Consider the following 52,396-nt stretch of genomic DNA (forward strand, 5'->3'; position numbering starts at 1 on the left):
CTTTCCCCCACCGCCCTCCTTTCCCCTCCCCCCCACCGCCCTCCTTTCCCCTCCCCCCCACCGCCCTCCGTTCCCCTCCCTCCCCACCACCCCAACGCCCTCCTTTCCCCTCCCTTCCCACCGCCCTCCTTTCCCCTCCCCCCACCGCCCTCCGTTCCCCTCCCTCCCCACCGCCCTCCTTTCCTCTCCCCCCACCGCCCTCCTTTCCCCTCCCCCCCACCGCCCTCCTTTCCCCTCCCCCCACCGCCCTCCTTTCCCCTCCCCCCACCGCCCTCCTTTCCCCTCCCCCCCACCGCCCTCCTTTCCCCTCCCTCCCCACCGCCCTCCTTTCCCCTCCCTCCCCACCGCCCTCCTTTCCCTTCCCCCCCCCACTCCTTTCCCCCACTGCCCTCCCTCCCTCCCCACTGCCCTCCTTTCCCTTCCCCCCCACTCCTTTCCCCCACCGCCCTCCTTTCCCCTCCCCCCCCCCCCCTCCTTTCCCCTCCCCCCACCGCCCTCCTTTCCCCTCCCCCACCGCCCTCCTTTCCCCTCCCCCCCACCGCCCTCCTTTCCCCTCCCCCCCACCGCCCTCCTTTCCCCTCCCCCCCCACCGCCCTCCTTTCCCCTCCCCCCCACCGCCCTCCTTCCCCTCCCCCCCCCCCGCCCTCCTTTCCCCTCCCCCCCACCGCCCTCCTTTCCCGACCCCCCCCACCGCCCTCCTTTCCCGACCCCCCCCCACCGCCCTCCTTTCCCGACCCCCCCCCCCCACCGCCCTCCTTTCCCGACCCCCCCCCACCCCCTCCTTTCCCGAACCCCCCCCCCCGCCCTCCTTTCCCTAACCCCCCCCCCAATCGCCCTCCTTTCCCGACCCCTCCCCCACCGCCCTCCTTTCCCCTCCTTCCCACCGCCCTCCTTTCCCCTCCCTTCCCACCGCCCTCCTTTCCCTCCCCCCCACCGCCCTCCTTTCCCCTCCCTCCCCACCGCCCTCCTTTCCCCTCCCTCCCCACCGCCCTCCTTTCCCCTCCCTCCCCACCGCCCTCCTTTCCCCTCCCTCCCCACCGCCCTCCTTTCCCCCTCCCTCCCCACCGCCCTCCTTTCCCCTCCCTCCCCACCGCCCTCCTTTCCCCTCCCTCCCCACCGCCCTCCTTTCCCCTCCCTCCCCACCGCCCTCCTTTCCCCTCCCTCCCCACCGCCCTCCTTTCCCCTCCCTCCCCACTACCCTCCTTTCCCCTCCCTCCCCAGCACCCTCCATTCCCCTCCCTCCCCACCGCCCTCCTTTCCCCTCCCTCCCCAGCACCCTCCATTCCTCTCTCTCCACACCACACCCCCTTCCTTTCCCTTCTGTTGGTACAGATGCGAGGGTATTTGGTGTCTCCAGCGTAAAGTTTAGTGCTTGTACCATTTGTCTTTTGTAGAAATGTGTTGTGAACTGTTTTAATAATCAGAGTATCCTACACCCCTCTCCGTATGTTGGTACTGAGGGGAGGGTACCCTGTTTCTCCAACACACAATTAGTGTTTGTAGCATTTGGCCTTGTGTATATTTTTACTGTTTTAATAAAAAGATATGGAAAGGGTGACTCTAGTTATTTGTCTTTCTTCCTCAATTATATAGATGCACCTGGGTGGACCCTTTGTCTATATAACTGAGGAAGAATTTTTATAACTGATTATCAGGACAATCATTGCTTAGTGAGCCACAAATCATTGCTTAATAAGCCTCAAGTTCCTGATTTAGTTTACCTAATGATTGGAAATTATTCTAATTACCCAGTGCCTGATAAGGTCACGGGGTGGGGTGAGCGTGCTTTGGTGTCCTTGTTGTCCTGTCTTTTGCTTTTAGGTATGTTAATAAACTAAAAGATTACCCAGTGTCTGACCAATCATCTCAATAAAACAGTCCATACACGTCAGTGACCATTCCAATCCCTACCACAGAACAATTCTCCAACTCTGTGGTGAAGGTCACAACCGCTAGTACTTCAATTACACAGCTACATTTCCGATAAGGCTCACAATAACTCTCCTGGTTCAAAGCAAGGTCCTGCGGTCAGCTTACACACTTGTCCTTATCCTCAGAGTAGTAAGGAAAAGCTGCTGTACCACAATCTTCTCCATCATTTTTATGGGATGGGAGTTTTGCTAGCTGGGCCAGCATTTCTCCAAAGCGATTATTCCCCATTCCGACGTAATGAAGAAATCGGAGGAGGATATTTTGCATACAACTCAACGCCACGCCCTCTGATACGAAATAACAAAAAACAAGATATTCTCACGTTACCATTATTATGAATTGGTGTTTATAAAAAAGGGGCTGAGATTCATGAAAGCAGTTTCTAAGCTCAGTAAACCTGTGGTTTGATGTGTATGGTGGTTTTGTACAAGCATGTTTTTGATGTTGTATCCTTTCTACTGAAGATATCATTACCAGCAAGTGATTGTCAATACACAGAGGAAAGATGCGCTGATTGAAATAAGAGATGGGGATTGGCTGCTATAAGCGCCCTCTAAAGCAGTCGAGTCAGTGAAATATTCACACGTGTGTGAATTGAGAATGTAGGCAGTTCTCTACATCCGCAGGTACAACTTGTTGAAGGGCTTGATGGAAGTTTTTTTGTGTAACACCCCATATTTTAGAAAAATCCTGTACATTTGCGACGTGTTGTCGAGAAAATTCAAAACTTGTCTTATGTTGTACTTTCAGAGAATTCGTCAGCATCGAAGGAATCCAATCTTTATTGAGCTTGTGGTGACTGCGCTGTCATTTTATTCCAACTGTTTATTTTTTTAATAAACCACGATGGAATCTGCCGTTTCAAAGGTTTCTGGTGAGATATTCCATGTTTTTGCTGCTTTATATAGTAAAAAGCATTTTCTAAACTCATCCTTTGTATTTTTTATATTGTCTGAAAATGAGTGCTCTCTGTTATTGACGAGTACAAGTAGTTTCTCCCCCACTCTTTTTTTACATTATCAAAGATGTTCAGTTTTGAACATCTCTCTATTAACTGTTTCTGTCTAATGGGAGAAAAAACTTTCTTGAACTCTTGCCCCTTTATGGTCCTCTTCTGCATCTCCTCTCAAACAAGCTTTCCTTGTGTAACACACCTATCTAGACACTGTTCTAACTATGGTCCAACCAATTATTTAGCACTGCCTTTATGCCTTTACCTTGCTTGTGAAGAGGCTGGTTTAGCTCACTTGGCTAAATCGCTGGCTTTTAAAGCAGACCAAGCAGGCCAGCAGCACAGTTCGATTCCCATACTAGCCTCCCCGGACAGGCGCCGGAATGTGGCGACTAGGGGCTTTTCACAGTAACTTCATTGAAGCCTACTCGTGCCGATATCCGATTTTCATTTTCATTTCATTTTCAAAAGTAACTCTCCCAACTTGTCTTCACACCTTTCAATGTTTATGTATTGTAAATGTTTCTATATCACAAACTGTTGAGATTTACCTGCTTTTAAATTTGTATGATTTGGGATATATTGGTTGTATTTGTTGGGTAATTTGCATATTTGCTGTGACAATGCTTGGAGCAAGCTTTACAATGGAGATGTCTTACGATCCTTGAGCCTGTAAAATTAATGTTAACATGAACTAAAAGCCCTGTAATGGTTAGTTGGATAACTTTTATTAGCAAACGTGTTCCCTGCAACTGAGTGACTGCATTAAAGACAAGTGGTACTGAAGATCAGTGGTAATTATAAAAAGATTAGTTCCTTAATAGCAGGTGTTGAACAAAATAGGGAATTTATTAAAATAATTTGATTTTAATTGTTTGTTTCCTGCTACATGCAACTGAAATTGTGTAGCTCACTGAAGCCCACCAGGGTAGTGCTACCTTGTGCACACTCCCTCTGGTACAGGAAGGCAGAGACTCTCTATTTTCCAGTCAAACTATAAATCACCAAACCTCTCTTTAATTCAAGAGCTTCTTCATTTTTCGACTTCCTGCCCAACAACTTACAGTGGCCAGTTCTATAGTTTGGGCTAGATTGTCAACACCTTTTGAGACAATAGCTAAGCTTATTCTTGCGCAATGAGCTCCGGATTGGGGCGCTGAACATTCTTTGATTCCCTTTTCCCCCCCAGCCACAGTTCCTGCCTGTATATATTGAGCATTAGCTCTGATTATTGCCTGATAACTGTCCAGTTGCATTTTCACAGAATACCATTTGCTTCTCCTATATTTGTATCCTACTGTATAGAAAGTGTGCTTGAAATGATGTTATTGATGTATCTTTAATCCTAGTTAAATGGGAAATTGCTGTTGAAAACAATATTCTGTTACAGTTCAACTAAGATGTTTTGCTGTTTTAGCTGAATTTCAATTCTGCTTTACCACTGAGGAGCTTGCAGAACTTCCATTTTATGAGACAGATATTAAAGAACTGTTTGAAGGTGAGGTTTGAAAGGATTCCATGCATATGATTTGACTGAACAGTTAAGTTTGATTCTTCAGTAATTATTATATTTAATATTTTCACTTCTTGACAAGGAAGAGCCAGGACAGTGATGTGCAGCATTGATGTCTTAAATAAAGGGGAAAGAGGCAATCAGAAGGTTCTCGGCCGATGCTTTTTGTCAAGTACATTTGTCATTTAACAAAGTGACCAGAGATGCAATTTCATTTTTAATTCTAATTTTTTAACCTTCACATCATTCTGAAAACTTCTAGCTTTTATACAGTAGCTTATCAGTAATCTACATAAAGCAGATTTTGCAGATAAAATATTTCATTATGGGAAACTTTCCATTGTCTGATACTGTCCATGTAAAATTAGGGGGATTAAGATCAGGGCTAATAACTCCATGTTCACCAACAGCAATCTGAAACCTCATGGCTTAGCATGTACTTTTCTCCTCTATCACCATCAAACCAGATAGCCAACCTAATTCAACGAGACTGTAAAAGAGAATACAGGGAGCAGTGCAAGGCATATTGAAAATGAAGTGAAAATGTGTTGAAGCTGCAACACAAGCTATGTGCTTGCTAAATGGTAAACGCTGTGTGTATATTTATAGAGCTAAGTAATTCCACACCCAATTCTTCTACCGTCCAGTCTAGAACAACTTAAATTGGTGGTGAACAATTGTGCAATTAACAAGAGGAGGAAACTCCATGAGCATTCCCGTCCTCAATGATAGCTCAGTTCATCAATTCAAAAGACCTGGCTGGCTACTATTAATGAGAAACTTCACTGGACCAGACATATAAATGACGACTCCAATAACAGTTTAAACTTGAGGCCTGGATTTTCTCTGTGGTGGAAAGGTTCAGTTGTAGTTCAGGGACTGGAGTTGAGTCAGGGTTCACACCTAGACAATCCACAGAGGCAGCTGGCCACTGAAATCACTAGCTACAGCTACCTGCACAGCTGAGATTTTGGAAGAACAGGAGTAGAATCTAATGCATGTAGATTAGAAAAGGTAAGAGGCAGTTTGAAGGTACCCTTGTTAAGTGAACATGATTTTGCACTTTTTACACAATCTAATTACAGCTGTCAAGGAACTGTCCTGGAAGCACTAAAGCGACCAAAGAACTGTCCAGGAAATGCGAGAGCCATCAAGGAACTGTCCAGGGATATTAAATGAGTTGGGATGGAGCCACGCTAAATTGCCCCTTAACTGGAAAAAAAATAATTGGGTACACTAAATTTTTTTTTTTAAAAAAGCTACACACACAGCATGAGTGGCACGATAACAGTGGTTATCACTGTTGCTTCACAGCACCAGGGTCCCAGGTACAATTCATGGCTTGTGTCACTGTGTGGAGTCTGCATGTTCTCCATGTATCTGCGTGAGTTTCCTCCGGGTGCTCTGGTTTCCTCCGGGTGCTCCGATTTCCTCCCACAAGTCCTGAAAGAAGTGTTTGGGTGAATTGAACATTCTGAATTCTCCCTCAGTGTACCCAAACAGGCTGCAGTGTGTGCCGACTAGGGGCTTTTCACAGTAACTTCATTGCAGTGTTAATGTAAACCTACTTGTGACAATAAAAGATTATAAACAAATTTTTTAAAAATGTTGCCAGATCAACCATTTTGTAAGTCAAATGTAAAATGGATATATTGCGACTGGGAAAGCTAGTGCTGATATCTGCAAAATGCAAGTTGACATTAAAAGGTGTTTATTTTTCCAAGTTGTATGCAGATTCAAATTATGGTCAATTTTTAAAATAAATCTCGATCTGAAATTTAGTTTTATTCTGAGGCCTGACTACATTGATGGTCAGGGATTGCCTGATTTCCACCATTGTAGCATTGGCAGACTCTCCCTCTGCCTCAGTTCAATTGCTGCTGAAACCCTCATCCAAGCCTTTGTTACTTATAAACTATTTTGATCAAATACAGTCCTGGCCAGCCACCAGTGTCCTGCCTTCATAAACGTGGTCCTCCAAACTCTGTTGCTCATGCCCCAACTCCCCCCAAATTCAGTTCATCACCACCCTGTGCTTTCTGATTTCCATTGGTTCATGATCCAGTCTTAATTTTAATTCTGCCATTCTTTCTTTCAATCTTTCCATGGCATTGTCCTTCCCTATCTTTGTACCCGCCCAGATCTTTGCACCTTTACCAATTCTGGCCTTTTGTGTACCTAATTTTAACTAGTCCATCGTTGGTCGGCATGCTTTCAGCTGTCCAAGTCTTAAGTCTGGACTTGCCCTATAAACTACTCTTTATCCTCCTTTTCAATTCATCCTGAATCTTACCCCTCACTGAGTATTTGGTTTTCTCTCGTATCTCCTTATGTGCTCGGGTAAAATGTCATATAATTATGCTTCTTTGAAGCATCTTGGAATACTTTCCTGTTGGTATGCTACCTAAGTGCCAATTGTTAATGTGGTGGAAGTCTACTTCACCCAAATTATCCTGTGATGTAGTTTACAGCTGTTTATGGAACCTTGCTGGTAAATATTCACTGTGCAATTTCCTACATAATTGCTATACATGAAAAATTCTTCATGGTATAAAGTTCTTTTGCTAAATTTCAGTATCATTGACTCATTATATCAGATTATACTGAAATTTAGCAAAAGAATTTCATACCATGAAGTATTTTTCATGTGTAGCAATTATGTAGGAAATTGCACAGTGAATGTATACCAGCAAGGTTCCATAAATAGCTGTAAACTACATCGCAGGTTAATCTGGATGAAGTAAATTTACACTTTATTCAGATTATGCAAGAGTTTCGCTCGGCGATTCTTTTGGATTCAAAAGATCTAATTATATAATCTGAATAAATTCAAAAACAATGTTTTTAAAGGTGTTTTCCATTATTGTTTAGAGAAAGGATAAAGAACCAATAAACGATTGTTTTAGGAAAAGATTAAATAAAAATGCAAACTCTTTAAATTCAGGTTCTTGTTTTGTTGTGATGATTCTCACATCTCCCTCGCACCACCTCACTATGATTACCAAAAAACAATTTGTATGAAGTGACTGAGCACACAGGTCACTGCAGGAAACTCTGCTAATGATCACTAGTCCCAAGATCTGTGATCTTGGATAATGCAATGCATTTCTGTTGGGTAAAATAATCCTGGACATTATTGCAACATGTCTTGGTTGGCCCTGATGTGATAACCTGAAAGAAGAATAATTGTATTTGGACATAACAATGTCAAACGATTCGAAATGTTGTTTAGAGATGACATTTTCAAATTACCGATTGAATAAAGTTATCGTCATAATTTGCTTCAATTTAGTTCCCAACCAAACGAATACAGAGGGAAGTTGCAAAAGGCGCCGTCCAAAACGGAAACATAAACTGACCCAGGAAATGGAAGAAAAGGGTCCTGCAGCTGGGAAACTGAGAAGGAGAACGCCGCCAAACTATTTTGTTTCAATACCTATTACAAATCCACAGGTATAACTAACTGAGCAGCTAAAGATTTATGCTTCTTGTTTCTGGAGTTTAGAAATCATTTATTGTTTTAAGGGGCATGCCTTTTTCGCATTTCCTGGGAGCATGAAAACCCCGGGCAATGGGGGAAAATGGGGAATGGGGCCTGGTCACAGTGTTCCCCGTGTGGGAGCATTAAAACCCCGACCAACGGGGAATGGGCCCTGGTCACAGTGAACCCGATGTGGGAGCATTAAAACCAACGGGGAAAATGTTCAGGGCCCGGAAGTGGGACACTGGTCAGTGAACCCCGGAGCCAGTGTGAGAAGACTTGTATAGAGACTTTGTGTATAAGTTACCCTTGTTAGTTGCCAATAACACCTTTGTTTCCTTGATACTGGAAGTCTTCCAGGTATTGCTTCAAGCAGTGAGTGAAAAATGCCCATGATTGGGAAATTAGACCCATTTGACCAGAAGGCCAAAGGCTAGAGGTAGTATATTGAGCTGTTATATGACTTCATTGCAAATGAAATAATGGTGGAGGATAAATTAAAAAAGTTATCCCATTAACAGTTTGTGGTCAGCAACCCCCAACGTTTTAAGAAATTTGACATCCCCGGAGGCACCAGACACTAAATCATTTGACCAGTTGATGAAGTTGGTCAGGGAGCATACAGACCCTCGATCATATTACAGCAAAACAAATTCAATTAGTGTGTCAGGGAATCAGGAGAAATTTTTTTTTTTTTTTTTTTTTTTGTTCCCCTTCTCCAGCAAATGGCCGAGTATTATGAGTTTGGTGCTGTGTGATCGTTTAGTATGCAGTATCAACAAAGTGTGCAGAAGAAGCTTGTGGCTGAAACAAAGATTACCCTACGCAGGGTGATCAGGGATTTGTCAGGCAGCCGAGTGCACTGAGAGGGGTGCGTCAGTGCTTCAAAGTGGGCGAGGTTAACCAGTTGTGAGGTGGCTGCAAGATGCACAGCCAGGTCGAAGGGCACAGGAAGTTCAGCATGATGCTAGGGAAGAAATTGGACCATCAGCCCAGATGTCAAGACGACTGCTACCAATGAGGGGAGATAGAGGGGGAGAGGAGAGAATCACCTCAAGAATCATGCTGCTGCAGAGAGTTGTTTTTGATGCAAAGGTTCAGTAATGGTTCAGTGAATAAAATGGAGGAGGAACATAGAACATAGAACGATACAGCGCAGTACAGGCCCTTCGGCCCTCGATGTTGCGCCGACATGGAAAAAAAAACTAAAGGCCATCTAACCTACACTATGCCCTTATCATCCATATGCTTATCCAATAAACTTTTAAATGCCCTCAATGTTGGCGAGTTCACTACTGTTGCAGGTAGGGCATTCCACGGCCTCACCACCCTTTGTGTAAAAAACCCACCTCTGACCTCTGTCCTATATCTATTACCCCTCAATTTAAGGCTATGTCCCCTCGTGCTAGCCACCCCCATCCGCGGGAGAAGGCTCTCGCTGTCCACCCTATCTAACCCTCTGATCATTTTGTATGCCTCTATTAAGTCACCTCTTAACCTTCTTCTCTCTAACGAAAACAATTGGAATTGAACTTGAAACATACAGATCAAATGTGGTGATAGTGAGCAAAACAGCCCCGATTGAGATGGTCCTCGCAGTAAATGGAAGTTACGAAAGATGGAGTTTGACACGAGTGTTGGCCACGGTTGAGAGCGAACAAATTTTTAAGTATCTTCTAGGGGGAGCAGCTACCTATTATCATTGTGGAAGGGCATCCACAAAGTCTATGGAGCAGAATTTGTTGTGCCAAATCAAGTTTAATAGGTTGGAAAGTTTCAGAATCTCTGACAGTGTCTTCCAAGAAGTCTTGTGCAAATATGAAGACTTATTCCAGAGCAAATTGAGCTGAATAAAGGTCAAGATTTACGTCTAACCAGACACGGCACCAAAGTTTGGTCAACCTTCTTCTGTCTTGTAATATCAACCCTCATGCCACCACAGGCGTCACATCAGCAGCATGACTTATGGGCCATCATCTCGAGACCCGATTGGACTTGATATTTCCCGAATTCGGAGGGGAAAGGCCCGGCAGCCCTCCCAGAGGAAAAACAGCAGGTTTTGTAAAAAGGGGACAGGTTGTTCCAAGTAGCTGACCTGGTCCTCTTCAGGAACTATGACCCACTTTGGCTACCATGCAGAATTGTGTCCAAGTCGGGTCTGGTCTTGTACGTGGTGGATTTGAATGGTAGGGCACAGTAGAAACATGTTGATCATGTAAGAAGCCAGCGGAACAAACCTCAATCTGAGAACAGTTGGTGTGGCAGGCAACACCAGTGCTCCTGTGGAGGAGACAGAGCCGAGGGAACCCATGAATCTTGAATAGGTGACCCTGGAAGGAGCTCGAGCAGGGAATAACCGAAGGTTAATTGTGTCAAGGATGACAATGTTGATACGTTCGAGAGGAGCTCGTTGGGGGACTGAGGAGGTCTACAAGACCCCAAAAAATCCTCCGGCTGGTGAACATTTTGTGATGAACTGTTCTGGATTGACTCCCCCGGTGTTTTGTTTTTTTTACCCCTTTTATTGCATAACATTAGTTTCTGTGGATAATTTGTTTGTAAATATGTTATTGAAGGTCATGGGGGAGGGATGTGGTAGAATGGCCTCTTAAGGAGCCTGCCCACATGATCGCCAGTCATGTGGGAGTGTGCAAACCCTGACCAATGGGGGAAAAGTTCATGGGGCCCAGGAAGTAAGTTTCTGGTCAGAGTGAACCTTGGGAGCCAGAGAGTGAAGACCTGTATAGGGAGTCTGTGCCTGCATATAAGTTGACCTTGTTGATTGCCAATGAAACCTTTTGTTTCCTTCATACTGGAAGTCTTCCTGGTATTGCCTCGAGCTACCACAGAAACTACAGGTTTCTTGCTTGGATTATGCACATTTTCTGCATCAGTCAGCAGAAGATTAGAATTATTTTCTGGTTACTGCAGATATCCAAGAAGGTAGAAGTAATGGAGGCTATTTCAGTGATTTGGATTTTGCAATCAGGCGCAAAGCATTTTTAAAAAATATTTGTTTATTCTCCTCCTTTTGCACATTTCTCCCAAATTTACACCCACCAACAATAAACCATGATCAATAACAAATGCCAATCCCCATATTTACACACAACACCTTCTCCTTCAAACAATCGGCTCATCCTTGCCCTCGTGAGGTGTGCTCTGTATACCACCTTCAGCTGTATCAGCCCCAACCTCTCGCACGAGGTGGAGGCATTCACTCTCTGGAGCACCTCACACCAGCACCCCTCCTCCATATCCTCTCCCAACTCTTCCTCCCAATTTGCTTTGATCCCTTCCAGTGGTGCCTTCTCCTCTTCTAAAATAGCTCCGTAAACCACTGACGATACCCCCTTCTCCAGTCCCCCCTGTCATCAGCACCTCCTCCAGCAATGTGGAGGCCTGCTCCTCCTGGCAGTTCTGTATCTCCTTTCTGGCAAAATCTTGAATCTGCATGTATCTAAACATTTCCCCCGGCTCCAGCCCATACTTTGCTTCCAGCTCCTGCAAACCAACCGCTGAGAAACAAATCTTTCAGTGTCTTAATCCCCTTCTTCTCCCGTTTCCGAAAATTTCCATCCCACCTCCTCCCTGGCTCAAATCTGTGGTTCCCCCGAATCGGCATTTCCCTTGACCCTGCCCCCAACCCGAAGTGTTGGTGAAACTGTCTCAATGAAGCTATTATTACCGGACGCCCTGAGTACTTCCCCGGGGCTATCTGGAGCGGCGCTGTTGCTAGTGCCTTCAATCCCAACCCCCTGCACAAACTCTCCTCCATTCTGACGCACTGGGAATCAACCCCTCTGACCCAGCTCTGCACCTTCTCCACATTCGCCACCCAGTAGTAGTATAATCAGGTTCGGGAGACCCAAACCCCCTCCCTGCCTTCCCCTCTGTAGTAGCACCTTTCTAACTCTGGCCACCTTCCCTTCCCATATGAACAACATAATCCTTCCCTCAATCTCTGAAAAAAGCAGGAAAAATCGACAGGCATTGAAAAATAAGCAGAAATCACGGCAACAAGTTCATTTTTACCGCCTGTAACCGACCTGCCAGTGAAAGAGGGAGACTGTCCCACCTTGCCAGATCAGCTTTCACCCTCTCCACCAAACTAGAAATGTTGAATCAGCAGCAAAGCATTGTGTGGCACTTGGCTCCAAGAAAATCCAATGACCTCTGACATTGACCTCCACATTCCAGACAGCAGTTTAAAATCTGTCCCAAATCAAAGGGTTGCCAGGCATCCAACCACAGGGATCTCAGCAGGTCACGTTAGGAGCCAATCACATCGATGTTTCCTCAGACAGCAAAACAAGAAATTTAAAACAATGAATTCCTTTGCTTTTTTTCAGATAAAATAAATGATTGAGTAGATTAAAATGGAAGTTAGAATAAAGATAAATAAACACTATATGATTCAAAGATGTGCAGGTTAGGTGGGGTTACGGGTTGTAGGAGATAGGGTGGGGTCTGGGTAGGGTGCTCTTTCAGAGGGTCAGTGCATACTTGATGGGCCAAATGGTCTCCTTCTGCACTTGTGGGATTCTACGAAGCTTAAATTAATTTAAAATGTTTTTTTTTTAAATCATGAGAATTGTAGCATTCCACAAATAAAATCTTTTCGGTGCCAGATGGGATGGGGCAACAGTAACAGAAGTTAGTATATCATTCAAAATATAGATACACCTCATTCAACAAGTTCTAACTTATTTTTTGCCTGGGTTTTTAGTGAGACTAATGGTGCAAGAGCACCATTCAAATATTTTCAATTGATTCTGGAGGAATTGGTCTGAGGACCTCCACAATGAACCCCTGTAGAAGCATTGGAGCTTGAAAGAAAGAGTTGCATTTATATAGCACCTTTCATCATAGAATTTCCCAAAATGCTTTACAATGAAGGACTGATATAGTATAGGAAGCAAAGCAACCAATTTGCAACGGAGAGCATCTTCTAGATTCCCACATTATTCTGTACATATGGAGACTGTTGCTGTCAGATTCAGTATAGTGATGAGGTACACACACATACACACACGCACACCACCAGCCTTGTGTTTTTTTATTACATCAACTATACATTTGAGATTGTGAACTCGATAGTATGGGAGTGGGGAAGGATGGACTATTGTTCTGGTTTTGCCATTGTGTTCCTTCCTAATTCACTTGGTTTAGCAGTTGATGATGCAGGCTGAATTTCACACCAGATATTGGAGCACATCTCCAATTGAGTGGAGTTATTGTCCCAGCTGCAGATGCTTCTGAATCTGGTTCTATTTCTGGTCTCTACCCTTACTGGGGAGTTAGGTCAGTTTGAAATTGCAGGCTACTCCTGCAGACCCAGGCACATCACACCAGTAATAAACATAAGTGGCCTGGTGGACTTCTCGTGACGGAGGGCGGGGGGGGCAGCCGCACGTTGGTGGGCTCCCATTCGGAAACGGCATTTTCAGGGCTTTAACCCGGGGGCCACGGGGGCGGCAAAAGCAGGGAGGAGGCACAGTGAAAGAAAATGTCGAGGGTGAGCAAAAAAACGGCCGTTAAAAAACAGCTGAAGGTCTATTGGGGAGTGGAAAGGTCACCACGGGGTCACCAAGGAAAATGGACGCTGGAGCACCAGGGGAGGCCGCATTGCTTACAGCTGAAGGAATGACTAAGGTAATGGCTGCAGAATTCGAAAGGCAGTTTACGAAATGCATGGAGACAATGAGGAAGGAGATGAGGGAGGTTTTGAGTGTGCTGGTGGAGGAGGCGATCACCCCGGTGAGGACGGAAGTGGTGAGCGCAGTGGCGGAGGTGCGGGAGCAAGGGGAGGCGTTGAAGGAAGTGGAGGAGACATTATTGCAGCATGGTAATCAACTTACCTTGAAGGGGAAGGAAATGTGGAAGGTGCTGGAGATTAACAAGGATCTGAGTGTGATTCTGTGCTTCCGTAGGTACAGTGTGAAGGAGAAGGTCCTGTGCTGGGCCAAGCGTGAAGGAGAAGGTCCTGTGCTGGGCCAAGCAGAAGCGGGTGTGCAGTGGGCTGGAGCTGGTATATGTGTATGCCAGGACTTTACGGTGGAGCTGGCAAGGAGGTGGGCTGCTTTCAACCGGGTGAAGAGGGCACTGTACATGAGCAAGGTGCAGTGCGGCATTGTATATCCAGCGAAGCGGAGGGTGACTTACAAGCTCAAGGAATTTTATTTTGGAACGGCGGAAGCAGCAGAGGAGTTTGCGAAGGCAGAGGGACTGTGGCAGAACTGAGAAATGGCCATGTGCCGATGTAACCTCGTGACTGTATTTTCTTTTTTTTTCGTTTCACTGCTTGCGGGTGTATGGACTAAAGGAGTCAATGTTGTATTGGACAAGGAGCCAATGTTGTATTGGACAAGGGAAGTGATGGGACTTTCACTCAAAATGAGGACTCTTTGGGGTGTAGGTGGATATGCGGAGTTTGTGTGCTAAAAGGGGATTTCTGGGCTTTCCTAGGGTCGGGCAAGGGGGAAGGGGACCCGGGCGGGGGCCTCCACGCTGGCCGGTCTAAGCCGGCCAGTGAACGGGAGTGAGGGGCTGCGGCCATCGGAGCCTGGCAGAACAGGGTCCGAGGGGTCTAGCCGGAGTGGCAAGTTCAGGGGAACGAACCGAGGGAGGAGTTTTACAAGAGGCAGTGGAGGGGAGGAGTTGGGGGGGGGAGGTTTACAACTCTTGGGTATCATGTACGGTACTCTTTCAGAGGTTGGATGGCATTGAGTGTGGGGGGGAGTGGACTCTATAGGTTAATGGTGTCCATGGGCGGTCCCGGACTCCTTTTTCTTTTTCTCCTTTTGTGTTTTGTTTCCACCGTGGAGGGTTTGTTCTATTGGATGCATATGTTGACAGGTGGGCCGTTGTTTGGGGTGGTGGGAGGATGGGATCATTGTTGTTGTTAAGGGGATTGATTTTGGATTTGTCACCATTTACTGTGTAGGTGGGGTGTAAATTTTGAAAGAAAATGTGAAAATGGAGAATATAAACATAAAATAAGTGGCCTGGTTTTTAAAAAAAAGGGTATTTTAGACTTTTAAAAAGCTGGTTTAATTAACTGGTGCATGGCAACAGTTTGTGTTTGCACAAGACGCTCTTCAATTATCCTGAGGCTGCATTTTCTGATGTCTGAACACAGGAGGCAGTTGGTTAACGGGAGCCTCTGCCTCCAGTGTTCCAAGAGTGTGCATATCAAGAAGCACAGTGGAGCAATACTTCTTGGATTGGACTTTGTACCTCCGTACCCATGACAATAAACAATCAAAAGTATTTTTCTGCGAGCAGCTGAAACAGATCATTTAATACATAAAAAGAAAATGTAAGGAAAATACATAATAGAGCAACACAAAATAGAGCAACACAAGGTAGACAATGTAAATACATAGACACCGGCATCGGGTGAAGCATACAGGAGTGTAGTATTAATCGGGTCAGCCTATAAGAGGGTCATTTAGGAGTTTGGTAACAGTGGGGAAGAAGCTGTTTTTGTGTCTGTTCGTGCGTGTTCTCAGACTTTCGTATCTCCTGCCCGATGGAAGAAGTTGGAAGAGTGAGTAAGTCGGGTGATTATGCTGACCGCTTTCCCCAATAAGCGGGAGGTATGGATGGAGTCAATGGATGCGAGGTAGGCTCGTGATGGACGGGGCTGTGTTCACATCTCCTTGAGGATTCTTGCGTTCTTGGGCCAAGCAATTGCCATACCAGGCTGTGATGCAGCCAGATAGGATGCTTTCTATGGTGCATCTACAAAAGTTAGTAAGAGTTAATGTGGACATGCCAAATTTCCTTCGTTTCCTGAGGATGATTAGGCGCTGTTGTGCTTTCTTGGTGGTAGCGTCGACGTGGGTGGACCAGGACAGAGTTTTGGCGATGTGCACCTCCCAGGAATTTGAACCTGTAAACCATTTCCACCTCAGCCCCGTTGATGCTGTCAGGGGTGTGTCCAGTACTTCGCTTCCTGAAGTCAATGACCAGCTCTTTGGTTTTGTGGCATTGAGGGATAGATTGTTGTCGCTGCACCACTCCTCTAATTTCTCTACCTCCCTCCTGTATTCTGACTTGTCATTATTCGAGATCCGACCCACTATGGTCGTGTCATCAGCAAACTTGTAGATGGAATTGGAACCAAATTTTGCTACAGTCGTGTGTGCACAGGGAGTATAGTAGTTGGCTAAGTACGCAGCCTTGTGGGGCCCTGGTATTGAGGACTCTCGTGGAGGAGATGTTGTTTATTCTTACTGATTGTGGTCTGTGTGATTGTGGTCTGTCAAAGTAGAGGATCGAGTTGCAGAGGAGCCAAATCCTAGGTTTTGGAGTTTTGCTATGAGCTTGGGTGGGATTTACACATACAGCATTTACCATGCATCTGTCACATGGCTGGGTGCATTTTCCCCTGTAGCGGCGAGCCAATATAAAGCCCCTGGGAGGTAGGTAAAACAGCACATGCTTCCAACATCCTTTCTGCTTTTGCCTACTCCAGATCCAGTGAAAAGACACAAAAAGGAGATGTAAGTGGTGGTGTGGGGGTTGGGAAAGGAAGGCCCTGCTTGTAAACTCTATCACAAAAAAATGGGTTTTATTTGAAGAAAATGTTGGTCGATAATTCTCAAATGTACTTGTTGACTTGATGACCATCTTAAAATTAAATAATATCAGCCTTTTTCTTTCTGCTGGAATAGAGCTGAGTGCCGTTTATTTAAATAATGACATTTATTTGACACTGAAGCATAATTAATCCTGAACTCCTTCTGTTTCTTTAGTAAGAGAGTTGTCATCATTGGGCAGATCCTATGCATAAGATTCACTTTACACCTGAAGTATTGTTTCATGCCAAAGACAAATAGTTCAAAAGCAGCAATTTGTGCCTATCATACGGATAAGAGATGAAGGCCTCTATGCTGTAATCTGAATTTGTTACCCTGTTACTGTCAAGCAGCTGAGTCACTAATTTTGTTTCATTATCAACAATCTACTTTCATTATCACTAGCTAAATAAACAGATGCACAAGTAGTGGGAGGCCAGTAACTCTGTAGAACATGGAACATACAGTGCAGAAGGAGGCCACTCTGCCATTGAGTCTGCACCGACAAACGTAAGCCCTCACTTCCACCCTATCCCCTAACCCAATAACCCTTCCTAACCTTTTTTGGTCACTAAGGGCAGTTTATCATGGCCAATCCACCTAACCTGCACGTCTTTGGACCGTGGGAGGAAACCGGAGCACCCGGAGGAAACCCACAGACACTGGGAGAACGTGCAAACTCCGCACAGACTGACCCAATGGGGAATCGAAACGGGGACCCTGGCGCTGTGAAGCCACAGTGATATCCACTTGAGCTCCTGTGCTGCCCACAATTCTAGTGCAGCACCAAACACCCTTGGAAAAGTGGGTTTACAAAAACTGTCCAATACCTGCAATTGTACTTGGAACAGAGAAAGATGGTTCTGGTTGTACAGTTAAACAGGCATATTGGCGAAAAGCTTCTATTGACTTGCATTCATACTTGTATTACTTGTGCATTCCACCATCTGTGGGCAAGGAACCTGTACCCAGGTCATCTTTGCTGCAAAGCCATATACAGAGAGACATCCTGATACTTGGGTTACAACTTGAGATGCGATTGATCCAATGATTTTGTTTTTCATGACTGTCTTGTTTAGATGATAAATGTCTGTATAGTTTATACAAGGAAGTGTAGGATTGTAAAGAAATGTGACTCCTGTGTTTGAGCCCCTCCAATCGAGTTACCGTTCTGCCACAGGACTGAAACAGCCCTTGTCAAAGTCACAATATCTTATGCAATTGATTGCAGTAAATTATCCCTCCTCATTCTTTTCACCCTGACCACTCTTTCAACATGGTTGGCCATACTATTCCCCTCCATTGACTCTGCGTGGGATGACCCTTGCCTGGTTTAATTCCTATTGATCTTATGAAGCCAGATAATCTCCTGAAATGGCTCTTTCTCTGCTGCTTCTAGAATCCCTCGAACCATTCTTGGCCCCTCCTATTTCTCATTATGCCCTCATCAAAGAAAAGGTCTCATTTCATCGAAAAGCTACCTCATTGACCAATCTTTTGGTCACCTCTCCCAGTATCTGCTTCTGTGTCTTGGTGTCAAATTTGTTTGCACCTGTGAATTGACAGGTGCACCTTGGCACATTCACTACATCTGCAAGTTATTGATATTGAGAGTGCTTCCTTTTCATCTCCCCGGTGATTTCCTTTTTTAAAAGCAAAATGTAGGTTTGAATTATTCTAAGCAATGCTGAAGAAGTCTGGTGAACACAAAGTAATGTTTTCGAGCAAAAATTTGGAAATGCATTGGTAGTAATGTAGCGAGATATATATATTGGGAAAGATCCAACTTCTGTATAACAGTCTCTATTTCAATGGGCCTCGAAGAGCCTGTGGAAACTTAACAATTTGATGTGCAGTCCTGTTCACTTTCTTTTTAAACAAAGGGTGACTGATGACCTGTTTAAGCTGAAAACTATTGGGATCAGTGGATCTCAAAATAATGCAGCTGCAGCAGTGGATAATAGCACTTAAATTTACAAGTGTTCTCCTCCATCTCCTGAGGAAATGTGAGGACGCAAATCAATTAGCTCACAGCCAGTATAGGCATTCAAACATGCAAGTTTATTTAAACAAATTAATTGTTCAATTCAGAGGATCAATGTTGAACCTAATTTCTGTCTGCAAACTGGTGGGAGAAATTACTGATTTTTTTCCATGTTAAATACTATTTCACCTTTTTAATGCAGATTTTGGACAAAATTGAGGATGTCCAGGAGCTGGTGGTAACCAAAGAACCTAAATTGCTTCCTGCTGTGGTTCCTGTGGGAGGGATGCATTTGACCATCATTGTTGCTCACCTAGATACACCAGCTGACGTGGAGAGGTAAGACGTGACGTGGTGAAGTTAAATGATGTTGTACTTTCTCTATTTTCTCCCCCCCCCCCCCACCTACTACCACGAATCTTAATTCTAATAAGGAATTCTGTATTTTGGATATGTAAATTAATGTAATAATTATTAGAGGGCCAGGATATTTCACTTTCAAAACTTGTATTATGCTAGACAACCTGTAATTGAAAATATGGAAAGATGTGTCATTTGAAACTTGGAAGTCTGGCAATATCTGGTCTGAGAGAAACAGGAGAGGATACAGGGAAATATCCCACAAAAGGGTTGATAGCAGCTGCAAAGAGCAGATTATAAAATGCAGATTCTTTCTCTCAAGCAGACTTGGCAAACACACTTGTATGAAGTTAAAAACAATGGTTCACACCTTCATTGAAATTAACTCTCTTAGTAAACAACTGGAAAGGAAAGGATTAGGTTCAGTTGAATTTGGTGTCAATTCTAAGTGTGAAATTCTACTTACATCAAGTAAATGAAAAGAAAATGGGAGACAACCTGTCTACGAGAAACATAATTTAAAGTCAAAATCAAAGTCAAAGTTATGAGCTGGGGACAATTGGCAAATCAAACTATTGAAATCACAGGAATTAAAAGTAACACCTCTTGAAACCAAAGCATTTTGAATATCACAAAGGAACTTTGAACATCACAAAGGACAATGTAATCAGATCTGAGAAGTGAAGCCATGCCCAAAATGAATACTTAGTTGTATTAGAATGTTTAGATCAAAGATACTTTTTAACAATCAAAATTAAATAAGTTAATTGACAATAAGGTCATAAAAACTGAATAACTGTAATTAAGAGAATATAAACCCAGAGACCAGAAGCAGAGAACCACAACTCAGAGAGAGAGAGAGAAGGAACAAGAGAAGCAGATTCGGCTTTCGCAGCTCGGTCATGGGAAAGACAAGACAAGCAGCCGAGCTTAAACGGCTATACATCTAAGGAAGACTAGAATTTAAACAGAAGTCAGTCAACTGAGAGATAGCTAGCAGAGCCAGCTCTTGTAGCTCAGTACATGGGATCGACAAGACACAGCAACGGAGCTAACCAGCGAATACATCTCATGAAGACCAGACTTTAAAGAAGATTGATTGTCAAGGTAGGCCTGAAGGTCCCTTCAACCAACCAGCAGGATCCAGAAGCAAGATCTTTTTACTTATCTATAAAGAAAGTGTTTGCAGCTTTTAAAAGAAAAAATATAATAATAAAATAATTTAACTTAACCTGAAAAAGTGGTTATTCCTAAAGTCTACTTTACTTAGCAATGCAGGACCCAGGACATCGATAGACCCAGGACATCGATGCTACTAATTGGTAAGTAGATAAAATCTTCGGTGAAGGTATGGGTTATACCGGGGAATAACTTGAAAATATAGTTTGACCTGAATAGCACCCACCAAAGCCTGCATTGGTGTCAGGGAGTGAGAATCCCTGTTCACCATTTAGAATATCGACCCTTTTTGGTATATGGGGAATTCTAAGAATAATGGTGAGTTTTCAAAAACAAACCCCAAGTGTCATTTGTTAAAACTAAAACAACAACTGTGGTATTTTTTAAAATTCAATCCATTTTGGTAATTACAACCCCTTCACTCTGAGACGAGTTGTTATTTTTTAATGCTTTTTCTGTTATTGATTGCGCTGTCCCTTCCATTCAATTTAATTGAATTTTTTGATGAAGTAAGAGAGAAAGTTGTTGAAGGGAATGCGGTGACTGTTGTCTAAGGATTTTCAGGAAGCTTTTGACAGAGTAACACATAACGGATCAATTAACAAAATTAAGGCTAAAATATGGGTTCAATTGGATTTTAAGAGACTGACTTAAAGACTGAAAGCAATGAGTTGTGCAGGAAGGTAAAACGTCAGGGCTTTCCTCCAGGTCAGTACTAGGATCACTGACTTTGTAAATTGTCTGGGATCTTGAAATACAGAGCATTTCAAAATTTTCCAATGATACCAAACTTGAAAGAGTTGCAAACAGTGACCATAATATTAACCACCTGCATTGTGAGGTATACTAGTGGAATGTTATGGAAGTTTTATTGGCACTTTATCTTTACATCTGGGGCACGGTGAGGGAGTCATGTGGCCTATGTTGATGTCTGCTTGACAACGTGCCTGGTTGATGCGCTGCTAAAGATTAGGGGGAAGGCTTAGATTGTTTTTCCCATAAAAAGCTGCAAGGTATTCACTTTCACAGACAAGAGCAAAGCAGCTTGCTGCTGGTGGATTCTAGCCTCCAGTCTCAAGGAAATTTTAGGATGTCAGTTTGTAAAAGGGTATAACTTCAACTGACCCTTTGATTCCTGGATATGATAGAGCTGGGGGTCTAAAGAATAGTCGATCAACATTTCTACCTGGATCCAAGGCCCCCATGATTCATGGTGCCATGAAGAAGGGTACAGAAGAAATTATGAATATCAGGTCACAGCCTTTCCTAAAATATCACTGACTGGTAGGTTGGTCTGCTAGGATCTGGTAGAGAGAGCACAGCTAGAGGTCTAAAGTCTCAATGGCTCACTGCGCTGTGATATGGGTGAAAGCTTGCACCAGGATTGAAAAGATCAAGCTTATGAGGAGTTAAAATTGAGGAGTTGAATTATGCTGGAAAATTCACCTGTCTTGAGGGAGGATCTGAGCATGAAGAATCGTTCTGGGGTTAGAAGTTACTAGGCTGAGAAGAAACCCCTCGGGAATAAAGAATCATTTTGAATTGATTTTCAGGGGAAAATGTGATGGGTTTGAAGAAAGTCAAAGGGGGAAGGTGGGAAAAGAAAGGAAAGGCCTGTGATTAAGCTGTAATGCAGGAGAGATCACCCAATCTGTTCTTGGTGTCCTCAGTGAAGAACATTGTGAGCAACAGTTACAATATAGTAAATTGAAAGAAGTACTCAAGTTGCTGTTTAACCTGGAAAGTGTTTTGAAAGCTGAGGAGATAGATGAGAACAATTTTACTCCCACCATTAAATTGAGAAAAGGGAGGCAACCCATAAATTTTGGTCATAAATGGCACTTATCATATCCTTTTCAGTATTTGTATATATTACCTCTTCAAAATGTACGCAATTTTATTCTATTGAAGCCTATATGAAACTTTGCTCTTCACAAAGCTTTTTTTTCATCAACCAGTAATTAGCCTGTGCATTGAAGGAGGCACTTCATCTTTTCTCACTTGCTTCCTAGAAGAACTCACCGAATACTGGCAGTAAAGGATAACTTCAGATTTTAAAATGCCACTTAGAAAATAGATATTTTTGAGAGAAAGCTCCCATTGGCAGGAATGGGATAGGGTCATATTGATAGGGTCCCAAACACTGTTCCAAATGTTTTCCAACTCCTCAGCACTTCCCCCTCCCCACCCAAACATATGAGCATGATTTGCCAGCCCATTCCCACACTTTCACATCCATCTACTACCCCTGGAAAAAAAACACTCATCCGAATCAGTCATGTGGACCCTGTGCACCACCTTAAATTGTATCAAATTGTATTGTAAAGGATGAGGTTTCGTTCACTTGCTGCATTACCTCACACCAAGTCCCCTCCCCAACTCCACCTCCCATTTACACGTGATCCTTTTTACTAATGTCTTTGCCCTGCTCTTCCAACCACCTATATATATCCCCAATCCTGCCCCCCCCCCCACCACCACCACCTCACCCGGTAGCAGCATTTTCCCTAGAAGCATATACTCCGGTACCTGAGGTAACATAGGCATCTCGTTATGCGTAAATTCCCGCACCTACCAGTAACTAAACTAACCCCCTCCCCCAACCTTGGTAAACCTCAAACCTCTCCCGCAGCTCCTCTAGCCCAGCGAACATCCACTCTGAAAACATGTCCCTAACCAGCTCTGAGTAAGCTTTGCGCACGTGAATTGGGATACATCCTGAGTGAGGCAGCCACAATGGGATTGAAATCTGGTAATTTGGAGCAGAGTGGTAATTAGAGAGGTAATGGTAAATCTAATTTTCCTGTTTTATTTCAGTTATACGTTTAGTGGTCCAGTTGGTCGGATAAAAGGAGCTGGCCCCACCCAAATAGCTGAGTGGCAGTTATCGGTCAATTACCTGAAGACTGATTTAGATGCAAAAGGTGTAAATTGCATTATTCTGTTTGAAGCTGAACTGGTGTGCAAGTCATCTCAGCCCAGCTGAGTTCTATACAAGAGAGAGGCACAAGTGCACTCTCAGTAAACTTTGCGCATTGATGTGTTGGGTACTCTGGATCTGTGAAGACTGTCTTTACCCAAGCAGTAACATAGACAGGCTACCAACAATTGTAGAAGTACAACTCTATTTTATTTAACTGAGCTGTTAAACATACTTGCACTGTGGGTCGACACTATGTTAGGTTGACTGAAGACCTATGCCTAACCTGACCTGCCTATACTGCTAGCACATGGTAGAGGTTTGTGCTACTGACTGCGGGCTCTGTCTGTCTCAGAGGCTGCATCCCGAATGAGCGGGAAAACTAGTGCCCTCTGGCTTTATGGTGACCGTGCCCTAACTGGTGATTGGCTGTTGTGTTGTGTGTGTTGATTGGTCTTGCAGTGTGTCAGACAGTGTGTGTCTATGTACCATCATATACTTGTGTATATTATGACACGCATGTGAAGTGGGAGACAGCCTGAGTGGAATTGAAATTTAGTAATTTGGAGCAGTATTTTGTTTTGTTGCTTTGTTACTGTTAATCTGCAGAAAGAGATCCAGGGAGCATTCTGGGAAGGCAAGTGAAATAAAGACCTATCTTTGGTATCTGCAGCAATAAGTGAGGGTACGAGTTTAATAAATAATTGGTGATAGAAATGTCGGTCAGTGGAGTTAAGTGCTGCACTTGTGAGATGTGGGAGATCTGTAAGCTTCCAGAGTCTTGGACGACTACACCTGCAGAAAGTAGACCCAATTGTAGCTCCTAGCAGACCACGTGGATAGGTTGGAGCAGTAGTTGGATGCACTTAGGAGCATGAAGGTGGCGGAAAGCATCATAGACAGGAGCTTTATTGATGTGGTGACACCTAATGTGTGGGCAGATAGATGGGTGACTGCTAGAAGGGGCAGGCAATCAGTGCAGGAATCCCCTGTGGTCATCTCCCTCACTAACAGATATAATGTGTTGGATACTATTGGAGGGGGGGGGGGGGTGGAATGGCTGGGGATGGCCTATCGGGATAACAGCAGCAGCAGTCAGAGCAGTGGCACCACGTCTAGCTCTGTTAAGCAGGGAGGGACAAAGAGCACTAGAGTAATAGTTATAGGGGACACTAGGGAGGAGTACAGATAGATGCTTCTGTGGACATGAAAGAGACTCCAGGATGGTAGGTTGCCTCCCCAGTGCCAGGGTCCAGGATGTCTCTGAATTGGCAGAAAGCATTCAGATGGGAGATGGTGACAAGCCAGAGGTTGTGTACATATTGGCACTAAATGACATAGGTAGGAAGAATGATGTGGTCCTGCAGCGGCAGTTTAGGGATTTGGGTAGAAAGTTTAAAAAGCCGGACCTCTTAGGGTTGTAATCTCCGGATTACTCCCTGTGCCACGTGCCAGTGAGGCTAGAAATAGGAAGGTAGTGCAGCTCAACATGTGGCTAAACAGCTGGTGTAGGAAGGAGGGTTCAATATATCTGGACCATTGGGATCTCTTCCAGGGCACGTACAAGAAAGACGGGTTGCATCTAAACTGGAGGGGCATAAATATCCTGGCCGTGAGGTTTGCTAGTGTCACGGGATGATTTAAACTAGTTTTGCAGGGGGGTGGGAACAAAACTAAGGTGAATTAACTGAAGGGAAACTAGAGTAGGGCTGGTAAGACTCCGAAGAAGAGCAGACAGGTTGCGGTTGCTGATCAGAGGGTCTTGTGGATGCCTTGGGAATAAAACAATTTAAATCAACTGCGTACCATTCAGAATAGCAGGGAGCATTAGAAAGGTAGTATCAGACATTAAAGACAATGAGGGCGTATTGTCATGATTATGCAGAGGATTGGTATAAAGGAATTCCATTCGTACTGTTTGCAATTAGGGATGCACCTAATGAGTCAACCAAATTCAGTCCTTTTGAACTAATTTTTGGTCATGAGGTAAGAGGACCACTTAAATTGATTGAGGAAAAATTGGTGAGTGAGAAATCAGAACTTGCATTATTGGATTACATTTCAAATTTTAGCGAATGATTAAATAGAGCAGGTGAATTGGCTAGACAACATTTGAAAGTTGCACAAAATGCGATGAAATTGGTCGTGGACAAGAAATTCAACGTTTGTAGTTTTGCCAGTGGAGATAAAGTTTTAGTATTGTTACCAGTGGTAGGTGAGCCTTTAGAAGCTAGGTTTTGTGGACCTTATCAGATTGAAAGGAAATTATTTGAGGTCAATTATGTGGTAGAAACATCAGATAGAAGGAAGACTCACTGAGTGTGTCATGTGAATATGTTTAAAAGGTACAAGGGAAGGAGAGAAAAAGGAGGCAGTTTTAATGATCCTAACTCTGTGACAAATCAAATCCAGATGACTGAATTTGACATACCTCAAATTAAATTGGAAAATGAGGATGGTCTTAAAAATTGGGATAAATTGTTGTTACTTTCCAGAGGAAAAGCGAACTGACCTGAAAGTTATTGATATCACGGGCAAGTTTGTGGAGATCAATTGGGATGTACTAAAATGGCTATACATGATGTAGATCTGGGAAATGATGTTTCAATCAAACAACATCCGTACAGACTTAACCCTTTAAAATTGGCACAGGTTAACAAAGAGATTGAGAGTGTGTTTAAAAATAGCATAATTGAAGTGGGTTGCAGCCAATGGAGCTCTCCCATAGTGATGGTACCTAAACCAGTGTAGTGTGATTGCTCCACTGATGGACTTGCTAAAGAAGCTTAAAAAATATTTCAGTGGACAGCGGAGTTTCAACAAGCATTTGACTGCCTGAAAGCTGTGATAACCAATGCTCCTGTGTCGGAGAATTACATGGGACTCTGTGATCAGATTGAACTAAAGTATCTGACTTTAAAGAGAAATGCCGAGGCGCAGAGAAATGGATGGATCGTGCAGAGACCTTCTTGTTCAAAGTGACTGTCCATCGAGAGGGATTCCAGTTGGCAGAAGAACAGAAAATGGACTATGTTATTATACCTATTTGTGTGTGTTGTTTTTTTTTTTGGAATAGTGTGTATATTTACTGTGCATTTCTTTCGGATAGTGAACTGGTGAAAAATGAAACCATCTTGAAGTTGATAGTTTATTTTTTTTTCTTGGGGGAGGTGTCATGTGAGAGTACCTTTTTAAGGAATGAGTTTTTAAGAAATGTACCTTTTAAGAAATGGATATTTATCAGTGATGTCAGTATGGGTGGATCTTTAGTTTTAGGTTTTCTGCAGGGTGTGTTTTAGTTTTGTTTTCAGAGCTGGATAGCTCTGATTCACCTGCTACATAAAAATCTGGACAATTTAATTTCTTTTTGATAGTCCCTGAATGTTGTGCACAACTTTGGAATTAATGACCAAATAACTCTCCTCTCATTCTTACGATCTAGACAATAGTTCCAGAGTGGATTATTTACCTTCATAACCCAGTTCTCTGAAATTCAGGAATCTGCAATCCAGCCTAGGGTACTTGTAAATATGCACTTTCAGAGTCTCTCTCTCTAATCTAAAAACTGTAAATCGGTCCTTTCGTGATTTAAAACTAATAACTGCTCTCAGTAGTGACTTTAACCTGATGTGCTTCTGTTTAAAGATTTTTTTTTAAAGTCTTATGGATGTTAAAAGGACAGCTTAAGGATTACTTAAGTGCTGTATTCTTTGGGGGTTATATTTGAATTGATGGTTGCTAAGATGTTCATTCTGTTTTAAAAAGGTTAACGGGTTCATAGAATAAACATTGTTTTGCTTTAAAAAATACTTTTCCATTTCTGCTGTACCACACCTGTAGAGTGGGCCGTGTGCTCCCCATACTATCTATTATAAGTTGTGGGTCAGGTGAACTCCATGATACACTTTGGGATTCTCCAAACCCTGGCCCATAACAGTCAACACCCTGGAGCTTCATAACCAACAGCACCATGGGAGTACCTTCACAAAGGGACTGCATTGATTCAAAAAGGTGATGTGTCGCCACCTCCCTGAAAGCAATGGGGATGGACAATAAATCCTGACTTTGGCAGAAATGCATCCATCCCATAAACCAATTTGTTAAAAAGAAATCCACCACTGGCCTTCCTGGACACTATAGATTTGAACTTCGGCATCATATTTGACCCTGGACTGACCTATCTGTAATAAATGCATTCTGCTGCTGATATACACTTGTCACCTTCTGGCTCAAAGTTCTCATCTGATACTTCCTAATATTTCATCATGCATCTAACCTAGTAACGCAAAAGACCAACCCTTTTAGCTGCACTTTCAAACATGCTATCATGTTCCTTGCTGTGATTCTAGATCTAATAGTCCTGAATTCTAATAACTTATTAAATTAAATGTACATTTATTATATACACCCACACTATTCTTCCTGGAAATCTGATTCACTTGCATAAAAATCTGGACAATTTATTTTCTTTTGATAGTCCCTGAATGTTGTGCACAACTTTGGAATTGATGACCAGATAACTCTCCCCTCATTCTTATGATCTAGACAATAGTTCCAGAGTGGATTATTTACCTTCATAACCCAGTTCTCTGAAATTCAGGAATCTGCAATCCAGCCTAGGGTACTTGTAAATATGCACTTTCAGAGACTCCATTAATGAACACAAAGCATTTATTAATAAGAATGCAGCCACATGGCTGCATCTAGTTCCCTACATGTCCCCTGCCTAAGAGAGGACCCCACCCTCTGCTTGATTACCCACCGAGTCTCCATTGGTCTACCAAGTCAAGTGACCACTACTCTGCTGTGTTGCCCTTAAAAGGGGCAATCACCACAGTACCACCGTGCTGGCTCAGTGTAGCAAAAGGTGCAAATCTTCCCCATCATTGCCCAACCCAGTCCGTTTAAGTTCACAAGTGCTCATACTTGAGCTCAAACCTGATGAGGGATGATGTTTGGACATTGATTTGATAATCCGACCTTACGAAATTGGTTCTGCATTCTCAGCGTAACTTTTACTTGTTGAAAATGTGTGAGCTGCTTTGGTGAGTGTTGCATGTATGTGGAACAGAAAATCAGAAAATCAGCCATGATAATTAACCATGATTTTATGTTTTTGAATGTGTCCGGTTTTTGTTCTGATGAATATTTGAGAGGTAAGGAGCAGTTTGTGTTGGAGACTATTGACCAGGAAAGTTGTTTATTTAAATAGTATTATAATTTACAGGTGTTGAGATTTTTAAAAATAAATGCCTGACAGAAGTGGTGTAAGAAATGCATTTGCCTGTGAAACAAATTCTTCTTCAAATGTTTCTCCTTTCCCAGAGCTGTGTCAGCATTACAACAGTGTAAGAGCAAAGTGGACACCATCCTAGAGGGAACACCTCTAAATCTGCAATTCCAGGGAATAGGACAATTTAATGGCCAGGTTCTCTTTGCAAAACTGGCAGAAGATACCAGCGATAAAGTAAAATCTAACCTGAAAGCAGTGGCCGGTCAGTACATGATTCAAGAGCTGACTTATTGCCTTGGACCCTATTTGATAAAGCCTTTTGCGTAATAACATTGTATAAAAAAATTAACTTAAAGTGAGAGCCTATATAAACTTGAGTACTTTATGTTCCTGCAAGTCTTTTGTGAAAATAGGGAAGTGATGAAGTTGAATTTAAAACACCCCTTTATTTGTATAGCTGTGCAAGCAGAATTACCTTCTATAAACAAGTATGCCTCTTTTCCCTTTTGGCTTCCATTAGCAAAATTGGATTCTTCCCCTAATCACTATTATCCATTTGATTTTCTGTTTCCAAAAAAGCTAGTTAGACTTTTACCTATTAGATGTCTGCACACTGCTAATGTGATTTAATTGCAGGAAAAGGAGCATTATGGTCTGGTTCTGAATGCTAAGTAGCCTCCTTGGAGCTGAGTGGAGTGTGCTACCTCTCCAGGGACTTGATGCACAATCACGGCTGACACTTCAATGCACCAGCCCTTTAATATTTCATTAATTGGAAGAGCTGTCTTTCAGATGTCTCTTGGGTGGATATAAAATATCCCACGGCACAACTTTGAAGTAAATCCCTGTACCCTGGTCAACATATTTTCCTCGACCTGATGTAGTGCTTATAGTTACCTTGTCATTCCCTCATTGCTGCTTGTGGGATTTGCTGTCTGTGAATTCCCTCCATGTTGTGTTTCCTCGAGCTTTTTTACAAATGCTTCCTTGACCACAAAAGCCCAAAGTTGTCGTGTGCTATAAAAATTCAATAACTTCTCTTTTTTTCCTAGTTTGTAAATTATTTAATCTTGTGTAGCTGTAATAATTTGAAATGCCACTTCCTTTCCACATTAAACTTTCTTTTCTAGCCTAGAAAGTTTTTGTTCGCTTAAACATTCATAAATTCTCGTGTGCCGCCTGCCACCCCACAATTCTGTGCCAAATGAGGAGAAAATTGATATCCGGGCCTCTGTTAAATCCCCATCTTTAACAATATCTTGCCTATCATATATGCCATACGTCAAAGATGGCATAGGTGTGGTCTCCTCTACATTTAGGGAGACTAAACAGACGGCTGACCACATTGTGGAATAATTACAGCGAAAGTTGGAAAAACGCAGCATCTGTAGGGAGGGAAGTGAGACAGTCCAAAGATGTGCAGGTTGGGTGGATTGGCCATGATAAATTGCCCTTAGTGTCCAAAACCTAGGACAAAAGTTTGGCACAACATCGTGGGCCGAAGGGCCTGTTCTGTGCTGTCTTTCTCTATGTTAACGTTGTGAGTCTGCATGCCCCTTCAAAACTAAAGTGAGGGAAAAATGTGGTTATATTCAAGAGTGGGTGGAGAATTTGGAACACTGATAGTGAGAGATTGCAACCAAGATGGAGCAAAACTTAAGAACAAGTGACGAGGGCAGCACGGTGGCACAGCCGTTGGCACTGCTGCCTTACGGCGCCGAGGTCCCAGGTTCATTCCCGGCTGTGGGTCACTGTCATGTGGAGCTTGCACATTCTCCCCATGTTTGCGTGGGTTTCGCCCCCGCAACCCAAATATGTGCAGGGTAGGTGGATTGGTCACGCTAAATTGCTCCTTAATTGGGGAAAAAAAGAATTGGATACTCTAAATTTTAAAAAAGAACAAGTGACAGATGGCTCAGTGGGGGAGGGGGATGGAGGTTTTAGCATAGGAACAAAAAATATTTGGGATATTTTTTAAAAATGGTTAAGATGGAGGATAAAGGGGCAGCACGGTGGCCTAGTGGTTAGCACAACCGCCTCACGGCGCTGAGGTCCCAGGTTTGATCCCGGCTCTGGGTCACTGTCCGTGTGGAGTTTGCACATTCTCCCCGTGTTTGCGTGGGTTTCGCCCCCACAACCCAAAAATGTGCAGAGTAGGTGGATTGGCCATGCTAAATTGCCCCTTAATTGGAAAAAATAATTGGCTAATTTAAATTTTAAAAAAAAAGATGGAGGATAAAGACCACGGTCTAAAGTTGTTGAACTCCATGTGTCCTGAGGGCAGTAACATGCCTGCTTGGAAGATGAGGTTCTGCTTGGGTTTCACTGGAGCATTGCAGCAAGTCAAGGACAGACGTGTGGGCGTGGGGTCAAGATGCTGAGTTGAAATGGTAAGTAACAGGCAGGTCGGAGTCATCCTAGTGGGCTGAGTGAAGGTGTTCCGCAATGTGGTCAGCCATCTGTTTAGTCTTCCTAATGTAGAGGAGATCGCACCAATGATTCATCTTTGTTGCAAACTCTCCCAACTCCCACTCATTGCTGTTCCAGCTGTTCTACACCCTCTTTTATACATCTCATTTTCCCCCCTCGTTAGTTACGAAGAAGGGTCATGTGGGCTTGAAACATGAACTCTGTTTTCCTTCCCTACAGATGTTGCTGGACCTGCGGCTTTTTTTCCAGCTTTCTGTTTTTATTTTTGGTTTCCGAATCCAAAATCCGCAGTACTTTGCCATTTCAGTAATAATTATATTGATAGGATTTTAGATAGTATTTCGAAATAGTGAAATAAGGGTTCATTGTCTGCATCAGGAGACACAGGTCTTGCAAATATTCATCAAAGTCTAATTTTTTGAGCTCAGTTAGTTATTAGCAGTTTGAAAGGTATTTCTGGGTGCAGCTGAATTACTCATCCAGCCTAAGCGAATTCCTTTCTGACAATGGAAGTGCTGCTCTCTTTCGGCCTTTTTGACAGAATCCGTCGAGATATTGTTTCGAGAATTGGGTGTGAATATTGAAGACAGCAATGAGTTCAAGCCCCATGCAACCTTTCTGAAGCTTTCCAAATCGCCTAAGCTTCGCCACAAGGTAATAATTTTAACATACTGTACCAAGTTATCTACTGTAATTTTCCAGACTTCTGACACTAGATTTTCTGTATCCAGTATGGATCATAAAATATAATTTGTTTTGGCTTGCTCGGCTCGCTGGTGAAATTAGATAGTAACTGCCATTGGGTCTCAGCATTGATAAGTGATTAAGCTGAAGAATGAAAGAACCTCAGATTTGTGTATCCCTTTATGTTTTAATTTAATTTTCATTGACTTTCTGCGATAGAGGTCCTAAATATGTGCTTTATTGTCAAAAAAAAAGATTTTTTAAATGCTAAGTATCCAATATTTTCTATTTAATACTCTCATTTCATTCTGCATGCAATATTTCACTTTCAGTAGGAATATCAGGCAGGAATACTGTCGGGTGCGCTGTTCCCCACGACAGTACCAGCAGTGTGCATCACATCTACTCACCCCATGTCATGGCGATTAAATAAGTTCTGGCACCCTGCACTGGAAACGAGTGAGATTCTTAGGCAGGGTCTGTTTTTCAATGGTGGAACTCGCCATCAGTTGATTGCTGGGCTATCAAAGAGTCCCCTGGTCAATCATGGCCAAAACATTCCTGCCCAACTCCTTTGCCACTAACACAATGGCGGAACAAATGCTTTTCCAAATTTAAATTTCATATCAAATTATTTCATATTACATTGGTTTCTAACTTTGTTTTCAAATTTAAAGTACCCAATTCATTTTTTTTTTCCAATTAGGGGGCAATTTAGCATGGCCAATCCACCTCCCCGCACATCTTTGGGTTGTGGGGTGAGACCGGGAGAATGTGCAAACTCCACACTGACAGTTATTGGTTTCTAACTTGATTGAGCTTTTTGAGGAAGTGATGAGAAGATGATTGTTAAAGGAAGGGCAGTGGATGTTGTCTACATAGATTTCAGTAAAGCCTTTGACAAGGCCCCTCGTGGCAGACTGGTACAAAAGATGAAGTCACATGGGATTAGAGGTGAGCTGGCAAGTTGGATACAGAACTGGCTCGGTCATGGAAGAGGATAGCAGTGGAAGGGTGCTTTTCTGAATGGAGGGCTATATCTAGTGGTGGACCTTTGCCGTTTGTAGTGTATATATAAATAATTTGGAGGAAAATGTAACTGGTAAGTTTGCGGACAACACAAAAGGTTGGTGGAATTGCAAATAGTGATGAGGATTGTCAGAGGATGCAGCAGGACTTGGATCGTTTGGAGACTTGGGTGAAGAAATGGCAGATGGCATTTTAATCTGAACAAAGTGAGGTAATATAGGTGGGAAGTGTACAGTAAATGGCAGGACCCTTGTGGGTATTGACAGGCAGAGAGATCTGGAAATACAAGTCAACAGATCACTGAAAGTGGTAACACGGGAGGAGAAGGTAGTCGAGAAGACATGCGGCTTGCTGGCCTTCATCACAGCGAGGGCATTGAGTATAAAAGTTGGCAAGTCGTGCTGCAGCTGTATAGAACCCTAGTTAGGCCATACTTCGAATGTTGCATACAATTCTGATCGCCAAAAGGACGTGGAGGCTTTAGAGAGGGTACAGAAGACATTTAGATGTTGCCTGATCTAGGGCATATTGGCTACGAGGAGAGGTTGGATAAACATGGACTATTTTTGCTGGAACAACGGAGGTTGAGGTATAACCTGATAGAAGTTTACAAAATTGAGTGGCATGAACCGAGTGGATAGAAGCTTTTTTCCAGGGTGGAAAATTCAATTACTAGGGGACAAGGTGCGAGCGGCAAAGTTTACAGGAGATGTGCAAGGCAAATTTTTTTACATAGAGTTCCTGGAGTTCTCTACTAGGGGAGGTGGTGGAAGCAGGTACAATAGTGACGTTTAAGAGGCATCTTGACAATAGGATGGGAATCAAGGGATAGGGACCCAGGAAGTTCAGTAGATTTTATTTTAGACGGGCATCATGATGGGCGCAAGTGCAGGCTTGGAGGGCCAAAGGGCCTATTCCTTTGCTATAGTATTCTTTGTTCTTTGTTCACTTTATTCACGTGTGCCCTCTGTGTTGGGGCTAGTTTAGTCGGAGCTAAATGGTTAAATTACTAAATGTCTCATGTTTGACATGAATTGATGGGTACATGGGAGTTAGAGGCATTTCTTTTATTGTGGATGTTTTTGTTCACTATTGAATTTGCAGTGTGTTAAGCCATTCTGTGGGACTTGGTTGAACTTGTAGCTGACCCTCCCTTCTGTGCATGTAAGGGACATTGTCCGAGGTCACGCTCAGTGAAGATAATTGAAATGTTCTGGTGAACCCGAGGCCTGTACAGACGTTGCCAGCCACCACCTTGAGATGAACCCACATTTGGGCAGCATTGACTATGTCCATTCGGCCCCTCAATTCCATACCATGACTGTCCCCACCACACCCAGACTGGCATGGCCTTCCATTTCACCCTTGTTCCCTTGACCTCGCCCTCCTTCCACTCCTCCAGTAAGCTGCTATCCTCTTGATCTCCTCCATGTTCTGCAAAGTTCAACATCAAAATCACTGACTTCCGACACAATTGCACAAGCGTGAATCTGATGCGCCGAGTTCTTTGTATGCCAGGAGGTAGAATTTTATTTTTAAATAATTGTTTACTCTAATTAATATTCATGGCATACAAAATGTATTCGGAGTATGAACCCACCACAGGCCACTAACTTTATTTCTGCATCTCAATCTGCCATTGGGAAATTGAAATCTTGCATCCTGCCTAATTCAGGCTGCCCACAAACCACATTTCCAGCTCTTGTGGTTCTATAAAATCCCACCCCCCCCCCCCTCCAAACAACATGCGGAGGTAAAGGGGAAGTTGCTTTTGGTGGATAGGCAAATGTGGTGGATAGACGTATTACACAATACCCAAGAACAATGTTTCTCAAATTTGCTTGGTTGAAGAACAACATTGCCAAGTATATTAATAATTTGTAAATCCCCTCTTAATTAAATATGTAAATCAATTCATAATGCTCATTCTAAACCAGTAGACTTTACAGTTCTACTCACTAACAGAGATGACCTTGAAGAAAATGGCACACTGGGTGAACTTGGGGAGTTTTTTCTTGCACTTCAATATTTTTTTAATTAAAAAAAAAACTCTTGCCTCTTGAAAAAGGCTGAACCTACCTGCCATCCATGACCAGGCTTGGTAACCTAGTGATCTTTGTACCACTCTTGGCGCTCCTTGTCAGTGGCGTGCAGAGGGGGGGGGGGGCCGACGGTGCGTTGGCCCCGGGCATCCATTGGATGGGGGCATTCAATCAGATTAACAAATAAACTTATTCCTGCCAGTTGTGAATAGGAAGGTGCCCGTTCCAGGCAGATGTGGGACCTCAAACAAACAGCGTTTTGTAAATCAATGTGTTTTTCCCTGTGTGCAGACACGCGTTAAACCCTAACCTTTGCTCAGTGTGTGCACGTTGGACGCTTGCAGTGTTGAGTGGCACAACCTCACCCTGTGTGCACGCTCACTCGCTCCGCGCGCTCTCCCGGCGTGCCGCCATTGGCCCCCAAGCGCCTCGAGCTCCTCCCGCCTGGCCGGCCTATGGTGCCGTCACTTCCGTCTGACAACCACTCTTCCCCCCCCACCCCCCCACGAAACCTGACACTTGTGTGTGTGTTTTTGGATGGAGTGTCGGTAAACAGCTCGAGGCGGTCGCGAGCGCCGTCTTGGGAAGTGCCCGGAGCATTCCGAGAGCAACCGCCGAGCGAAGGCGAGGGGTTGGCCCGCTCGCGCGAGCGCTGTTGATGGGGAAGGCAGGTAACTTTGGACTACTTCGGCTACTTGAGTGGGGAGGGGAGGGCAGGTCAGCTGGCCCCAGGCGTGCATGGGCACGGTTGTTGACGATGTAAACTGAACGCAAAAGTGGTGTGTGGACGGCAGCAGGTGACGGTGGCAGCCCGTTTTAACGAGCAGTGTGGTTTTCTTTTCTGTTCCCTCCTGCGGTGGGCAGCTAAGTTTGCCAGCCCCCCCCCCCCATTATGTTGGGCGATAGCCGAGATATTGTTGCAGCAAACATGAGAGCAAATTTTCCTTGCATTGCCCATGTTTTCAAAATTTCAGCCAGTTTCTGATCAGTAGCAGTATTATTTTCGATGGCTTGGCCCCATGAGTTGTCAGAGGAGTGAAACACAAATTCTGAAAAGACTAGAATGACAACTTGGTCAATAAAAATCTGTTCTGAATTTAATGATTTCCAGTAGTAAAATTGAAATATTACCAAAATATGGCAATGAAATACTGGATTAAAAGTACAATTAAATCTCTTCCAAAAACAAAAATAAGACTAAAAAGACAAAAAGCTTCAATTTCTATGATTAATGCAATATTGATTGTATGTATTGGGCATTATCAATAAATTATTAGCCATTCCTCTGAAAGGAAAACCTAGGAAAAGATCATTTTTACTATTAATTTGGTAAAATGTAATGGCAGGTGTGTTGATTTTTAAAAATATAGGAGGCAGTTTCTGATGCTGATTTTATTTGATGAGATCTGATAAAGAAAGATGTGCATTTATATAGTGTCTTCCATGATCACAGGGTGTTCCAAGGACTTTAAGTCAATGAGGTGCTGTAATAGAACATAAAATATACAGTACAGAAGGAGGCCATTTGGCCCATCGAGTCTGCGCCGACCCACTTAAAAAGTGAAGTAGTTCAGGTGTTTTGTGACAGGAGGTATCATTTGGGGAAAATAACTTAATAAATTTGATTGATTTATATTAAAATCGAATAAAGCGTTTATTTCATGTTTCATCTGTGTTTATATATTCAAAATGTTTTCCTTTCTCATAATATTTCTCAGTATATTAGGCCTTATACTTGAGTCTTTGGGGCATATGATCAAGATTTGCCCCGGGCATCACCAGACCTCTGCACGCCACTGCTCCTTGTGCACTCCTCCTTTGTGAGAGACAGCCTGCCTAATTTGTTAATGTGGCAGTCACGCTCTGCTCCTACTTTCTTGCACGCAGCTGGTCCACCTCCAGCTGCCACTTATTCTCTTACTCTTGTCCAGAGTGCCCGCCCACAAAGCCCACCCTGACCGTAAATGTTTTCACTTTTCATCCCAGCTGTTTGCCCACCCTGACCGTAAATGTTTTCACGTTCATCCCAACTGTCTGTGGATACCTGTTGGAGAACCACTATCAAGGAACAAGTAACCCAAGTGTTCCCTTGGCTACTGGTCATAAGATGCATTGCTGAAACTTTGGCAAAATGAAGATATTTACGGTTTCACAAAAATAGATTGAACAAGATGGATGCAGTGGAGGAGATTTCATGGTCACTTTCTGGATATGCTGGGTCTCTGAAACAACACTAGTGTGACAAATTATTTTAGTTTGAAAGTGTTCTGATGCATTTTGTTTTTGAGCATATCTGCATTTAGCCCATTGGAATGGAAGGGAATCTTATTTTGCAATACAATTGTGCCATTATATCATATGCAAAAATCTAGTTTTAGTGTTTGGATTTTAACATTAAACTTTTATGTTGTTGCAGATCATTTGACTCAATTTAAAACTTTAAACAAATTTCCTGGGAAGCAATTTTGAATACTTTAATGAATTAAAATGAGTCATAATCCATTTTTAAAAATTTTGATTTGCTCTTTTAAACACTACCATCTTGTGGAAAATCTGTAAACTACATCTGGGATATCTAAAATAGCCTTCCTGCTTCTATATTTTCCTATTGTGTATAATGTCAGGGTACTGGACAAGGGGGCTCCTGTAACTCTATTGCCTTCTGAAGGTCAGAGAGGGATTTTTCTCTTCTCCTCCTTTTTAATTGGTGTAGGGCCTTACTTTAAATTTAGTTTTTTGCATTTCCCAAGGAGGGCATGAGCCAGTCGGTGATGGAATAGTGTTGGGGGTCATGATACTTGATTGGACCATCACTATGGGACAAAGTTGATGAATCAGCTGATCTCTTCCCATTCGTCATTTTTTATGTTCCTATATCTCTACCTTTTTTGTCCTTGGCAGTTGCTACAGCAAATGTCCTAAAACTTCCCAGGGTCTCCCTTCAATCCTTACTTAACATACAAGTCAATGCATGCATGTAATTTAGACACATGACCCACAATACCTCACATACATTGGTGCTTCTCTACAGAACTTGCCTTCTCTGCAGAACTTGCTCTTACATTTGGTGTGTTAATTCTGAACTTTCAGTATTGCAGTATTGGCAGATCCCTTCAGAAGATTGTTTGAAAATCTATTGATGGGCATTCGACCAGACAGATTTAAATGGGACAGGAGCCTTTTTCTGCTGAAGTATGCAATTTTCAAAAGCAATTTAATATCCACCGTGGTTAAAGTTTCCAAAGCTAAATCTCCGCAATCATTCAATTTGTTCTCCCGTCCATTTTTTAAATAGAAGTTTCTCTGGCTGTACATGAATGTAAACTTGTGTTAAGTTGCAACTGAAATATTGAACCCAAGGCAAAATGGAGAAGAGAGCAGAGGATTGTCTATCAATGAAGGTTTTTTCTAAAATAGAGAGAACTTTGATGGCCAGGTTTTCTGTCAAAAGACCAGAGATCTCTTTAGTCATTAAATGTTGTTGTCATCTGGGTAGGGTTAAGGGAAGGAGATGGACTGATCTAACTTGAAACTGGATATTCACCCAAGTGTTTCATTAGGTCTAATTCATTAATTGCTTGACAAGGCAGAGGTTGGCTGATGAAACCTTAATCCTCCTAGGTACAATCCCACTTTTCTCTGAAGTCTAAACTGAGACAAAGGAAGATTACAAAGGCAAATTTCCAAAATATGCAGCACTGTCAATTTACTGATATCTAAAAGCCCTTGAAACTGCCTGACTGGTTTTTTTGGTACAACAACCGGCTTCAATGAGTGGCAGCCCCCTGGTGAGATGCCAGTGGATCGAGATGCTTTTCATTCAATCCAATTTGTCTGCCTCAGACAACTCTGTTTAGAAGCAAGATATATATTGATTTGATGCTGAGAAATAGCCTTCTAAAAGCAAGGGTGGGCATTTCAAACTTTCCACAACATTACCATGTGTAAAATGTTTTTTTTAAATAACTGATCTCTCATTTTACACCACTGTCCAACCAACCACCCCCCTCCTCCAATCCCCTACTCGCATAGACTAATCCAGGTAGAATGTGGTTTTATTTTTTCAATCATGGGATGTGGTTATCACTGGCAAGGTCGGACATTGCCCTTTCCTAATTACTTGAGAAGGTGGTAGTGAGTCACCTCCTGAACTGATGCTTTGTGTGGTCTAGGTACTCCCACACAGCGTTCCAGGATTTTGACTCGGCAATGACAAAGGTGTAGTTTATTACTTAGAACTATGTTTCCGACAGGATGATGTGCAACCCAGGAGGGGAATTTGCAGGTGGTGGTGTTTCCATGCATGTGTTGCCCTTGTCCGTCTTGGTGGTAGAGGTTGGGGTTTGGAAGCTAGTGTTTGAAGAAGCCTTTGGCGAGTTGTTGCAGTGGGTGGTGTGCCACCAAATAGGCAGCTTTTTTCCTGGATGGTGCAGAGCTTCTTGAGAGTTGATGGAGCTGCACTCATCTAGGAAAGTGGGAAGTATTCCATCACACTCCGTGCCTTGCAGATGTTGGAAAGGCTTTGGGGAGAAGAGGTAGGAGTGGGAGGAAAGAATTACTTACTGCAAAATTCCCAGTCTGTGACCTCTTGTAGTCACATTATTTATGTGATTGGTCCAGTTAAACTTCTGGTCAAAGGTGATGCTAGAATGTTAATGGTGAAGGGATGATAATCCCAATGAATGTCAAGAGGTCTCTGGAGGGGATTAGATTTTAGGTGGGATTCTCCAGCCTCCTGGTCACGGTGGGAAGCAGTGCACCATTTGCTGGCGGCGGGATTCTCTGGTCCCATTGCTGTCAATGTGAATTCCCATTGAAGCCAGTCCAAGCCGCCAGGAAACTCACAGGACGGGGTGAGCTGCCAGCGGCACCAGAGAATTCCGGCCTTTGTTTTCGTTGAAATGATAGTTGCCTGGCACTTGTGTGGTGTACTGGCAGAATAAGATATTGAATGAAGGACGATAATTTCTTCGGAAAACAAGATGCAATTTGTAATCTAACATTGAAGAACAAGTGTTCAAGCTGTGGGCAAATATGCCTATAGCTGTACCTATGACTTGAGGAAAAATGTGGCGGATGTGACCTGGACTCCAGCCTAATGACATGAACTCCAGGGTGGCACGGTGGCACAATCGTTAGCACTACTGCCTCTCTCAACACCAGGGATCCAGGTTAGATTCCCATGTGTGGAGTTTGCACGGTCTCCCTGTGTCTGAGGGTTTCCTCCCATAGTCCAGAGATGTGCAGGTTAGATTGCAATGCTAAATTGCCCCTTAGCGTGGGGCTACAGGGCGGGGAGTTGGACCAAGGTATTATGGTCTTTCAAGGTGTCGATGCGGACTCGATGGGCTGAATGGCCTCTTTCTGCACTGTAGGGATCCTGTGATAATCAATATCTAACAGATCATATTTAATCTAAAATACAGTATATCAGTTGTACTTAATGCAAGTTCCTAACACTGATGAACCAAATCTTTTCAAATGTATAAGTAAGAACGTTTTGTTGACTGGGGAGTAGTAGAAGTTAAAAGCTCTTCCTGGTAATGAAGGTTGTTTGTAAAGCAATGGCTCCCTATTTACTTATCACTGCTGAAGGAGACATGCTGTTTTGTCTTGTATTAATCAGGACAGAAGTCTTCAACAGTATGTCTCTTTTTCTCAGCAATACTCAAGTTCTGCATTATCAAGCAACTAAATCCTCCTCTTCTCAAAGAGCTGCATTTCTCTCAGCTAAAATTGAATGCTGCCATATCAATCTCTATTGCCAATGGGTTACTTTGTTAATCATTGGTAGAATTGGAAGAAAGTTGTTGTTTTTGTGCATTGCTTCCTGGGGAGGTTGATGGCTGGCTGTCTTGCGATCCACAAAATCAATTTCCCATTTCAGAAATTGGATTGCTAATGGTTTTCAACTTTGAAGCAAACAGATTATTTTAAGCAAAAGATGGGGGAGTGTTTCTGTTTTAGGAAATTGTGTAAAGTATGGAAGCTGGTGGCCAAGATGAGGAAAATTCCAGTAGAAATACCGTAACTAGTTTTGAAAGCTATAGGTTAGCACTGAATGCAGCTAGCAGTAGCACTCCCTTCCATTCACCACCTGAATAATATTGAACAAGTAGATTATTAGATACATGCAGGTTCAAGATTTTGCCAGGAAGGAGATAGAGCTTCCCGGTGGAGCCGGCCTCCACATTGCTGGAGGAGGTGCTGACGGAAGGGGGACTGGAGAAGGGGGTTGTGTTGGGGGTTTACGGGGCTATTTTGGAAGAGGAGAAGGCACCACTGGAAGGGATCAAAGCAAAGTGGGAGGAAGAGTTGGGAGAGGGTATGGAGGCGGGGATCTGGTGTGAGGTGCTCCGAAGAGTGAATGCCTCCACCTTGTGCGCGAGGTTGGGGCTGATGCATCTGAAGGTGTTATATAGAGCACACCTCATAAGGGCGAGGCTGAGCCGGCTCTTTGAGGGGGTAGAAGATATGTGTGAATGTTGCGAGCAAATCACGTTCATATGTTTTGGTCCTGTCCAAAGCTGGAGGATTACTGGAAGGAGGTTTTTAGGGTAATCTCTAAAGTGGTGCATGTGAAACTGGACCCAGGCCCTCGTGAGGCCACATTCGGGTATCGGACCAGCCGGGGTTGGAAACGGGCGCGGAGGCAGATGTTGTAGCCTTCGCCTTGTTGGTTTTCCGAAGGCGGGTCCTGTTGGGATGGAGAGCAACCTCTCCACCTGTGCCCTGGCATGGCGGGGGGACCTGTTGGGATTCTTGACTCTTGAGTAGGTTAAGTTTGAACTGAGGGGAAGGATGGAAGGGTTCTACAATTCATGGACATTATTCATCATGCATTTTCAAGAACTGGATAGCATCCAGTTTTGGAGGGGGGGGGGGGTATTGGGAGGGGACGGGGACTGTATGTGTTAACGATGACTATGGGTGATTCCTGATTCCTTTTTGTTATTTGTTTATGTCAACATGTGGGCGGTTGTCTGGGGGTTGGTGGGAGGATAGGATTGTTGTTGATATGGGGATTGACATTGTATTCGTTACTGTTTGTTGTTGGTGGGTGCAAATTTGAGAGAAAATGTGAAAAACAATTAAAATATTTTTTAAAAAAAACATAAGTAGATTATAAGGCTGGAATCTCCGAGGAAAATTAAAATCTGCAGGGAGTGTTGTGTCAATAAGCCTTTAGTGTATCCTGAAGGTTAGATGTAAACATCCCAGAGGCAGCTGGGAGTAGACCATTTGCTTTTAACCATCCATCAGAAAAATGAAATAAATTAAAATGATTAAAGAAAAGGAAATTTACTAAAACGTATTCTAATGGAAAATATATACTGTTGTTATGGGAGAAATATGGGTGTGATGCCATGATTCTTCATGCACTGAGACGTTTGTAGAAACAGTTGAATTTTTGGAACATAAGAGATGTAGCTGATGTTCTGCTATATTCTGACAGCTCCTTTGTGTCAGGCGGTTCCCTCGAGAATTCCTTCCAGAACTGCAGATGAATGTTTAAAATCTGTAAATTTACATACTACAGACTCTTCACTGACTTCTTACATTTATCTTGGTTACTTTCAATTTTATGTGTATATTTATTTATTCAACAATTACTTGCGTTTATACAATAGCATTTTGCTTTAATTTAAAAGGAATTGTCTTGTCACACTGCAGAGGATTTGTTTTTAATTGTCAAATCGAGGCAAGAGCTATAAGGACAGGTGATCAAAAGCTTGATGAAAGAAAGGAGTCGTAAGGTAGTTGTATGGTTTCAGGGAAGGGATACAAAAGCATGGGGCCTAGATGACAAAGTGAAAAGGGACAGAGATATGATGTCAGAGAAGAACACCAGAATTATGGACAAGTTAGGGTGGTGTTGACAGGGCGGAGGAGCTTATAGAAAATTTATTGTTGAGTCATGAGTATTTAAACATTAATTTCGGATACTGGGTGACCAGAGACCAATGGTAGTCAGAAAAAGTGGGGTGATGGGAGAGGAATGTTTATTCCTGATAGAAAATGAAATGAAAATCGCTTATTGTCACGAGTAGGCTTCGAATGACATTACTGTGAAAAGCCCCTAGTCGCCACATTCCAGCGCCTGTTCGGGGAGGCTGTTACGGGAATTGAACCGTGCTGCTGGCTTGCCTTGGTCTGCTTCCAAAGCCAGCGATTTAGCCCAGTGAGCTAAACAGCCCACTAGGAGTTGAGTTTCGGATGAGTTGAAGCTTGGAGAGGTGGAGGGCCCTTCCATAGCAGTATTGTAATAATCAAAGGCTGGAGGCCACAGGCATAAAATCTTAGTTATTATTTTGCATCATGCCCGTGCTGGAGCTTTATGAAAAAGCTGTCCAAGTAGTCCCACTCTTTTCCCAGACCTCTGCGCGTTTTCCCTTTCAAGTATATATCCAATTCGCTTCTGAAAGTTACTGTTGAACCTGCATCCAACACACTTTTTCAGATATGGATCGGCTTTTCTCTAACAGGTGGGCTAAGAGTCAATTTGCAAGTAGGCGATCCCAGAAGAAAAAAGCAGTTCGGACCAGTATTTTTATTTCCACGTTTTACTGATGTTCCATTTTTTTACATGTTTTTTTATTGGGTTTTTGAACAAAGCATATTTAATAGAAGAGAAGGGAACACGCACAAAAAAAATTAAAATAAAATAATTGGTAGGGTATAATACACTAGCTCAACAACAGCGACTCTGTACAATGGGCAATATTATTTTTTTAAACATATAAGGAAGCATGGGTTTGTGGGGGGGTGGGGCTGGTGGTGGAAATGGAGGGGTACATATACATTTGGGTGCCGGAGAAACAATTACAGAGGGCAGTACGCGAATGGATCGGGTGTTGGTGTTGTCACTTCTCCCGGACGGTTTTCGCTGCCATTGTCGTCTCGCGTTCACCTCCGCTTCAGCCGTTTTTCGTCTTTCGCCCGTATTTTCCTTGCTCTCTGCTCCTGTAGATGCCAAGTTTGTTATTGTTTCCCATGCCCTCCTTCCGGCTGTCATTCCCTTGTCTCTCCCCCCCCCCCCCCCCCCCCCCAAACCCCCACCTCTCTGGTTCCCCTCTATTGTTCCCCGTCCCCTCCCTCTTTCTTCTCCCCTCCCCCCCCCCCCCCCCCTTCTCCTGTGGTTCGCCTTTCTTTTCTCTTAGGTTTAGCTGTTCCCCCCCCCCCCCCTCCCCCCGGTCTATCCCTCCCTCTCCCGTCTCAGCTCATTTCCCCTGATTCTTGGCTACCTGGCTATTCTTCTGCTTGTTTGTTGGCCACAAACAGGTCCCACGTTCTGTGTAAGCCGTCGTCTGACCCTCGGATGGCGAATTTGATTTTCTCCATTTGGAGAGGTTCCGAGAGCTTTGGGTGGTGCTGCTGACCGCCAGCTGAACAGGATTCTACGGCGGGTGATCAGGAAGGCAAGGGCGTCCACCCTCCTCCCCAGGAATAGATCTGGCTGGTCTGATACCCCAAAGACCATCACTTTCGGGCATGGCTCCACCCTCGTCCTCACCACTTTGGACATTGCCTCGAAGAGGGCTGTCCAGTACCCTGCAAGTCTGGGGCAACATGTGGGTGTGGTTAGCTGGGCCTCCTTGGCATCGTTCCCATCTATCCTCCACCTCCGGGAAGAACCTACTCATACGGGTTCTTGTTAAGTGGGCTCTATGTACCACTTTTAGTTGCGTCAGGCTGAGCCTGGCGCAGGTGGAGGTGGAGTTGACCCTATGCAGTGCTTTGCTCCAGAGTCCCCACCCTATTTCAATCCCCAGGTCTTCCTCCCATTTCGCGTCCAGTACGGTATCGACCCTTTCCAACAGTCGGTCATGCATGTCGCTACAGTTCCCTTTATCTAGGATGCTCGTGTCCAGTAACTCTTCCAGTAATGTCTGTCATGGTGGTTGAGGGTACGTCCTTGTCTCCTTTCGTAGGAAGTTTTTGAGTTGTAGGTACCTTGGCCGCGATTCTCCGCACCCCGCGCCAGGTGGGAGAATCGCGGGAGGGCCGGGCGAATCATGCCACGCCGCCCTGGCACCCCCCGCCCCAAAATGGCGTGTCGCGTTTTGCGACAGGCCGCTCGGAGAATCGCCGCTCGCCATTTCTCACGGCGACCGGAAATTCTCTGGCCCGGATGGGCCGAGCAGCCTGCCGAACCCACCAGTTCACGCTGGCGCCAACCACACCTGGTTGCTGCCTGCGTGAACAGCTCACGACCGCTGTATGTGGGGGGAGGAGGGAGGATCGAGCACCATGGGCGTGCTCAGGAGATGTTGGGTGGGCACCGATCGCGGGCTGGCTCTCTAAAAGACGCACTCTTTTCCCTCCGCCGCCCAGCAAGATCAAGCCGCCGTGTCTTGCGGAGCAGCGGAGGGGAAGACGGCAACCGCGCATGCGCGGCTGACGTCACTTAGGCGCCGCTGGCCGTGTCATTCCCGGCACGCCGCTTTGACGCCAGCGTCGAGGCTGGGCGCTCAGAATTTACGCGCCGCCGCTCCTAGCCCCCGGGGGGGTGGGGGGGAGAATAGAGGGTGAGGAGTGGCCTCCGACGCTGGAGTGAAACACTCTGGTTTTCACTCCGGTGTCGGCTGTTTGTCTCCCTTTGGGAGAATTGCGCCCCTTAGCTCGTTCCTCCTAGCTAGCTGGAATTCCTCTGTCAGTTTGTCCAGTGTTGCGATCCAGTGTTGCGATCCTGCCATCCGTGTATAGGTCCCTGACTGTCAGTGTCCCTCCATCCTGTCCCCACTTTTAAAGGTTGCGTCAGTCAGTGCTGGTGTGAACCTACGGTTGTTGCACATGGGAGCTTTGTCTGACATTTTGGTCAGGCTAAATTGCTGCCGTAGTTGGTTCCAGGACTGGAGGGTGGCTATCACCACTGGGCTGCTGGAGTGTTTTTTGGGTAGGGATGGGAGTGCCGCCCTGGCGAGTTCCCAGAGGGAGGTCCCCTTGCAGGAGGCCTCTTCCTCGCGCAGCCACTCGGCTTCTGGCTCCATGACCCATCCCCTTATTCGCGTGGCTGTCGCCGCCCCGGATTTTGTTTTTTGCAGGACCTTGTTTGGGATTCTAGCATTCTTCCCCCCCTCCCCCCCCCATACGAATGCCATGATTAGTTTGTCTAGTGCTTTGAATAAGGCATCTAGTGCTTTGAAAAATCCATCTTTGTGAGAAGTTAAGAGTTCAGAATCGAAGCTTGGGGTCCAATGGAACACCGATCACAAGCAGTCTGAGATGGTGGTTAGTGAGAGGGCTGTGTTTTGATTTCGAGGATATGGAGCTTATGGTGGGGGCCAAGGATCATGGCTTTGGGCTTCCCAATATTTAATTTAAGGAAATTGTAGCTTATCGAGAATAGGTGTGTGATGATGGTGTCATTGGAAAGTTGAGAGCAGTGGTGGAATGGTAGATCTGGACGTCACCATTGTGCATATAATCTAACCTCCTAACTGAGGATGCTGTTGACAAAGCCAGCCAATTGTTGCAGAAGTGAAATGCCCAAGTATTAGGGGATTCCAGATATAATAGTTCCAACACTGGGAGAGATGAGCTACCATCCGATGCAGTAATGATATCAAATCAGAACAGTCCCACTCAACAAGAGTGGAGGAGAGATGTTGGCTCAGAATAATCTTCTGGTTCATCTTGCAGGCTGCAGAGAGGATGACTAGGGATAAAAACCCTATGATTGTAAACTTTGGGGAGGCAGCGGGGTAGTAGTATTGTAACTGGACTAGTATTCCAGAGATCCAGGGTAATTCTCTGTGGTCCCGGGTTTAAATCCCACCATGGCAGATGATGAAATTTGAATTGAATAAAACATCTGGTATTAAAAGTCCAATGATGACCATGAAACCATTGTCGATTTATTGTCAAAACCCATTTAGTTCACTGATGTCCTTTTTGAGGGAAGAAAATCTGCCACTCTTGCCTGGTCTGGCCTCCATGTGACTCCAGATACACGCAATGTGGTTGACTCTTAAATGCCACCTCCTAGGTGATGGGAAATAATCCTGGCCCAGCCAGGATAAAAAAAACAACTTGTCACTTTGTGTGGGCTATGGCAGGGATAGAAAGCTAATTGGAAAGATTCAAACCGAGTTATAGGAAAGATGAACACAGTTTATGATTGAAGTTCCTGCTCTGTCAATCTGCTTTTTTTAATGAAGTAAAACAATCCAAAGCACAAGCATTTTCTTGCAATTATTTGAACAAGCACATTGTGAGATGTTATAAAGCCATTAAAATAGTATTAATGACAGGTGTGTTTTTATAATGGAACCTTAACATTCAGCAATGAATAGAGGAGCCACAATTTGTTTGTACAATTGTCTAGTATGGATGAATGCATTTGCCGGATGTATTTTCTTAAAGATGACTGATCTCCCACATGCTGTGGCTCAAAGTGCAGGCAATGCTCTTTATTTTGTTTATGCCCTAGTAGTCGGAGACATTTTACCAGTAGTTGGATGATTCCCTTGTCATTCCAGACTTCTGTTTGTAAAAATGTAATAATTCCATCAAACCCAAGTTATGAGATGAACCATGTAACCTGGCTCTGAGCTTGAAACAAAATCTAGACTTGGACTGAATGGCCAGCTTGGTGATGTACTAAAATATATTTATGATCTATAATAGTTCTCTGGAAAGTTTTCATGTTTACAAGTGCAGTGGGAAGAAGTAAAATTCAGTCAGTTCAAAATGTTTAACTCTAACTGTTGAGCATACTTAATGTTGATGGTTTGATTCAAGGCAGGATGCCAAACATTCAGGAAGCATTGTAATCTATCAACATGGTCAAACAAAATTTAGATTGTTTGGTTAAGCTGTTTTTGTTACTGTTAGATCATTTTTGGTACCCCTGTACTGATACAGACCCATACACCAATGCTAAACAACAGGTCTATAATGAAGCTCAGGATTTCCAAGTCATGTTATTTTCCATTTCAGGGTTTCCGAAAAATTTGCCCAGAGCTCTACAAGGAATATGAAAATACCATATTTGGCATGGAAGTGTTTGCACGTATTGATCTCTGCTCAATGCGCAAGAAGAAGCAGTCCTCTGGTTATTACCATTGTGAGAGCTCAATAAATGTAGGCGAGTATGATTATCCCATAACTGATCAAATGAAAGCCAACAATTTCTTCTTGCTGATGAAAAAAGTAATATGTGAGTTCAATATTTCTGCAATAAAGGATCTTGTAGTGCAGATTTTAGAAGACCAAATGAACAGCAAGGGCAAAGTTGTGAACATTATGGTGCCTGTGTAACAATGCATCTTGGAAAGATGGTAAAAGTTTGGGAAATACACAGCCAGAGCAAACAATCGATTTTAGATTTATTGTCACATGTACTGAGGTACAGTGAAAATGATTGTTCTGCGTGCAGGCCAGGCAGATCGTTCTGTGGATGACAAGAAATATAGGACATACGATAAATACACAATGTAAATATGTAGCATAGACATCAGGGTAAAGCATACGGAGTATAGTGCTACGAGTGTAGAGAAGATGTGAAGAGAGATCCGTTCAGTCCAGAAGAGGGTCATTCAGGCGTCTGGTAACAGCAGGGAAGAAGCTATTTTTGAATTTTAGTACGTGCTCTCAGATTTTGTTTCTTCTGCCCGATATGCTGCCCGCTTTCCCAAGACAGCGGGAGGTGTAGATAGAGTCAATGGGTGGGTAAGATGCTGATCTAAAATCTCCTATGAAGCAATGATTACAAGTAGCCAAGGAAACAATGACATAAAATTGTTTGAAACCAAACTGAATAATGGTGAAATAAATGTCCAGTGTGTGGGTGCTTCCAGTTAATGACACAGAAATAAGAGAAGCTAGCAAATGATCATTTAAATGGACACCTAAGAAGTGATGAAAAGAAATGATAAGTTATACAGTGAACAATTAGAAAAGTGAGTAATTTACAAAGAATCTAGTAATGCTGAGGAAATTGACTATGAAGAATGCTTGAAAAATGAAAGGAATCTTGATTGCTCTTGACAGAGTGAGCACCACCATGGAGAGTGATAAGTCTTTCGGGTTTTTGTGTGAAACGAAAAAAGCTATTTCCTTAGAATGGGGGACATTAAGCAATGCAGAAAAAAACAAAAAACCGGTGCTAATGCAAAAAATAAAAAGTACGAAGCAAATGCAATATTTATTAGACAAATATTCATCTTCAGAAATGAGTTTGTGTAATCAGGCAGTGGTATTTATTTAAAAGCGGCTGTGCGTGAATGGCAAGTAGAATGTGGAAATGTTATAATGGATTAGTTAATATGGAGCCAATGCTGTAGGAGGACAGACAGTGCCATTTGACTTGTAAAACCATGGTACAACAATGATGGCCTTTAGCTTTATGATCATAGCAGAAAATAAGGCAACTTGTACTGAAGAACTGTCTGCCAACAACCACATTATTCTAGCAGATGAATTATGTACGGAGAAATGCACTGTTCCACAGCCTATTCAGAATGATGGTCATAGAAATGTTTGTTGCAAAGCAAAGGATGCTTTCCATTGAGCATATCAAATCCTCCACTTTGTCTGTAGATGGCACCAGGAGAAAAGGCTTTAGTTATCAGAGTATTCTCCGACAAATGTAGTGACTTTGAAATAAGGATCGGATAAGAATTCAGCATTCACAATTGGTTTATTGCTGAGAGTTTATTCAGTGATTGCATGAACTGATCTCTGGTTAGAGGAGAGTGCTCCAATTTGCCTAAATATGCCCGGAGAAGAGGAAATATGGCGGGGTTCCTGCTTGTAACCTAGCAATCTTTCTGAAATTGAAATGGAAACTTCTGGGCAAAGACTGGTTGTGTTCAACTTTAGAATTTTACAGACGTCAATAGCCCACTGAAGTCGATAAAAATTGGGTGAGATATATTAATATGATGAATTTTCATAATCATAATTCAGTAAGAAATCAATGCCTTCAGCAGAGAAGATAATGAACAAACCAGAAATAAATCTCTTCAAGTTAATTTAATGAAGTCAGATGTTGAAATATTGTTTTTATTTGACATGGAACTAGGTTTTTATATAATTGAGTTTCAGAATAAACTCTGGTTGCAACCTCAGTTGTGCAACTTGTCTTATTGCCAGATTTGCCTGTATCATGCCAAAGATTGCAATGTTCAGCTGTCTGCAGTCAAATCTTGTTTAGCACAGTGGGCTAAACAGTTGGCTTGTAATGCAGAACAAGGCAGCAGCGTGGGTTCAATTCCTGTACCGGCCTCCCCGAACAGGTGCCAGAATGTGGCGATTAGGGGCTTTTCACAGTAACTTCATTGAAGCCTACTTGTGACAATAAGCAATTATTATTATCCTTCTCATCTAGAAATGTCCTGGAGATCAAAGACAACCTAAAGGCTCCTGTTTTTCCTTGCTGAACCGTCTTCTCAAAACCCTAACCAATCTTCTAATATCCAGTGTAAAAAAGCTTTTGGAAATTGTTACCTCCTGAAAATTGAGACCACCCATACAGATACCTCTGCTACTACCTTTTGTGGTATCAAACGGGAATGTTGCAAATTTCAAGTCTACCTTTTTAGGTATTTTGGGTTCAGCAATGTTCACCATTCTTCTAAATAGTCCCGGTGTCTCTTGCTTTCAGAGGTTTGCCTGTTCAACTCACTATTTAATTATAATATACTACAACAGGGACACCCGTGGGTATAACATTAGGATTCTTTGTATTCCAACCTGAATGTAATAGTCTTCACATAGAGCCCTATTTGCTTTGGCATTCTTGTATACAAACCAATATGTTTTAATGACCATCTATCTATGCTCCTGTGTAAGCATAATGAAAATCGCTTATTGTCACGAGTAGGCTTCAATGAAGTTACTGTGAAAAGCCCCTAGTCGCCACATTCCGGCACCTGTTCGGGGAGGCTGGTACGGGAATCGAACCGTGCTGCTGGCCTGCTTGGTATGCTTTAAAAGCCAGCGATTTAGCTCAGTGAGCTAAACCAGCCCCTAAGAGCATAATCTGGTAAAGTGTACAAAACACGATTGGAGCTCTGTAAGACTAAAAAGGTCTTTCGAGAAAACAAACTGTGAACAGATTGGTTATAAAATCCACAGCAAGTGGAAAGATGTAAACTGGACTTTAGACCCTGGAAATATACAAAGTTTTTATCGATTGTAAAGCTTCTACAAAAATGATACTCTCTTGATGCTTTATATCAATAAAAGCATAAATCGTGAATTATCTCTTTAAAATTCCATTGGTTATATAATTAATGACGATTTAACTAGTTTGATATCAAAAATTTTATATGGCTTAGACAAGAGACATTTAAATCCAAGATCTCAATATAGCTAGAGGTGGATAAAAATTGCTCCCTGCACTTCAAAAAATGTTGTTTGTTAATACCGTTTTTCTTTTTAAACAGCACTTATTGGTTCACTGAATTCTTCCAACTTCCCTTTAGGGAATTCGGGAGTGGCCAATGCCTTTGGGTCTCCAGAAGAATCAGCAAAGCAGGTGGAATCCGAAATATCAGTTGGGTCAGAAGACCATCTGGAGCAATGTATGGTCCCTGCGCTCCATTTGACAGAACTATCTGCCATCGAACCAGTGGATCTGCAGATAAGTGTGCAAAACCCTTCAAGAAGCCCACTGTCTCGTGATGCTTTTGTGCAAATGAATCATCTCCTCACAACAGGCTTTATGCATGAGCATGAAGAAGGATTTGACAAAATTCAAGATGATTTAGTGGATATAAAAGGAGTTATCCAATCAAGTCTGCAGGCCACTCAGGTTATCGTGCAAAATAGCCTGGGTCTCCAGCCATCTGCCATACAGATAGAACCTGAAAAAGGTTCTGCTCAGTTTGGATTATCTGCAACACAAACTGAAATGCAAGAGCTGAAGTGCATTGTGCAATCTGGAATGGAGCAGTTGGACAGGTCTGTCCAGTCTGGCTTTGCAGAATTGAACAGTAACATAACTGGATTGAGTCAGAATATTGCTGACTTGGTCAAAATTCTGACGCTGATTCATACTTGTAATCCTGCTGAAGCACCCTGTCAAAATAAAAGACCATAAGACATGGAAGCAGATGTAGGCTCTGCTCTGCCGTTCAATGAGATCATGACTGATCTGAAATTATAATCCTCAACTCTGCTTGCCTGCCTTATCCCCATTACCCTTGATTTCCTTACTGATTAAAAGTCTGTCTATCTCAGCCTTGAACATACTTAATGGCCCATCCTCTACAGCCTTCTGTGGTGAAGAGCTTCACAGATTCACTACCCTCTAAGAGAAGACATCCCTCCTCCTCACTGTCTTAATGGGTGACCCCTTACTCAAGATTATGCCCTCTGGACCTAGCCTCTCCAACAAGGGGAAACACCCTGTCAAGCCCCCTGAAAATCCTATATGTCTCAATCAGGTTGACTCTCATTCATTTGAACTCCAATGTGTACAGGCGTAACCTATTCTACCTCTCCTCATTAGAAAATCCTTCCATACCTAAGATCAAGCTAGTGAACCTTCTCTGGACTAGCTCCAATTCCAGTATATATTTTCTTAAATAAGGGGTCCAAAACTGTCTACCATATTCCAAGAGAATGTCACCGGAAAGACATTGCTGGGAGGAAATTCTGCCCACCATGAGCATGGTTGCTTTTCAGCCACTGGAAATATTATCTATAGCAGAGATGTTGTGCTCTCCCCACAGACCACCAGAACAAGATTGGATATCCAAGGTTTTACATCAGTTGTCTGAAAATCTCTGGAACATCTAAGGATGGATAATTTAATGAGTATAATTGCTAGTTAACTGTCTCAAAATTGAATGCAAGACCAAAGCTTCTATTACTGTAACAAGGAAATAATGTTGCAGCAACCAAATTTTATTCAGCTGCGATTGCTCTACCATGAACATGACAAATTTCATGTACAAACTAGAGCAAAAAGTAACCTTTCAGGTGATTGAACTGTAGCTGAGATATCAAAATTGCTCGTTGAATAAATACTGCTAGAAATAAATTGTTAAAATAGCTCCTTTCATTGGCTCTAAAACACATTGGCATATTCTGATGCAGTGGTACATTTTTTTTTTATAA

At 43.4% G+C, this 52,396-nt stretch overlaps 1 protein-coding gene across 2 annotated transcripts; it reads left to right on the forward strand.

Annotated features, from left to right (window-relative positions):
• Positions 1-2,469: 2,469 nt before the first annotated feature.
• LOC119972947 (A-kinase anchor protein 7) lies at positions 2,470-50,894 on the forward strand. Of its 2 annotated transcripts, XM_038810479.1 has the most exons (9): positions 2,470-2,558; positions 2,683-2,806; positions 4,302-4,382; positions 7,690-7,850; positions 18,650-18,786; positions 28,232-28,401; positions 31,111-31,223; positions 47,267-47,410; positions 50,758-50,894. In XM_038810479.1, the coding sequence occupies exons 2-9, from the start codon at positions 2,779-2,781 to the stop codon at positions 50,878-50,880; spliced, it is 957 nt and encodes a 318-aa protein (XP_038666407.1). In that variant the 5' UTR covers positions 2,470-2,558; positions 2,683-2,778; the 3' UTR covers positions 50,881-50,894. The 2 variants fall into 2 exon arrangements, with proteins under 2 accessions (XP_038666407.1, XP_038666408.1); XM_038810480.1 differs by lacking the exon at positions 4,302-4,382.
• Positions 50,895-52,396: the final 1,502 nt, after the last annotated feature.

The sequence above is a fragment of the Scyliorhinus canicula genome, chromosome 10, assembly GCF_902713615.1.
Source record: "Scyliorhinus canicula chromosome 10, sScyCan1.1, whole genome shotgun sequence".
Taxonomy (NCBI): domain Eukaryota; kingdom Metazoa; phylum Chordata; class Chondrichthyes; order Carcharhiniformes; family Scyliorhinidae; genus Scyliorhinus; species Scyliorhinus canicula.

Excerpts from the sequence above, each read along its gene's own strand:
- LOC119972947 (XM_038810479.1), top strand. The coding sequence starts at position 2,779 with ATGGAATCTGCCGTTTCAAAGGTTTCTG. Across the intron at positions 4,383-7,689 it reads TATTAAAGAACTGTTTGAAG|TTCCCAACCAAACGAATACA; the intron begins GTGAGGTTTGAA and ends GCTTCAATTTAG. Across the intron at positions 18,787-28,231 it reads ACACCAGCTGACGTGGAGAG|AGCTGTGTCAGCATTACAAC; the intron begins GTAAGACGTGAC and ends CTCCTTTCCCAG.